Below are 72,089 nucleotides of genomic sequence, written 5' to 3'. Positions count from 1 at the left end.
GTGCATTGGTCTTTTATTATTACTATATAAATAATATTGGTTATTCTAATAATATCAGTGCATTTTACTTCTAATATTGGCTAATATTGCATTTCTTTTTTTTGCAGAAGAAGAGATATAAACATATAATCTTTTCCTTTCATTATTGCTATTTGTTGTATATAATAACACCAAGCACATTACAGCTACCATTGCAGTTATCCTATTTGACTGCTAATATTGCATTTCTCAACCATCAGTACCCTTTCTTTTTTCCAATATCACTTTGGTCGTGGGCTGTATGACAGTAGAATTTCTAGTAATATTTGACAGTACAAACTGCACAAGATGAACGCAAACAGAAAATTACAGTAAATTAATATTATTACTAATCAAAATATTGATAATACAATAATATGCTATATAATACAATATAATTTTATAAAAAAAATTATATAATAATATATTAATAAAATATTATAATATAAGTAAAAATAATTAAAGTAATCACAGCTTAGGAGTAAATATCTTATAGCAGTCTAAATGACAGCCTATTTTGCATGCTGCACACCTGCATAGTTGAAATCAAAGCGGCTGTGATGAATAGCTCAAAGAACTGGAGAGGGGTAACACAATCATCAGGTATATTTGTGGAACCAGGTTGCCACACTGTAAAATCTGGCACATCATCAGCAAGCTCATAGCTCTCACCCTCAATCTCATCTGCAGTAGCCTCACTCCAGCCAGCATCAGATTGCACAGCTGCCTGCTGGCCACATACAGCTTGTCTCCCTCTGCCGGATTTCTGGCCTCGAGCTCCCACTCTGGCACTTTGTAGAGCACCAACAACTAGAGTTACAGCTAGAAAAAGAAGACAAGCATTGCAACATTGATTACAACAACCCGTGGACCAGGAATTTTTTGATAAAACAATTACAAGAACAAGATAATATTGAGGCTACATACCAGCTGCTTCAATATTTGTTCACTCATACAAGATACTAGCTCTATTATTATTAGTCGTAACAATGACATGTGTTGTATTGTAGTCATTGTATTGTATTATCACGATAAGTCTTGTATCACAGAAAACACAGCTAACATGTAAGAAGCACATAAAGGAGCTGACTTAGTTAGCAAGCCATAGCTATGGGTTATTAGACAATTATGCAATTATAGCACAGCTAAAAGAAAGCTGACTGCACAGCTAATATGTAACACATCTCCCTCACTATTCTGAGTTTATGGTTAGTCATGACCTTGTTAGAACTTAGAACTGTCAAAGTAATCAGGTCGTCTTCTATTACGAGTAAGATATCTGGGACTTTGTACTGGCCTCTCATCAGGTACAGATTAGGCAGGTTGGATGTTAAGATCATTTGAAGCTGTGATGATATTGTCATCGGTCGATGTATCATTAACTTGAAGTCTAGCTTGTAGCTGATTAGCATGTCGTCTCCATACACCACACCATAGTCTGTTCGCACAGCATACAGTGTGTTACCCAGCTTGTTAATTATCGCTCCAGGTATCCACTTAGGTCCAGAGCTATAGTTCCTTGCATAAACCAAAGAGTCTACTTCATACCGTGATGATGTAGAAGATGCTTGACCTGGTGAAAGAGTTTTCTTGATCTGAATTGGTTTTAGCAAGGTCAGAGTATTTCTCGGCTGTCGTCCATGTAGAACTTTAGCAGGTGATTTCCAGTTCAAAGAGGGATGAGGCAAACATCTGTAAGTGGTTAAAAACAGTTGTAGGGCAGTCTTGATTTTCTCCCCTCCTGCACAATTCTTCTCTACAGATTGCTTAAGAGTCTGGACAAATCTCTCCGCTTCTCCATTCGATGCAGGATGGAATGCGGGAGATGTTATATGTTTAATGCCATGCATGGTGCAGAACTGATCAAATTCATTTGACACGTATTGTGGGCCGTTATCCGTAACAATAGTCCAAGGAAGACCTTCATGTACAAAGATCTGTCGTAGCACGCCAATTGTGTCCTTAGAAGTAGTTTTTCCTACCTCTAGCATAGCAACGTACGGATATCGGGAATGTGCATCTACACAAACCAACCACATCTGACCTTTAAAAGGTCCTGCATAATCCAAATGAATTCATTCCCATGGTAGTTGGGTGGACGGCCAACTTTGGTAAGTCTTGGCTGGGTCATTAGCACAGATTCGGCAAGGTTCACAAGCTTTGATTAGCTGTTCTATGTCTGCATTGATGCTAGGCCATCATGCGTATCGACGAGCAAGCTGTTTTACTCTTTCTACACCCCAGTGTGATGTATGCAGCAAGTCTAACACTTTACTCTTCAGAGCCTGTGGAATGACAACTCTGGTAGTGTCATCACGTTGCAAAAGCACAGCCTCCCCATGAACAAAAGAGACTCCCTCATATTCCAATATGGCCGCAAATGTTCATAGCTACCTGTAAGCTTATTGGGCCAAAGGCCATTCAGTATCCAGTCTTTCACTATCTGTAGTGATGTGTCTTTCATGGTTTCTTGTTTAAAAGCCTCATCGTCAAGGAGACCATGATCGAGCTCCTCTTGTATAGTGTGTGAGACCTCAATGCTCTCCTTCTCTTCATCATGCTCAAACTTCAGGTCTGCCCCTATTGGTAACCTGGACAAGCCATCTGCATTGCCGTGCTGTGCTGTAAGTTTGTACCTGATGTCATACTGATAAGCCATCAGTGTGAGGGCCCATCTGTGCAGTTGCTGAGCTGTTAAAATGGGGATATTCTTTTCTGGTCAAAACATGGCAACCAGGAGTTTATGATCAGTAATGAGCATAAAACGTCTCCCATATAGATACTGTCTAAACTTAGTTACTCCATAGATGATAGAAAGCGCTTCTTTCTCTATCTGTGAGTAATTCTTTTGGTGCACGCTCAATGTCTTTTATGCATGTGCTAGTGGTCTTTTAGCTCCATTTTCCTCTTGTAGGAGTACTGCCCCAATTCCATAGTTAGATGCGTCTGTTGCTAGAACCAGCGGTTTACTCTGGTCAAAATGGGTAAGTTTGGTAGGCTTGATGACACTTTCTTTAAGAACATGGAAGGCCTTGTCACACTCGTCAGTCTAGTCAAACCCGACATTTTCACGAAGAAAATTGTATAGGAGGGCTGCTTTGCTAGACAGGCCAGCAATATATGAGCCATAGTAATTGATCTTGCCCAAAAACGCCTGTAGCTGTTGTAAGTTCTGTGGTCGTGGAAGCTGTTCCATAGCCTCTATTGCAGAGGTCGAGGGAGTCTTGTCGTTCTTGTCTATTATGTGACCTAGGTATTCAACAGCATTCTTAAAGAATTCGCATTTCTCTCTCTGTATGCGGAGCCCTACTCCTGTAGTCTAGCTAAGAGCTTGTCGAGATTAGACCAGTGCTCACTCTCACTGCTAACAGTGACAATCAGATCATCCAAGTATGCTGCAACTCCAGGTAAGTCAGCAATCATTGAGTCCATGCATTGCTGAAGTTGTGCAGGGCTTGATGCCAATCCAAAACACATCCTTTTGTAGCTAAACAAACCACATTGAGTGTTGATGACACACAACTTATTTGCATCATCATCTAACTCTAGTTGTAATTAGGCATCTGCCAGGTCTATTTTGGAAAAGTGTACCCCCCTCTAAACTTCTCTAGCAACTCTTCAAGGCTTAGTGATGGGTGTTGATCAATTGATATTTGTTGGTTCAAAATCTTGAAATCACCACATATACGCACTCTTCCATTTGGTTTGAAAACTGCTACTATTGGAGCAGCATAATCACTAAAGTCCACATGTTCCAGAACACCAGCTTTAACTAATCGATCTAGCTCTTCTTTTACAGTTTGGCGTCTAGAGAATGGCACCACACGAGGTTTAGAAAAGCTTGGTGTGCTTCCTGGTTTTAAGCGTACTGGTACTTTTACCTTTTTACATTGGCCAAGACCTGCCTTAAAGATGTAGTTGCGTCAAAAAATTCAATTTAATGAAATTAAGACCCATGAAAGGCTAAAACATCAGCTACAACTTGATGCCATTTTTGTCTTTGTAGACCAACCCTGTCCAGAGATATATGCGTTTGAATGAGGCCCTCTTTTAAAAAGCTCACGTTCCAGCGGGTGCCTATTTTGTGACGTCACAAGCAAGATATCTAAAACGAAACCACGAGCGATAAATATGAGGTCGCTTCGTTAGCCAATCATGAGCGCAAAATCTTTATATAGGCCGTAATAAATGTTATCACTCGTAAAACGCGTTGTCTGTGATCTCGAAGAATCTCATCGTTAGAGAATTCTCAACGTTACTGATTCAACGCGTTTCAACAATTACTAAGTTATACATAGTTTTGTATAGCGACTGCGACTCAGAGTTATTTGAGCAACTTTTAGCAAAAGATTGGAGTAGACAGCCTATGGCTGTTGACAGGCGTCAGCAGCGTTTTGCTGCAGAGGAAGACAGAATGGAGGTAAATTAACTTAGAGTCTTCTATACTTGAGTAAATATAATATTTTTATAGTCATAAATACATTTACTAATTAATAAAATGATAATTCTTTGCTATCTCCAATCATCGTTTCATAGCTTATCTGCCGTTTTACCTAGCTTTAATATTTTTTTCGAATTTTCTTTGGTAAATTAGAGTCATGATTACCAATTATTTTCACTCGTAGGAAGTGGGTAAAATCGATTGATCATTGCAAATCTTTAATTTCCAGAACCAAAGCTTCGAATCGTTGGCTTGGCTTGCTTGTGCCTTTATTAAATGTTTATTCGTTTTTAAAATTACACTCGCAATCTATTTAACTCCCAATTTAGAAGCTGTCAATAGATACGCTTTAGAATGACATATCTATGAATGACATATATTTATTGCATTTTTTTTACTGATTACAGAATGTTTATGTCGTTCCACCAGCCGAAGAAGCTTTGTCAGTATGGAAACTGCCATAAAGTGGAAAGAGAGACTTGAATGCGTGCTGCATAAGCCATGATGTTTTGTTTGAGTTTGTATCAGTAGATGAATTTTCTTATTGTATCAGCTAATACTATCTGAGTGGCCACGACTTGATGAATATTTTTAATAAAAGTTTTATGCCAAGATGAAAATAATTTTGCTTGTAAAAATTATATAATAAAATAATATTGTTGAAGATAATGCAAAACATGATTTGCAGAATATTGTAGTGAATTGGATATGGTATATGGATGTCCGCAGAACTGGAGAAGGTGAGTTTAAATCCAGTTTGCAGCAGACTTCTCATCCTTAAAACTATCCCTGTTTATATTCTTTTTAAAGACGTGGCTTGCTTATTTCACTTCGGTAGTATTTGGTAAGAATACTACTAGTAAGAAACTAGTACGTAGACGGTGTAGGCAATGATATACAGCCCTGCCCCAAAGATAGGCGACAGGCATAATGTGGGCGGGGCTTATAAGAGGCTTTATATCGTTAGTATAATGGGTAGCTGCTGATACAAAGACCGCGTTCTACATAGTGACAACAGAATTACCGTAGACCGGTAGAATTGGTAGTCGGTACCCAAATGTTTACACAACATTTGGAGAAAGTGAGTAGGACAAATTTTCAATTTTCGTTATTTGAGGCCTTTGAAACATTCATAATAATGCATCTGTAGCAGGATTTAAAATTTTATTCTAGCCAACATGAGCAAATACAAAATAAGATATATGCCAATAGAGCCGCGTAAGACTAGACTTTTATCGCAAATAGCCGATGTGCATCTGAGAGATAGAGACAGGTTGTCTAACGCGTGACATCATTTTGGGCAAGTCTGGGCACGTTTTTGTGGCCTGAGCGTTTTTACGGCGATCAGATTTTTTCGGTTTTAATCTTCAAATATCTTGGCAATGCAATCGCGTAACACAACAAACAACATATCAACTGATAGAGAAAAAAAATGCTTTCTTTTAAGATCAACTTAAATTTGACGCAACTACATCTTTAAAAACATCAGAGTACTTAGAGAGGAGTGCAGCGATTTTGTCCCTTAATCCAATAGGGTTACTTTCTGTGACAGTACAGGTAACATCACAACTACCCTGTGTCAATATAGCTAGTCCCTGCTGCGAGAGACCGAATTTGTCACTCCAATCTAGACCAAAAAGGTTTGAGCCTTGTGTTGTGTTTACAACAAGAAGTTTGAGATTTTGTTTTTCCACATCTCCCACCTTCACACTAACTGAACATTGTCCTTTAATCTGTAACTCACTTTGCCCATACGCTTTAAGATGGGTACTGACAGGTAAGAGGGGGGGGGGGTGATCCAATACTTTGGTAGCCTTGCAAATCAACTATAGAGCAAGTAGCCCCTGTGTCCCATTGAAACATTGCATCATGACCATTGACAACAGTTTTGATCCAAACCTTTCTATTGACTCGTTGGAAAAGATTATCTGAAACGGCATGTACTGAATCATAAGGTTCACTTGCATCAGTGAGCACACTTAACACCGAGTTTTCAACTGTCCTAGCAGACTGTTCTGTCTGACTTTGTGCTGCTGTCTTAGCCATACAGACAGCCTCAATGTGACCTTTGACCTCACATTTCCTGCAGACAAATGCTCTGCAGGGACAATTTTTTCTGTCATGTTTAATGTAACAGCTAGGGCAAGACTTCAACATACCTGTGTTCTGTGCATTAGCTTGTTGCTTCCAATGGTTTGTTGACCTCGGCGTGATCTTTGCTTGTACTGACCTGACATTTTGTTTGCTGTGTCTTCCATAGCTAGAGAATTTGTCTCCCCCTTGAGAATTTTATCGGTCTCCGTTGTCTTGATGAATGCTGCAGTCTTCTTAAGAACATCATTAAGAGAGGGATCAGCATCAAGTAGACGCTGGCAACGTACATCAGCATGTGGCGTCTCTTTACTGATTATGTCACAAATTTGTTCATCAACATAACTAGTGCCACAGCCTGTGCTTTTGAACGTGAAAGAACAGTGTCATGTGAGTCCACAAAGTTCTGCAGCCCAATCAACATAGGACTGACCAGTCTTCATCTTACATTGAGAAAATTCAAATCTTGCTGTCTGAAAATGTATGGTATCTGCAAAGTGTTCATTAAGTTTATCCGACAACTCAGTAAATGACTTGCTTGTAATATCCTCTGCGCCAAATAAGTTTGACAACAAGTCGTATGTCTCAGCTCCTACTCAAGATAGTAAGCATGCTCGTTCTGACTGTCATCTACCACCCGATACACATTAAAGTGCTGATTGAAACGTTGAAGGTACTGGTTCCATTTTTCTTTACCCCTGTCGTATGCTTCAAACTTGGGTATGGCGACAGCTACTGGTATTGATGCAGCACTATCACTCTTGGTAGCTTCAAACAAGGAGATAAACTGCTTCTGTAGATCAGTGTTAAGCTGCTGGAACTGTTGTTGCTGTTTCTGCATAGCATCGATCAAAGCTTTTATGTTAGGATCCATAGCAAGACAATAGAACAATGCTGGCTGTGCGTCCACAATGTTCGTTCCTGACACCAGTTGTTGTATTGTAGTTGTTGTATTGTATTTCCACGATAAGTCTTGTATCACAGAAAACACAGCTAACAGGTAAGAAGCACATAAAGGAACTGACTTAGTTAGCAAGCTCATAGCTATGGGTTATTAGACAATTATGCGATTATAGCACAGCTAAAAGCACATGTATAATAAATGTGACAACAAATTATTTTATCGGGGGTCCTCCCTTGTTTCGTGACGATTCTGACGAAAAGTGACAGGCGAGACGACCATTTATCAATGTAGGTGACGATGATTGTGCAAGTAGGATTACTAAAGGTACGGCTAAACGTAACAAATTTTTCGTTGGTTCTGAGTTCTGGCCGAAAACACAATTGTTCGGTAAAAAATCACAGAATTATTTGAGCTGTGCATGCCCACCGAAATCGTCGACGAAACGCTTTTAACAGACTAAACAAATTCTTAGCGAGCACGATTCTAGCAGCTTTAGCACTTAGTATAGTCCAAGACACGTATTGCGACACACAATAAAAGTACGAAGGCAATTTAACATGGTTCACACGATGTAATGTTTATGTTGAACTATGGTTGGTTAGCGAGCACGAATCTAGCAATTTTTAAAATTTATGTATTCCGAGAACATAATGTGACACGCTAGAAAAATATCACGGCACTTAACCATAATAAACACAATGCAACCGACTTGATTGCGCTAAAGATAGCAACATTTTCTACCACAAAAATTTTGCTGCTAAAAAGGAAATTTTGATTATTAAAAAATAAACAATTTGTAGCCATAGTGTCCAAAAGATATATACATACAATAGCGCAATCTAAGCAGTTGCATCGTGTGTAGCCTACTATGTTGAATCGCACGCATACTGTTATTGTCTGTCATTATACGTGTCTTGGACTATACTAATTGCAAAAGCTGCTAGAATCGTGCTCGCTAGCGCGATTCTAGCAGCGGAAAATAATTCTGTGTGTTTCGTTTATTTCGTGAGTTCAGTCAGAACCAACGAAAATTTTGTTACGTCTGGCCGTACCTTTACTAACTTATTATTTGTTCATAAATCAACACGATCAAACAAAACTTCACTAGTTTTGGTTTGAAGCATCTGGCCTAGCATTTATAGACTGTTAGGTAATTAAAGTAAACAGCAATAAAATGCCACGACACTGACAGCTAATCCGTTTCCAAGTCTGTGACTGACAGTGATTATTAAACAAAATCTCGGTCTATTTTCAGTGCAAGAAATGTAGCCCTAAAAACCTAAGACGGCTGTCACGCTTTGTGGGGTAATCAGCAACGCTCCCAAACATCACTGATAAGTTTGTGAAGGTCGCTGGTTGAGCCATGCTTTTGATTAGCAGAAATTAAAGCTGAGCAAGTTTCAGGTTTTTAACGCAACTCAGTGCCACCAGAATGGATATTTGTATTAAAATAGCAAATGTGAAGAGAGAGCTTGTTTTGGTTACCAACTTAAAAAAAAGGTGATGACAGTGTTTTTAAAAGTGACTATTCTTACGACAACTTTGTGTGGTAGGGCCTCCTTAATTTATTTTTACAGGCTGACACATAAACGTGATCTAATCTAACCTTTTCACAGTAATGAAAATTTTTTCTGCTCAGAAAAATCAACTCTAGATCAACTTTCGTGTGACTGACTACATGTTGAAACTTCAGTTTGATGTCTAATTACTAGTGCAATTGTGACTAACACTCTAATGAATTACGAACACCAATGAAGAAAAAGCTAAATAATTTTACTTACATTCATCATCATCTTATTCAGAAAAGTTTTCGGAGTAATCATCATTAGTCTGGTCGGCCTCAAAATCACTGCTATCATAATCTAAATGACCTAAAACGTCTTCCTCGTCCTTATTGAGAGTAGCAGTTACGATCGTTTTCTTGAAAATAATTTCTTTTTGCAAAACGAGTAAAACGGAAATTATCACAACGACTCCAACTGAAAACGTTTCTTTGTTTTGTTTCCTCCACTATGATTTGGTAAACTGACAAATTTAAGCTAATGAGAAAAATTATAGAGCAATATTGTAACAGCCAATTTGATTGGCCCGGTCAAAATAACATCAGGCCAAAAAGCCGATTAGATCGGCTTGGTCAGAGCTTGGGTTAAAAGCTCAAAAACGAACAGTTAATCGCCGCCATCATGATACCGTCGTATATCGGATTCAATTTATTTTTTAGCGTACTCAAACGATTTGGTTATTGATTTGACACATGATGTTCTCACGTGAATTGAAAGGCCAATAAAAGGCTCAATATAAAATTTTTCGTAGCACTAGTTTATGACAAACACTTTGGGTTTTACCGAAGAGCCCTTACCAAATATAGATGTTCGCTAGTTTACAATTTCATTTCGGCTTGGTCTAATCGTCTAGTCGTTATCTGATCATGTGACTCCTACATGTTGCCAAACAACACAAATAATTTCTGCAGCATTTTTCGACTATCGCAGGTGACCAACAGGCTTGTCATGTTTATCAGAGGATGATATGCAATCTTTCAAGCTAAGGTTAAAAAATTAACCAAATTTTTACGGTAGATTTTGAGATATCAGTGCTCAAAGTGACAGCATTACAATGATGATGAAAAGATGCATAAGGACAAGAGACATGGTTTTATTGAATGCGTGAAGTATATTTGTGAAAATATTTCGACGAATGAGGTTGCATGAAAGTGTAAGCAGAATCAAATTTGTTCTTCTACGTCCCATGTGAGTCGTTTTGGAAAGGAATTGTAATCTACAGCAGTTTTGTGATGGCGGCAATTAACTGTTCGTTTTTGAGCTTTTGAGAGCTTGTAATCACATTTCCACATATTTGGCTCCTACAACACAGCAGAATAAGACATGGCGAATCTTTTGATGCAAAATAACTGTAATAAATTTTCTTACAAGTCAACCTTTAACTTGGTATTCACCTTTTGTTTTTAAACTTGGATTATGGGAATTTTTCATAAATTTAATGTATTATAAAAAACTAGAAGACCAAGTTCTACATCTATACCTGCATACTGGTTATTAACAATCTTATTTGTTACTGTTTCCAATTCACTTTTGGTTATGCAAAACTTTTAAAGCTTTCCTCAAACTACTTTACAGAAGCGTGTCTGAATTAAAATCTTTATTTGACTTGAAAGCTAAATTACAAAATATAACAAGTTAAAAGTTGTATGCATTGTTTTAACGGTATCGTGAGTTGATGATATAGCCATGCAAATCAAAGATGATGAAAAACTGTAATTTTAGAGAGTAAAACAAATATCTTTTAGCAAAACTATATTTACATGGCTGTTAACAGATAAAAACTTCAAAAAATGATTGTAAATACATAGCATAGCAGACAAAGCGCACATTTCGTAAATGAAAGTTCACAGAAAATTCAACACAAACGCTAACTGCTGTGATTTGCAAAACTGTTCTTTGGTTCGGGCTGTCTTTAATGAAAAAATCATCGATTTCGCCTTCTCAATATAACATTATATAACACTTTATAACATAATAAGAGATTGGTGTGTATCATGAAACAGAGAATTTTAATTTTTTAATAAATACAGCCTACACACGCACGCGCATGCACACGCACATTTGTATAAAAACATGGTAGGAAATGGCCATTTTAAACGTGCCAGGCTATTAGTTAGTCAATTGACAAAAATTATCAAGAAAAAATTGGTGAGCTGGCCTAGAGTATAAGATTTAAATATAATTCCATATTGACTTTTTAACTTTCAAGTTTGATTATTCTATTTTGCTGTATTATATTGTTGTAAAATCACTAGTCATTTTCTAAAATTAATTGTTCTGTGTCATACCACAGGTTTTAGAAATTGAAAAGCATAATAAGGATACTCATGCTACGTTGATGATTAGCTGGACTTTTATAGGTAAGCAATTAGTTCCACTGCCAAAGTTGGCTGCTACTCCCACATCACTGACATTAATGTCTGAACACTCTACTAACAGTGTATGTTGCTCAGCTGCTTATATGGGAAATGAAAAACTTCTTCTGGCATGTTCTGTTGGAGTGAAATATCTGAATAAAGGCTCTTCAGAAGTGATCGAGCTTCCACCCAGAGAAGTAACCCAAATTATTACATCTGTTCAAATAAACAGTAACAACATTTACATTCTGGAGTGTAGTAGAGATAACAAGAGTGTAATGGAGATAACTGTTTATCAGTGCCTGTCTAATGTCAGCCAGAAAGAAAAGTTGTTTTCCTTCAAAAGTAAAGAAATATCACTTGCTGCTGTTAGCAAAGACTACTTAGTAGCTACTAAGCGTGATGAAAAGAAGTTAGTAGTCTACGACTTATTTACTAAATCAACCAGATTTCTAACTCCTACTTTTTGGCCATTTGATTTGCACTTCCTATCAGACGGAGACCTGCTAGCACTGAGCACGAATTCAGATACTCTTATTAGATACAGAATAGAAGATGATCAACTCATCACCATTTGGACCTGTGAAGGATTATTAGATCCTCGCACTGTTACCTCTGATGGAGATGGATTCATTTATGCCAGCTCAAGAAGAAAGACTATCTACATCATCTCTCCTGAAGGTTTGTTTCGCTAAAGGTTTTCAATCTGCATAAAATAATCTTAAATTAACATGATTAAATTTGAAAACTAACTTGATATCTTATCTTCATTTTACTGTCTGATATACAGAATATTTATTGGTAGGTGAGAGGATGAAAGAGATTAGTAATGATAATCTACCAGACTTGTGTGGACAAATAAGTGTTAGAGGAAGAGATGAGCTAGCGGTACCTACATGGACAAAGAATTCTGTGTGCCTGTTCAAGATACACCACTAATAGTACATTGGTCATCATTTCACTGGATTATTACAGCACTCAGTCTCGCTATACTATTGGCATTCTCAGACAGGTGATTATTTCCAATAAAAAAATCAACCAAAAAAATTGACCCTGAGCTACTGTTTTTAGTGATTCATGCCAGTCTATCACTGCTGATAGAAGTAGGCAGGTTATGCAGTTTCTGTCCAAAACATGTAAATGTTTGAATGATGCTCAATGTTTCAATGCTACAATGTTTCAAGTTAATTCATGTTGACTTCATGCGGCAGAACTCTATCAAATTTATTCAATGAACTCATCATTGTGGTATACTTTATTACATGTTTCTTTTGCTCCAATATAATTGGTAGTACACTTTCTATAGATTAGTTTTCTACTAGTGTTGCATTTTTACTTTATATGTGGCATTGATGATGATTAAATTACACAACCCACCGGTAGTAATATCCTGATATGTCTGTATTTAGCTGTGATTTCTTTTAAAAAAATTGTGTCTCAACTCAATGTTCTATAACATAGTTCATTTGAATCGGGAGACATCGATGAACTTGAGTTTGTTTCAATCTCTGCTACAGTCATACTTTAACTTACGAGCTTAATGCGTTCCGAGACTGAGCTCGTATGTCAATTTACTCACATGTTGGTGCAATTCATTTATATATAGAACAATTAAATATATATTGATTGGTTTCCATACTCTAAAAAAAGCAAATAAAACACTCAAAACAAGATATTGTAACAGAAAGAACATGTTGGTTATTGTCCTTACGTACTACATGCTTTCAAAAAGCAACAAATAAAAAATAATGCAAGGGAATGTGATTAATTAAAATGTAAAATTAAATACATACAATAGCAGTTAACACTTGCATTTGCCAAGGAAGGAGATATAAGTTATCCTTCGTTACAACAGTTGTCCTTGATAAATTTGGATTTTATCAAAGTGTTAAAAGACAAACTTAGAAGCAAACCTAAAAGCAAACTTTCATTTTCAACTAAACGTAATTAAAATTTCTTCGGTGTTCATAGTTTGAAATTTCTCGCTGGTTAGCGAGAAATTTTTCCTTTTTTTCGCTTTCACCACTAGCCGGCCATTTTAAGATAAACCTATCTAAGGACGTTTGCCTTTGTCGCCCTTGCAACATGTTGCGATTAGGACGAACACAAGTGTCGTCACAAATGGTTAACGCACGACCACTAGCCAACTTGTCCGAATGTCTATTAAACAGTTTGGATAGATAGCGCCGGCCTTTTCACATAGCATCGTTTCAGTTACGCTGTCACCGGCCAATTGTTTGTCCAATGCCATCAGCGGTCGTGAAGATCGCTGCACCGTTTAGAAACTATGGTTAGTCCTTTTGCGAACTAGATGCTCTGAATATAATCCTTCTGTTTGATAATTATGAATGTATTTCTGTCATATTGCCGAGCTAGCTGAATCACGCATACACATTTTGCATATTTTTCAATATTTTTCCGTTTAATATCGACTGTTATCATTTGCTTTCTCTTTGTATTATCTTTCCTTTTACTGGCAAACTTTCGGTCTACGCGCAGTACTTTTAATTCACATAATTCTGCACAGAAAATCGTGCACACAAAAACACAGAACAACAGTATAACCTGAGCAGTTGAAAAATACAGAGTGATGCTGTTCTCATAAAACATACTTGGCAACTGACTCAAGTGCTCGTATCTCAAACATGGCTCGTATGTTAGTGCTAAAACTTGCTTGAAAGCTGGCTCGTATCTCAAGATTCTCGTACGTTAGAGCACTCGTAAGTTGAAGTATTACTGTATTAGAATTTGGTGCTTACCAGAGGCATAATAAGATGACCACTTCAGAATGTCCAAAAGCTCAAACAGTAGGCACTGACAATTACCCTACTTCTAAGTGATCTGCCCCTTTTGAGTCTGTCCTCAACTGTACCACCCTTGAAAGTCTATTATGTGGTTCACGTCCTCCTTGGCTGCTGACTTTGGCATCAAACCAAATTCAATGTAGTACGTAAAGCAATATTAAATATTTCTACTTACAGGCTCGCCATTTTTAGTTTCACTAGCTAGTAATAAATTTAGCTATTCAAAGATTGTAATAGAAGGATTAGGCCTTAAGACTAACAACTGAGTAAGCTCAAATAGTAGGTTTGACTACTCACGATCCGCTATAATTGTCAAAGGTCAGCCACTGTTGCATGCATGTGCCAGGGTTTGAAGCAATAGATGACCAAAAGCCAAAAGAAATAATAAATTGTGGGATCACCTATAATAACAACTGCTGCAAAACATTGCAGCAAGCACTGTGATGCATCAGTAAGCAGACATGAAATATATGGCAATTGCTATGCTGCTGGAAATATCAAGCATGGGAGTTGTCCAACTATCACAGCTGATGCAATGTGAATATATGGGACATCAGTTCGATTGGGAGTTGTCCAACCATCACAGCTGATGCAATGTGAATATATGGGACATCAGTTCGATTGGGAGTTGTCTGATCATTATAATGAAAAGCTTAATGAATGAAAAACAGCATAAAATTGTTACTAAATCATGTTTATTATTGATCAACACTACTTAATATGAAAGAGACTAACTGGCTACAACAATTATTAATGGATATTCAGCGAAGCAAACAACTCTACAGAGTATCAGGCAAAAATGGAGGTATATCGCCAATATTACAGGAGCCAGCCAAATTTATGACTTGTTGGAGCGAAGAAGCAGCCGGCATGCACCAGATCAGCAACCAGCCATCAGTGAAAGAACCATTTACAACACTTTATTTAGTATATTTAGTTATACCTTATAACATCATTATAGTCTAGAAAATGTTGTATTGTAGAGCAGTAGAAAAATATAGCATAATTATTCATTAACTCAGATGTATTTTATGAGAAAATATTGACGAAATGGTTGTAAAAAGAATGGCATAATATGATAATAGTTTCTCTTGCTTCATATAAATTAGCTAGCTAGTAGCGTCTTAGAACGAGGATTACTGTAAAATTAATTTTATAATGCTGCCATTGTTAGTTTTTGAGTTATGGCCAGTTTTGTACAATTTGTTACCGGACTTAGAATATTTTTCACTTCTCATTCGCTTGTCGTCATGGAATCCCAACCACAGTAAGGAATTTTAGCTCACCGCAAGGAATCTGAAATAGAAATTACACAAAAGCTTACGCAAAGACCGCAAGTAAGACACAACCAACCAATGACATTCGACAATGGCTCAAGAACAAGTATAAAAGAGGGGCAAAATCAAGGGAAGAGCAGGAGAAGCTGGCAGCGAGCCAGACGGCAAAGGGGCGCCGCAAAGAAGAGCCAAGATAGGAGGATTAACATAAGCCCAAGATAGCCAAGGAGCCAGTAGCAACCAGCTCGCCGAGGATAGACTCAACAAACACGATTCACCCAAAAAGAGGTGGCAAGCCAGGAAGCCATAAAGCCCTGAGAGAAGAGAGCTAACTCAGCCGCCCCTGTTTACAGTAAGAGCTACTGCTACACGCCTAACAGATACGTACTCATTTAACCTAGTAAGGCCATAACAAATAGGGCTAAGTATATAAGCATACAGTGTATTGTTATTTTTGCTTGAGCTAGTAAGCCTTGACAGAATAATTGTTATTTTGACCTTTGGAGAAAAATAGAGTTCACAGACGCTTAGAAACAAACCACTGGCGTGTTATTGTCAATTATAAGATAATTACCTGCAGAGAGTTGCCCACAAGAGATAGTAGGCCTCATAATCTCAATAATACTTGATACTTGGGCTCATCGATACAGCAACGCCTTACTGTCAAAACAAATTGCAAGGATAACTATAGTAGTGCCCACCTCCATTGATTGAGTTGCTATCTCAATTTTGCTTTATAGCAACGGTCGGATTTTTGTGGGGCAGAAGTGCCACTTTGTCTGCGGTCAAAATTTGTCTTGGGAGAAATTGAACTCAAGGTCCAGAGGCTAACCATTACACATAGAACCATAAAACCATAGAACCATTGTAGTATTTCACTCAAAGGAAACTCACAAAAACAGTACATTTCATATTATTATTTAAATATCAAATTATCATTATTAGCCTACTTTTTATATTCATTATTATAATAAATTTAAAATAAACATAATTACTAAAAAAAATTAATTTATTTAAAATTTCTCCCTTGACACATGTATGTCCAATATTCATCGTGACTTATGGCTCAACAAATTTTACTTAAGTGTGCTAGAAGGATTTTCATATAACAGCTAAATTTATGTATTTGACAGATGTAGTTCGTGAAATTCTCTAATCAAATTTTGGTGACTTGAACGTAAAGATTCATGCAAAGAGAGAATCTATACTAAGGATGCTAATGTGGTTTGTGGAAAGAACCAGTATGTCACCAGATCACCAGCTACATACATGTAAATTGAAGCTGCTCATGTTAAATGTGCAATAAAACACTGAGCCACAAAAACTTAGAAAATATATCAACAGTTATTAAAGAATAGAGAAAGCATAATATTATTATGCTTTATTATTTATCTTGAGGTGTTGACTGGTGTTTTAAAAAAAGAATCAAGGAGATTGACCAACCAGAAGCTGAGATATAGCCAGCCAAACATAGGTCTACCTAAAAACGAATCGGAGGAAAAACCCCTCGAAAACCCCAAAAGTTGTGACGTATAAAATCGACTTATTGGATATGTGCCGGAGTTGCACACCCTTACCTCCATTGCGTATACTGATTGTTTTAGGCTGTGAGATGCGAAACGCTTCTCGCGGTAGTAAATAATTTACAGACAAGCTTTGGTTTCTCAAAAAATCAAGCAAACATTGTGTGGTTAAGGCAACTGCCCACAACCCCCTGCCATGATTTGTCAAAACAGAAGAGGATATTTTGATTATTGTGCCTCAAACTTCAACTCTATATGCACCGAAGATCGTCTGTTGAACAAACGGCGCGTGTATAGCCTATGCCGGTCTATAATTTACAATATCCGCTATTCGCAGTTTGTTTACCAGTCGAATAAGACACGCGGGTGTAAATCTTTGTTCCTTCTTCATCTTTGTACCTACTGCAGCATTTAGTTGATTTTTAGGATTATTGTCACTGTTAATTAAACTGTAAGTTCACTACAGCCATATTTTTGAAAAGAATAACTTGACCGTGCTGCTCTTGTCGTAAGAAAAGAAAACAACTTTTGATTTGATTCTTCTGTCTATGTTATCTATAATTGTTTTTTATGATTAATTAATATAATCATAATGCATATTATACAAAATAATAATATACCTTTGTATAGAATTAACGATGTAATTAATATAATTTGTAGAAAATTCCAAATGATAATCGCGATTGATGATTGATTGAAGAAAATACTATGCAGATACTTATGCTGAAGTTCATATCTTATCATTTAATATATTACTTACTGAACTGATCATAGATGCGTGTAATTATTTCATGCTAAAACTAATCTACACGTCAGAGGGACTGGTTCGGAATTTTTGGAGCAATGATTGTTAGGCCCAATTTGATTAGTCTATTCTTTCTACGATTAAACCAATTAAACCGTCGTGATTGTTATAGGAGCGCGCATTAGTTGGCTTGATTGACCAATGGCACACAAGTCGATTTCATACGTCATATTTTTATGCTAATATGAGGATTACCAAAACACTTATGTTTTTTGGTAGACCTATGTTTGGCTGGCTATATCTCAGCTTCTGGTTGGTCAATCTCCTTGATTCTTTTTTTAAAACACCATTCCACACCTCAAGATAAATAATAAAGCATAATAATATTATGCTTTCTCTATTCTTTAACCAATATTTAACAGTCGTTTTGCAACTCATAGAGTTTTACCACAAATGGATTCTTCAAAGAGAACAGTTACAAGAACTCATAACGAAGCGCAATAAGCTACATCCAAAGTAAATTTATTCCATCTAGAAATTCCAGATCGTTATAAAATTTATCAAAGCTCTGATGGAAGAGAGTAATAACTCTGGAATGCAGAAAGTGGTCCATCTGCCAATATAATTTTGGTACTTGGAAGAGAATCTTAGGTTAGAAAAACTTATGCGGTTCTGGTACTGGAATGGAACATTTAATCTTGCATCGCCGTTGTTTTTGCAAGTTTATATGATATTGGCTGACAAACCCTGCAAAATGCACTGCCCTTAAACAAGCAAAAAGTAACCTACATTAAACCTTTGGACTCCTTCAAAAAAACCTTTATGGAAGTTTTCATGGAAAGCATGTTTTGTGTTTTCTTCATGGCGCAATCTCATCAACGAAACAATACTTTTTAAGTGTGGAAACGAAATGTTGCTTTTATCATTGGAAGATGACGCATGATTCATGCATGCAATAGCCACGCATGGTCTGGAGTGAAAACTGATTCTAGCATTACGTTTTGTGCCTGTGAATGACATGGATTTTCTTATTGATCCACGTTTGAATACTTTGCTGAATAAACTACATGATTTATTAAACTGGTTTGAGGATAAATAAATATACAGATCAAACCAAAGTAAACATAGAAGACCATCAGCTCTATTCAAAATGAAAATGTGGAATTTTTACACCAGGATGTTAAATCAAGAAAGATTTAGCGCCCTGGTGTAAAGAAACTGTGATAAGAAACTTATATTAAATTCGCGGCTCAAGCGAACTTATTCTGAGTTATCTATTGTCAGACATCAGTTCTGGAAGAAAACAAGAGGACCTATTTTGCCAAAGAAGCCATAAACTACTATGACCTATGATGACAACAATACACACAAGAAGGAAATTTAAGGACCTATTAATCTTAGACACAACACACAAACCACCCAAAGGATGTCAGATGCTAACTGGATGGGAAAACCACAAATCACTGTATCTCACCATAATATATACATTTAATAATATACTTATTCAGATTCAACACAACTAATCAAAGTATTGCATAAACATCGAAATGAGAAATGTGAGAGCTGAGCAGCCATCCAATCCTATATAGAGCCTGTACAGAGTAGAAGAGAGCCTCCATGCGTACATCCCCGAGCTACAATGAAAAGATTGAGTATGTCACATAAACAATAATTGTATAGCTTGAGTTTACGTTGTAATTTTTGTATTTTATACTTTTTTACTTTATGTTAGTTTTAAATTTTTTTTATGCCAATTTTACTTTATTGTACACTGGAAATGTCAAAGGGGGTCATAAGAAACTATCAAACTCATGAAAAACAGTCATTTTAACTATGTATCCATGGGATTCCATTCAATCGTGGAGTTTCCCAAAGAGCTGGCTTCTAGCAGTAAGCAGAGCCTTTGGAAAATAAGCTTTAAAGGTTGACTTGCAAAAATTCACAAGTTGCAAGTCAATCTGCTTCGACTGCAACAAGTTTGACTGCAGTTCACATTACAGTTATTTGGTATCAAAAGATTTCCCATGTCTTACTCTGCTGTGTTGTAGGTGCAAAATATGTAGAAATGTGATTACAAGCTCTTACATGTGAAAGTTCTAAAACAAACAGGCAATCGCAGCCATCAGGAAAACATAGTAGGTTGATATCCCTTTGTTTCGATGTATACTCAACCATTGGGGTTAATGTTTTGACACATGATGTTATCTCGTGAATTTAAAGGCTAATAAAAGGCTCAATATAAAATGTCTCGTAGCGATAGTTTATGACAAACACTTTGGGTTTTACTGGAAAGCCCGTATCAAATATAGATGCTTGCTACTTTGCAGTTTCGTTTCAGCCTGGTCTAATCTAGTCGTAATCTAATCATGTGACCCATACCTCCTGCTAATTGGCACGAGCAATTTCTGCAACACTTTTTGACTATCACAGGTGACCAACAGGCTCGTCATTTTCATCAGAGAATCATATCCACTCCTTCAAGCTAAGGTTGAAAAATTATACAATTTTTTAGTGATTGTAGGATTTAAGATATTAGGGCTCAAACTGACAGCATTACAATGATGATAAAACAGACACATAATTACAGTAGACATGATTTTATTGAATGCGTGAAAGATATTTGCGATAATATTTCGACGAATGAGGTTGCATGAAACAGGCCCGTGTTCCCTGGGACGGCTGGGCGGCTGAGCCGCCTCAACTTTTCAACGATTTTTGGCAGCTAAATACTAAGAATTGCAATCTAAGCTCATTCACTTGGAATTTCCAAATTGGAAGTTGCAACAACTGTTGAAAATTCCAATAAGGAATTTACTAGCGTTCTATATTGTCTCCGTGATGATCTCGTCAAATGAGTGAACTTGTGAGACTTTGTTAAGACTTGGAAACTGAACTTTGTTGCTTATAGTGAGAGTGTGAAAAAAAAATTTTTAATAAATTTTAGACTCACTAATCCAGTATTGGTTTTGCTTGCCACTAATGCGGTGAGTGAGAGATCCTTTTCTGCATTGAAATGAATCAAAACATCAATGAATAGCACTATGGCGCAGGCTCGTCCAAATGATCTTCTAATATTACACATATATAAAGATGTAGAAATAGATACAGAATCAGTTGTGCAAGATTTCTGCCATGGAAACATTGACAGAACAAGAGCTATTGCGATAAACAAGTAATAGCTCTTGTTTTGTCAATTTCCTTTACAGAATTCTTTAATGTCATAAGTTTTATAAGTTTCATTGAATAAAGAAAAAGTTTTGTCTACCATGAACAATAAACTATATACATATATTTATGTAGCTTTTGATGCTTACAATTGATTGCATTTATGCATACTTCGAGGGTTGTCAAGGCTTAAAAGGTCCAGATCTTAGGGGCGCTACCTCAAACTCCGTTGGAAGCTTACATCGCCCTCCAAACTCCCAGGTATTCACAACTAGTCGCCTAACAATTGCACCCCCATCTTGCAACCAGGGAATACAGGCCTAGCATGAAAGTGTAAACAGAAGCCATCATGTTCAACTAAGTCCCATTTGATTAGTTTTGGAAAGGAATCCCAATCTGCGGCGTTTTCGTGATGGCTGCAATTAACTGTTGGTTTTTGTGCTTTTAAGAGCTTGTAATCACCTTTCCACATATGTTGAACTTACAACATAGCAGAGTAAGACATGATAAATCTTTTGATACTAAGTAACTGCAATGTGGATTTTGTTGCAAATCAACTTTTGATAATTTTTCACGGCTAAAATAATATTTTTTTGAACATGACATTTATAATAATGCAAAAAATGGAGCAAAATACATACCAGAATTTTTCTACGGTTTAACAGCTAAAAACAAAAATGATAGACACTTTTATAAATTTCATGCTCATGGAGTTAGTTAAGTTTTTCTAACATCATTGGCTTCTCAGAAAGATGAGCTCATACACTCCACCGCAGCTGATCAGTTGCCATAAATTATGTTTAGTTAACAAGTGCACAAAGTTTGCAAAATGCTGACAAGAAGCCATTTAAAAGTTATTATTCTCAAATGGCTTGTAGATCAAGCAGCCTCTGAAAGTGATTAGATCAGAGCGTCTGGCGAGGAACGGACCACGGAAGCCACATGGGTGAATTTGTATACCCCTGTTACCACTATTTTACTATGAGAAGATAAAGCCATTTGGCTGAGTACTACGAATAAACTTATACGTTTCTGAGGACACCTTTTTATCGCTCACTTTAGTGGGATATACATTTATTATACTGCAAAATATTTGAACATTTTTTTTATTGATTTATTCCCAAGGAGGCTTAATATTGCTAAGTATACTTATAATCGAAGCCTGAGATAGGCCGATCTATTATTGGTATGCCAACGGTGTTTGAGTTTACATACAGAAATTGAAACTGACACACGAGAGAGGCTATATACTGGTAATAAAACAGTGGTTACCACTCATACTACGGAGGAAAAAACATTGGTGCCCAAGTGAGGCAAGACAAATACTGAGAAATAAGTATACAAACATTCAGGAGAAGACAACTTGTGTCATAACTATAAATAGAGTGTCTACCAGATCATACACAAATTCGCAGGACTGATTTGACAGTTGATTGATATAGAGAATATGTTATTTGCCTGGCAGTAAGAGTCACTTTGCCAGTTCGAAAAATGTATTTGTTACTAGACCGAATCAGTCAGGAGTGCTACCTTACACAACATTATATAGAACAGAATATATATATACTTTTTAAATTCCATTCTACTATACTTTAAGCATTGCTTTACCATTCAAATAATTCTTAATATAGTATTTTGAATATAGCGTATTATTACATATTTTATTAATTGTTGTTCTAACGTGAAAAAACTTCAGCTTTGTACCGTATTATTTATAAAAATATATTATACTAAATATTTATATGATTTAAATATATTACTTGTATTGAATTGATTTTAATTTTTCTTACGTGACACTCTGCATCATCCAACAATCTGGTAGTTTATTGACATGATACAACAGCTATGGCTACAGCAACAGACATTGAGATGCGTCTGGCGAGCAGTTACTGCATGAGAACTCCCCGCAATACTGACCGCAGAAGTATTTACTAGCCGAGGAGGAAATAAGGAGAATTGTGTCTGATTACGGTACAAGACAATCTTTAGAGAACATTCAAGGTTTACCATAGAACTTGGCACCACCATGATTTGAATTGCTAAAATCCAACCTATATTTGATGTATTTGAAAGAACCATTTATTTTGTGTTAAGTTTCTTGAATAAAATTATGTTTTGCATTTTCTTGTTGTTATTATTGCATTGTTTATTTACTGTGTACTTTTGGTGTAGAAATAGCAGTGATAAAATCTGGCATCACAATGTCCGCGCAAGAATATCCTGCGCCAGCAAGCCCTAGACAGGCTTTCATCGTCTTGCATATCTAACTCTAGACAGAATTTACAAGAAAGAATTGATTACAAGACAAGATCGACACCTGATGAACTTCTGTTTTACCTATGTATTGACACCAGGTAAGACTTGATAAATAGAGAGTAAATGAATTGCAAAACACAGAGAGGGAAACCAAGTTATACTACAACTATAGCAAGTTATACTTACGACAACTGACGCTTATTCAATACATCATTATGACATAATATACAACTGTATCTTGCAACTTAATCTTCTGGCATGGATTTATAACCACCAGAATAATGAAGTTACTAAATACAGGGTAGTAAAGGAAATCTGCGGTTGTCAGATTTCAGACTCGTATGTAGATCTCTAATTAAGAATTCAGGGTGTAAACAGGGTTTTTGTGGCTAAATTACAAGTGGCATGCAACCGATAGATGACAGAAAGTGAGCACACATTTTTCAAGACATGTTGGTACAGCCAAGGCAGCTACGCCACTACCCACAAATGGAATCCCAAGGCATAGGCTACAGAATTAGTTTTTAATGTTATCTGAGTTTCCACTTGAGCCGAGATCATTGTTGAACACTAAAAAACCAGCAATGAAACTGAATCACATGATGGTGAAAGGGCTTTATTGATGCTGTTATTGTTCGACCATTAAACTTTGACACAAAAGGAGAGAAATTTCATGGGATGTAGGGAAGGAATTTGTAAAAATGAGCCTATTATTTGTGAAACATTGAAAGTTATCGTTGATAATTGAAAGAACTCTAACCAATTATTTTTTTCTTTTTGTGACTTATAATTTGGTGTTACTTGGACATGAAAACAGATACGTTCACAGATACTGCATGTAATAGTTCGGTATAATTTATAGTCTGAAGAATACAGAGCAGGTGAGCAGCTGCAATGTTTGAACATACAGTAAACTCTCCTACAATGTGAATAATCCATCCCAGGAACATTTATGTTATAGGGAATTTACATTATAAGAACAGTGAAATACATGTAAATTGCCTAATTCATTCAAATAACTTTTCAAACACACACCTTTGGCCAGTCCCATGCGAAAAGGAAAAACTTGACTTTTTAAAACGTTTTTAATTTGTGGGCTGTACCGTAACTGCAGAGTTATTGGTTTGTATCAACAACTTTTCTCTTCGTTGTGATCAATCTCACTGGTTTTATAGACAGACCATGATTGCAATAAATTTGCAACAAGTTGATAGGGACTGCAGATCTTCGACGTTCATTTGTGATTTGCTTATTTTTTCTAAACAGCAAAGTCTATTCTGCAAAGTTAAACTAACAACAAATATTTTCTACATCTACAATAAGGAAAAACAACAAAATCTTTTTACTTTAAAAGCCAGTTTACCCGTTTGTCGTCTATCTGTATTCAGGGGTCAAGATGAAAATAACTTTTGCCGATACTACAACTCGTGACATTAAGATTGATAGACCGACGCTGTAACATCTGCACCAATTGATCGCCTTTGTATTTATGAACACATGCCTAGCTATTCAATTGGCCTTTTTGTCGACACAGTTAACGATCTATTACGACAAACTAGAACGTCGCAAATGTTATATATGTGTATATTAGATATAACGCTAAACACACGACGCTTTTTCTTTCGCAAGTGCAGCAAAATAAATTGACATTCCAATCGAATTTGAAAACTCAGTCGACTTGACACTTTACGTTATATGGAGGTTTTTACGTAGTACAAGGCAAAAACTTCCCATTATTTTTTTACAATATCTAAAATTTACGTTATAGGAGGTATACATTATAGAAGTGTCTACTGTACTTGTTAAATATTTAGAGTTTTATATATTTTTTCCTTTTTGAAAAGCCAGAAGGGCGATTTAGGGCGATTTTAGAGTAGATTAGGCAATTTACATGTGTTTTACAGTTGACAGAACATCAAAATCTCTTTAAGGCAAACATTATCGGAATGAATTATTTTTGTTGTAGGAGGGTCTACTGTACTTATTAAATATTCTAATGAATGAAAGCAATCAATAGTTAGATAGACGAGGACAAAAATTCTTAGAAGCAAATGACAGAATTATGCATTAGGAGTGGCAATGTTTAACCGTGCGTGTAAAATATTCAAATAAGCTACAACAAAAGCTAAATCTATACATTCGTGATGACAATTATGAGATGCTTAAATTTGGAGACAAAACTAGTAGTATATAGAGAGCAGATCTACACACAAAAGTGACGGATCCAGCGGGGGGATAGAAAAAGGGGGTTGTGAATTAAATTGGCTAGGGGTGTAGATTGAATCGTGTGGAGTTGAATGAGATGTTGGGGTTTGGGGGGAAATTGTGGTGTAGAGTAGGGGGTTGAATTCGAGGGGTTACGGATCCGCTCCTGGCGTAATCGGCGGATTATCTGTGGATGAGTCATCCGATTAGCGGGGGATGAGTCATCCGATTAAACGCGGATTATCGCGGGATTAGTCGGGGGAGTCGTCGCGAATTAGCCGGGCGAATCGTCGCCGATTATCGGTGGAATAGTGGGGGTGAATATCTGGGACATCGAGGGCTGGATGGTTTTCCGGAGTGGATCTCGCGGATTATCGAGGAGAGCGAGAGATTACCTACCGGATGAGTGAGGGGTTAATATCTGGGACACCGAGGGGTTGATTTTCCGGAGATTGTTATATATTTGGTTGAATGAGAGATAAGTTTTTATTATAAAATATAAACTATAAATGTTACAAAAAATTCAAAATCATTCTGTCATTCGTTTTAAAAAGGAAAGTTTTGGAATACATCTTTCATCAATTTCTGTGTCACATCGAAGAACTAAAATAAGAGTTGATTTTCCCAAAGAATTGAGAAACTGAACAGGAAGTAACAAATCTAATCCTTCATTATTTCCAATATTATCATATATGAAGGTATCTTTAGGCGTAGTAGAATTTGAAATAGGTTGAAGATTACAGATAAAGTCAATATCTTGAAAATTCGATCCTGGAGGACATTGCAACATTGAAAGAGTAGAGTTATATCCACATAATTCTCCTCTGTAGAATAATTTGAAATCAATTAGAATATCGATTGTGGAATTTTGAACTGAATATTCACATTCAGAATATGTTAGAACTTGCTCCGATGAAGCTGACACTATAGGATTAAGGTATAGGTTTTTTCCATCTGTTTCATCTTCATTTAGTAGTTCTTTACACGCAAATCTGTGATTGCCTGGTAATGGATAACCACAATGAAAGTAGTCTAATGGAAATATTCTTCCGCATGTTTCATTATTCTTGTGATATAAAGTAGTTTCTTCGAATGGAAGTAGTAATGAAACTTCAAATTCATTGAGTGTTCTGCTTAAGCAGTTATTCGCATCGGTAACATATTGAATTCTTTGATTTCCATTTATTATTCCCGTAAAGCGTAAAATGAGAAATATTATAATGTGCAAATTCATTATAGTCATAGTGTCTTTTTAAAATACTACTCTCTTGACTGAAGTAGGCAAAGAAAATGCATAAAAAAGTATGTCAATATAATATATATAGTTCATTCTTCAAAATTATCTTGAAATACTATACAAAAAAAGTTATTCGATTCTATTTGATGAGTCAATCCTTCTTGGATATAAAGTGATTAAATATAAAGAATTATGCAAAGTCTAACTGTGATGATTATCAATTCTTCCCATTGATATGTAGGAGTTCACTGAAGTAACGATTTGTAGCATGTTGATCATTGGCTTCTCCTCTCAAATATGGATAAAGTCTTGTTTCGGTTAATATTATGTTTGAAGGTGTGTTCCAATCAAGTGAGGATAATAATGATAGTTGGACTTTGTCACTCCTTGGTCCGATTTGAGCAGATTCCAAACACGTTCCAATATCGAGTTCGGCAAAAGTCTCATGAAGTTCTTGTCGAGTCAATCCTTCATTTCCATATCGTATTTGCATTATTCTAATACAATATTGACATCCTCGAGCTCCCTCGAAGCATCCACACCGACTTTCTAAATATGTTACGAAACGTTTATAGATATAGAATCCGATAACATAGTAAAAAGTTTCTTCAGTAACTCTTCTGATGAATTTTTTTGTGTTTTTCTTTACAACCACTCTTGATAATTGTCCATCCTTAAGATGAGCTGGAATAAACTCCTCTAGAAATATAATCGACATTGTTTCTGTTTTCTTCGTTTTTTTTTTGTTCCTTCACCAACAGAGCTAAATTGAAGAATGGTGGAGAAATCTAGAGGAGTAGACTTAATATCATTCCGAATCTTTTTATTTTTATTTTCATCCAACAGATTTTTCATCTATAATTACATCATCAATTTCATGCTCGATTTCCTCTTCCACTCTTTCTCCGATTAATGGAAATTGTGCTATATGAATGAGTCTTCTGAAGAGCAGTTGTTTCGTTTCATCACGTTGAGTAGGATGAGTCATGTAGTGCCGAATTCTATTCCAAAACACGGTTTCAAAAATCGTTTCTTACATCGTTTTAAAATCGGTCGCGATATATCTGTTAATCTATTCTAAATCAACCTCTTTTCCAATTTTACCTTCTCGAATGGTAGCTTCAAGATCAACCCATTCAAAGGTCATCTTCAAATCTGAGGGTGTTATCGATATTTCTTTTACACATAATGTTGATTCCAAACATTCCCTGCATTCCAACGCACTGCAGACACAGTTGGACTTTAATCTTTTCAATGACACAACTTTTCTAAAAGCAGCTGTTCCTAGAATGTAGTATAAACATTCCTCGGTAAGATGTGTACGAATTTGTTCATTTTTGTCAAGATGAACCAAGATGTTATCTGGGATTATTTCTGCAACCTCGAATGGAACAAAATCTTTAATCAGAATGTTTTGAGTCATGTTACTATGAGAAAGTCTACATTCGAAATGATTTTACATTGGATAGTATATTGAATTTATATGAGCTTAGTTATATATTATTGATATTGTATATACGAAAAGAAGAGCCAATGAAGAAAATAAAATTTTATAGTAATAATACATCGAGGAGCAAAACTCTACTATCATATATACTTAAAGGTTGACTTGCAACAAAATTCACATTACAGTTATTTGGTATCAAAAGATTCGCCATGTCTTACTCTATTGTGTTGTAGGTGCCAAATATGTGGGAATGTGATTAAAAGCTCGTAAAAGCTAAAAAACGAACAGAAAATCGCAGTTACACGAGACCGCCCTAGTTTGGATTCGTTTTCCAAAACGGCTAAAATGTGACGTATGTGTGCTAAAACGGCTAAAATGTGTGCGAGATAGTTTATGTTTACACTTTCATGCATCCTTATTCGTCGAACTATTTTCACAAATATACTTCACGCTTGCGATAAAAACCATGTCTATTGTTCTTACGCGTCTATTTTATCGGCATCGTAATGCTGCAACTTTGAGCACTGATATCTCAAAACATAGCATAAAAATATGTTTAATTTTTTAAGCTTAGCTTGAACGATTGCATATCATCCTCTGATAAAAATGATGAGCCTTTTGGTCCGCTGTGATGGTTGAAAAATGCTGTAGAAAATTTTCGCGCCATATAGCGGGAGTTGTAAGTCACATGACCAGATAATGTTAGTTTCAGTTCAAGTTTGATCTATCGCAAATAGCAAACACGCTTTCTCATATTAAACTTGTTTATTTCAATTCGTCATGTCTAACGCGCCACATAGTGTTTGTGCAGCTGCCAAGCTGAGAAGCACCTTTTTTTGGCCAAGAGCTGAGAAAAGACCAGACCTCCACCGGGCGTGGAACAACTGGGTGAAGCTGGATGTGACAAACTTTATTTATTCGCCTGCTTACTCTTACCTTTGTTTTCGCCAGTTCAAAGACGACATGTTTTCTAACCTGTTTGCATACTCCACATGTCACCAAAGCACGTGAGTAATTTATTTTATGAACTACTTGTATTAGTAGTAGTAACTCGGGTTATTTTCTAGTATTCTCCTAATAGTACTGTATTAATCTATATTTAATATAACAATATTAATGTCATTTAATTGTAATATTATATTATTAGTATTTTATCTTTTTAATTACGTGTATTATCCTTATTAAAATAACAAACTAATTCATACTGCATATCTATCTGTAAAACGTAATATATTAATATATAATTGATAAAATAATGTTGTTTCACGATTAATTTCGCCAAATTTCTTAACCCCACTCACTTATAGATATGTTATATAAAATAGTTATTGTCATTTTCTGGTATCATCGTTAATAGCATATTAATATTATTAGTTGATTATTATTAGTATTAGATGAATAATTTGTGCCAACCACTGAAGACTGGGAAGAGTTTGAGCGCTATGTTGGCCAGCGTCAAACGCTCTCCAATTACATGTAAGATAGAGCTGAACTAAACCAAACTTGACAAAATATAAAAAATATCCATAGAGTTATTACTCACATTTTATGTTTACAATATCATGGATTCTGATAGGGTTTTGTAAAATCTGTGTCATGATTGCATGGCTATATATTTATTCTTTTTCTGATCAAGCAAATATGATATAATAACAGGAAATGATGTTGTACAAATCTTATTGCAAGTCAACTATTGTGTCGTGATTTCAGACCCGAATCCTCCTTCAAAGAGGAGAAAATAATAGTAAGTGTGACAGCACTCCAGCAACTATTTCACTGTCACACCTGCGCCCTCCCCTGCTCATTCACGATGGTGCGAGAAGGCGGATGGGTAGAGTTCAAGGTTACACGTGCCTCCTGTCACCGATCGTACACTTGGGAAACAACTGCCAGGGTGAACAGAGCTCACATCATCAACCCCCTGCTGGCAGCTGCATCACTCTTTTCTGGCGGATGCCTTACGCAGAACCTCCGTTTTCTGTCGCTCCTGAACATCGCAATACCAAGCCACAGCGTTTGCCTCTACCAACAAAGAGAATACTTACATGGTGTGAGTGTTAATATTTACTCATAAACTTGGAAAATGTGAGTAAAAGCTTGGCACACTAATTGAATAACGACATTTAGAAACAATTTTTTTCTTGAAATGAAAATATGTCATCCTTGTCATCCTTCAAGCAAAATATATTATAATTCAAAATTCTGATTCTTCATCATAATATAGCACAAAAAGGGGAAGAGGATTCTACATTCTTAGACTAATGATAATGATACAAATTAATCTTGTATAATGAAGTTTTACAATATTTTACAGTGTATTGCTGAGCAGTACACCCTGCATAACGAGGGATTGATGGCAGCAATCGATTGGGAGCTTGATTTGGCAGGTGACGGTAGATGCGATAGTCCGGGGCATTGCGCACTATACAGAGCCTACACTATGATGGATCAGAGCTGCGGTTTAATAGTCAGCAGCCATCTTGTCAAGGTAAAACTTTGACAGTTTTTACTTCACAGCCTGACAAAAACCCAAATTTTTTAGTAGTTATCAATACATAAACATGAAGTTGCTCATCTAGCTAAATAGTTCATTCAAATAATGTGAAAGTAATTGTTGGTCGTAACTTTCTATATTTTGCAGTCAACAGAGACCACCAGCTCTAACACCATGGAGCTGGAAGGCTTCAAGCGATGCCAGTCCGATCTAATTTCCCACGGCCTGAGAGTGAGGTCCATTACAACGGATGTTGTTACAAAGGTTGTGTGCATACTGCAAGCTTGTGTTTTGGCTTATGCCGCAAATTTGTCGCCGTGAGCGACGGCCTCTACCTGCCTGCTTGGTGTCTAAGATTCGGGCTCTTTTCCCACCAACGGATGATGAAGAAGAGTTTGCAGACTTGCATACAAGATTTGCGGCATAAACCAAAACACAAGATTGCGGTATGCACACAACCTTTTCCGAGCATTTGGCGATGGCTCTCCAAATGGGAATAGATTATCTACCAAAATAATTATTGAAAAACAATAATTGCTGATCATCAAAATAATCTCGATCTTTATATAATAAAATCATAAAACTAATACACTCTCTACTGTAGTAAGTGTACAAGCCAAATATACCAGTTCTCCTTGTGTTCCACGAGTTCAGAATATGTGTGTTCAACTGATGCATTAAATGTGTAACACAAGAATTTTAGATAATGCTTGACACATTAGCATAGCCTTGGTGTTGTTGGCATTAAATGAATATCCAACTCACTATGATATCGCAGGTAATTATTCCACCTCAACTCAAGGGGTGCAGACGCCACAAATTCGTTTACACCAGGATGCATTCATGCTCCCCTCGGTCAAGGAGACAATGCGCAAACTCAGCATAATGGCAGCACAAACATTCAGGAAGAGATGGCATGTCTTGACAACGCTTGCAGGCACACCACTCTGTAGCCGGTGGTATTAGCTCCTAAAGAAATGAACAGATATGTCTATGCAACCATAGCTAATACATCAGGTCGATGTTATCCAACAGTATATCAGTGCAGCACTAGATTTAAATATTAAAATTGTTAATGTTGTCATTCGAGAAAAATCTGTAATTATTTTTTCGCAATATTGAAGCGATAATTATCATCATTAAAATCATATATAATAATATTCATTCTATCACTCTCAAGCTAAAACTATTACTACTAGCTAGCTCGGCACATAAGAGCTGGCTAATGGCGGTGCTTACTTGCTGGGAGGTTTGATTCTGTTGAGGATCTTCTTCAGATAGAGCGTCAGGCTCGAAACGCCAGGGTCTTAACTTTTCAGAATTTGACATTTTTTATGAACGCAACTCAGACATGAATAGTCGAACGGAATGGCCAAGCCGAAACTGTAAAGTAGCGAGCATCTATATTTGATATGGAGTCTTAGGTAAAACCCGAAGTGTTTATCATAAACTATTGCTACGATAAGTTTGATATTGAGCTTTTTATTGGCCTTTCAATTCACGCGAGAACATCACGTGACAAGACAATAACCATACAGCGCGGATACGTCATCGAAATCAAGAGATTCCAATCTACGGCGGCTTTTTGTTTTTGAGCTTTTAAGAGCTTTTAATCACATTTCCACATATTTGGCACCTACCACACTACAGAGTAAGACATGGCGAATCTTTTGACACCAAATAACTGTAATGTGAATTTTGTTGCAAGTCAACCTTTAACAACAAATTCACTTCTAAAAATTATGCTAAAATATATTCTGTGCTCACTCCATCGTTACATACTCTTCTTTTTGAATAAAAATATGTTAATCCAGTTCTAAGTTGAGTGTATGAGAACACTCTATTGTTTTTTTTTACAAAACCTTTGTTTACCCCTTCCTTAGGAGATCTTGAATGTAATACTTTTAAAAAAGTGTCTTTTGTAAAACTATTCGTAGTTTTACTTAATCCTTTACTGCTATGCTTTGTAGAATGAGTTTCATCATTCCAGCAAAAGTAAGTCTTAGAATTTAAGGCTACTATTCCATGACCTGAAAATTCTACTTTGAATAAACCAGGAGTCCTTATATCATATTGATATACTTCTTTGCAACAATTTTGTAATTCCCACAACTTTGTAAGAACAGATTTACAGAGTTGGAAATCATCCGCGTGTCGATCGCAATACATCCTAGGAAACCATTTGCCATATTCTTTGTAGTATATATCAGCGATCTCTTTTCTAACGATATTATCCATAGGTGCTGAAAGAGCCATGTAGGCACTATCTGTATCCATCGCCACATACTGGAAGTCCTTTCTGTCGAAGTATCTAAAATAAAAAATTTCAATCCTTAATTCTTGTTATCTTAGTATTATAATACTCCCATTTCAAAAATTATCATTCAAATGTTTACCATTATACATATTTTTTCTAAAAGATACAAATGAGATTACTTACCTATCCATGAAGTCATAGTAGAACTCCAACATCCGAAGTTTAGCCAGTTGTAATATGGAGAATCCGATATGTACAGGTATATCCATTTTCATCTGAATAAATATATATACAGTCCTATTAGATTCCTTTACATATATTAGCTCAAGTAAATTTTTCATTATGATTCAATTATATCAATAAGATAATAAATATATACTACTAACCGAAGGCTTGTGTTGAGTCAACTCATAGAAGCTATCAACGATTTCCTCCAAAGATTCAAATCTGTGTGATCGTATTCTCAAGGATGCTTCATAATCTCCTTGAATATACTTGACATTTCGATGTTTTAATTTCTCAGTGATTGTTTTCCCGTACGATGAATTTCCAATGAGTTTATTGGTTGTGGCTATCAACTCTTGGTCAGGATCTTTGTCACCAGCTCTTCTAGCATTTGAGACAGATTCTCCAAATGACTGGAAAACTCTTCTAGGGGTGTATTCTATGACTTGATATATTTTGGTTATAATCAATCCATGATTAAGATACCATTTTGCTAAAGTGGTGAGTAGTAAAATTTTTTCTCCAAACATACTCCCCACCAAAGTTCGTTGTTCTTGAGGTAGCATTCCTTCCTTTTCAGCAAATTCTTTCATACTTTCACTAAGATGATTTCTATTCAAAGATGTATTCTTGAAAATGGGGCTCATTTCTGAAAACTTTTCGTATAAGTTTTCAGGAACAGATATATCGCATTCAATGAATCCATATATCTCCCCTTTTATAATCTGCTGAATAATCTCATCCTCGGTGGCAAAGGAATTGGAAGGATAAAACTCTTCGTTGAAGATACTAATAAAGTTCTTAATCTCGGTGTTATCCTCAATCATCTTGTTCCATTCACACTCCCAGATTCTTACTAAACGATATCCAAGTTCTTTAACATACTCTTCCTTCTTTATCGTTTCCTCCAGAACTTCACTCATGGGTCGATTCTTATATGGATGTATACTTATTCCTTTGGTCTTGTTACAGTTATGTCCATGCCAGAAACATCCATGAAATTGAAACACTGTATTCGATTCTTCACAATATCCATCAACAGGAAGATTATGTTGTCCAATTCTAAATTCTTTATCGTTGTTTTCATGTAAGATATGAATATTGTCCTTCCAAGTCAAAAATTGTAACCATCCATGAGCAGCCATGCTATTTTTTCGAGAATGAGTGTATGCAAATCCATTTTCGAATCGTCTTATTCTAGGGTTTCCAGTAGGCATTTCTTGCATCATACTCCACAAATATAATGCATTTGCATCAACTCCTAGAATAAGTTTACAAAGTTTGGATTCCTTTCCAAACTTTCTTTCTCGAATCAGTGTTTTCTTCGACTCATGAAGTCTGTGAAAAACAATGCTAGGTCCACCTACGATATTGTCCTTGATAGTAAAGTAAATATCTTTATCACTTTCCTTGATCAGACAGACAGGTTGACAAGCTTTGAAATGATGTGATGAGATTGTCTGATGATGAGAACTCATAGGATGAGGAGGCGAATCTGAAAGTTTCAACATCCATTTTACTGCCAATCCAGGAAGTGAAATGGCATCTTTCAACATATCGATTCCCATGGTTCTGTAAACTTCTTTTTGTTTTTCTACAGCTTCAACAAATGGTACTACATCGAGATTGTTGTACCATACTAGAAAATCTTTTAACGTTTTCATCTTCTCTTGTTTCCAAATGTTCAAACAGATTTCATAATCAGCATCCGAAATATGTTCATCTCTCAAAGAACTGTAAAAGCATTCTTTAGCTGGTAGAAACGATTGTTTCAACTTCTCAAGATCATCCATATATTCATAAGGATAGAATCCTTTTTGTTGAGAGCATTTGAAAGCTTTGAGATACTTTGCATAGGAAAATCCTAGAGCAATGAAGTTGGAAATATCCAAGAATTTGAATCTTCTTGATTGAATACAGCTCATCTTGTTTGTTCTTTTCACTACAAAATCAAAATCTTTGTCTTCTGTGTCTTGAAGACATCGAAGTAGAGGTCCTTTCATCACATTCAGGTCGTAGTTTTGTGAATTAAATCCTAGAATCGGAATACATGAGATGAATTTGTCGAAACGATTAAATAAATGACAAAATTCCTCTCTTGAATGGTATACTCGAGGATTGGAAAATTTGCAGGATTTAAATCTTTCTTCAACTTTTCCTTGCTTTTCAACTTTTGCCTTCATCAACTGTCTAATGTAGTAAAGTTTTTTTTCAAGGATATCCCGGGCTTCATCAGCAATTTGGGAAATATACTGAACAAAAGAAGATATACAAGAATCAGTATCTCCCTCACTTACAAAACACTTTGGATCCTTAAATCCGGGTACATTTGAACAAACTGATATACTCATCAATTCGTGTCTCGATGTGAATGTAACCGAATTGGAATTTGGTGGAAGGTCGGATTTTGGAAGATAACACTCGATATCATAGGTGATTAAAAAGGGATAATAAGTATCTTCCTCAGCCATGGATATTCCTATCTCTCGTTTCAGTTGTTCGAAAATTGTAGGTGTTGCCTTAAACTTTCCTCCTTCGAAGATGAAGTTTGTTACTACTTCTTGACTACATTTATGTCTATTGAAATTTCCTCTTTTTGTAAAGCTCACTTCACAGGAAGGACAACTAAACCCTTTAGTATAAGCATTAACATCCTTGATGAAACTGAAATGAGAGTTCTGCAAATCGAGGAAGAGTTCCTTTCCCTCTTTTTGGGACGATGTCCAGATGACTGTTGAGGTTTCATCAGCATTCAGAGAAAATACGGTTATACGGAGGTCAAAACATTTCTCAAGAGAAATTAAGTCTCCTAACTCAATTCCAGGAAAATTATTCATCAGATCTTTGTTGGATGAGGAAGAAGAAATGTGATTCGAGTACTTTTGAAATAGCACCTTCACAAGTTGCTGTTTTGGTCTATATCTGGTGCAACTACATCGGTTTGAACACTTACACATTACCTTCAATGCTAAACATCTGAAGAAACAGAGATTGTCTGTGTAAGGAGTGCAGCTACGAGGAATGTTATGCATAGTGATTACATGTCGATTGTTAAGAATGTGAGTCGGAAGATCTGAAGCCAATCCTATTTGCCCCATTCCAATCAATTTATAGAAATAGAATGAAATATTGGTAATTACATTCAATTTCCAAGCTGTATTCGGGCGTTCTCGAATCGCTATAGCAGCAAGATCTTGTCTTGTCAATTCTTCAAAAAAATTCTGTAGTTCCTGTCTTGTTGTAATCAGTTTTGCTTTTTTGAAAATTGTAGCATTATTCGATGAAGCATGAAAATATCTTAATTCTCCTGAAGTTTTATGTTCAAGAATGCATCCCACACTACAATTTAACTTAGCTCTTGTTTGTAACCCATTCCAAGTTGTCAACATCTCGTTCCATATTCTTTCCGAATGGTTTGGAGTTGGAAGTTCTGCTTGAGGAATATTTCCATTCCATAAATTTACGTTTAACGTTTCAACAACTATTCCTCGTCGTCTTTTTGTTTTCATAGCATTCCAATATCTTCTTATTAACTCATCCCATTCCTCATCATCATTAACAGGGATGATATCCTGATTATCTTGTTCTCTTTCATTTTCGATAGGAACGATGGGCTCGACTCTATCATTAATACCAACTAAATTGTCATCATCAGCGTCCACTTCATTTTCATTTCTTTCGATTTGATTTGTAGGTTGATCAGATAAATAACTATTTTCTTCGATTTCATTTGTATTTTCTTCTTCTGATACATCTGATTCATCGGTTTCATCATCAGCAAGATTACGAGTAATAGGAGTTACTGTTATCTTAGATCGAGTAGGATCTCCTCTTCCAATTTGAGTTGAAGCAGAACGAAATGAAGAATGATGAGAATCATTCTTTACTTTTTTGAAAATGAAAGGGTGATCGGAAACTTGTATAATAATTGAGCTATCATCATCATCATCATATTTGCGATATTGTTCCGAAGAATCATTAGTTGATGATGTAAACGATTCTGAACTTTCATTTGATTGGAGATGAATGTGCTTGACATGTCTTTTGAGGATTGATTTTTTGTTAAATGAAGTCGAACATTCTAAGCAGATATATTTATTAGCTGAAACGGATGATGCACTTCTTTCCCTACTTCTGCTTCTTTCTCTATTATCAATTGAAGTGGAAAGAGTAGAATTTTCCGAAGAAATTAAATTATGCTCTCGTGAAAGCTTGAACATCTTTGAGGAAGAATTCCAACTGTCAAGATTTAAAAAACTCATTTTACTATTCTCTCTACATTTATTCATTCATTAAAAACTTTTTCCACCAATTATTGTAAATCAACTTACCTCATCAGATTTGCTCCACTCTCCTTCTGAATGGGGAGTTGCCAGATACATTTCCTCGATGTAATCAAATTTCGGAGATATATAATCCAGTGAAACAGAGATAATCCAAAGTTCTGAGAGAAGATTATACATAGATATCCAAATTGTAGAATTAATCCAAACTTTTGTGAGAAATATAATCCAGTTAGTTCGGAGAAATATAATCCAGTGAAACAGAGATAATCCAAAATTCTGAGAGAAGATTATACGTAGATATCCAAATTGTAGAATTAATCCAAACTTTTGTGAGATATATAATCCAGTTAGGTATAGAAATAGTTCGAAAAAAACTCTCGATAATGGTGAGTCCATCAAACTTGGCTGTATTTATACTAGTCAAGTTCAAGGAGGTGGAACCTGCACAAAAGCTATAAATCACTTCTAATCCAACTTGTCTCACTCAACTTTCGCGAAATTGGATTTCGCGAAAGTGAATTTCGCGAAATTACACATTATATATATTATATAGTCAACTTTCGCGAAATTGAATTTCGCGAAAGTGAATTTCGCGAAATTCCATTTCGTGAAATTACACATTATATATATTATATAGTCAACTTTCGCGAAATTGAATTTCGCGAAAGTGAATTTCGCGAAATTCCATTTCGCGAAATTACACATTATATATATTATATAGTCAACTTTCGCGAAATTGAACTTCGCGAAATTCCACTTCGCGAAATTCCATTTCGCGAAATTACACATTATATATATTATATAGTCAACTTTCGCGAAATTGAATTTCGCGAAATTGAATTTCGCGAAATTGAATTTCGCGAAATTGAATTTCGCGAAATTGAATTTCGCGAAATTACATATTATATATTATATAGTCAACTTTCGCGAAATTGAATTTCGCGAAAGTGAATTTCGCGAAATTGGATTTCGCGAAATTACACATTATATATTATATAGTCAACTTTCGCGAAATTGGATTTCACGAAATTACACATTATATATATTATATAGTCAACTTTCGCGAAATTGAATTTCGCGACAGTGAATTTCGCGAAATTGGATTTCGCGAAATTATACATTATATATATTATATGGTCAACTTTCGCGAAATTGAATTTCGCGAAAGTGAATTTCGCGAAATTCCATTTCGCGAAATTACACATTATATATATTATATAGTCATCTTTCGCGAAATTGAATTTCGCGAAATTGGATTTCGCGAAATTACACATATATATTATATAGTCAACTTTCGCGAAATTGAATCTCGCGATTTTCAATTTCGCGAAAAGTCTTCTGATATTATGGATGATGCAACTAAATTTATCAAAACTCATTAATCATTTGATGAGGAGAATTGTATATAACCAGCAGAATTTTACTAAAACGATATCAGTTGTTCATTCAAACTCGGAGAATTAACACACTACACAACTATGGAGGATAATACTCAATCTGGAGTGATAAAACCTGGATCGAATAGTTCAGTGAAGATGTCGAAAAAGAAAATGTCACCTGTAACTCTTTCTAACACGACTCCTCCTACGAAGAAGAAGTCCAACCAAATCGAAACGAATTTGGAGCAAAGGGTAAAAGATGTGGCAGACAAGTTAAGAACATTAAGTAAGGCTACTTTAATGGAAGCAAAATCACTGCAGAGAATGTCAGATCTTTCAATAGGATTGATTATGGAGGTGACAAAAACGGAAGAAGCTCATTCGATCCATGGAGCGTGCTGTATCATTCACTTCAACTATGTGGAAAATGGGATTAGTAAATCTACTGCTGTATTTGCTCCACAACGATTTCTGGATGGATCGCTGTCTTATCCAAGTATTATGGTATATCTTGGATTAAAACCTAAGAGTAATGGACAGGGAAGTTACCATGACTTAAGAAGAGTAACAGAAGGAACCTCAACTCCCTCGGACATGAAACGTACTCTAGCCAATCTGAGATCGAAGAGACTTGAAAAACTTATACAACATTTCGAGATTCGTCATCTCAAGGAGTTCAAAGCACCATCTATTTTCCACTATCACAATGTTGGAGCAAGTGAATACAAAGATGCTGAAGGCAATGTGGATGTGGTACCAACTGTAGCATTTTCAACCAAAGTTGATGGAGAGGAAGTTCAAGGAACTTTAACGATGCCTTCGAGATGTGCCCTTTCGTTGAAAGAAAATTATCCGGGTATCATTATATACAAGGGGCTAGTAACATCTCACAATACTCGCGAATACTACGATGTAGTAGTCATGGGACATGAAGAAGCAAGCAGATTTTACGAGAGTTCGGTACAATGCAAAAAGGATCCTGCTATCTCACTTATTTCCGATGACGATGAGTGATTGATGAACAACTCGATACAAACTTCGTTTTAAAGAATGTACATGAACATTTTCTTATATACATTCAATGTTTCATTTATACTATATTATCTTTATTCTGACTTATCTACTTGTACACTCCGTTTTAAAGAATGTACATGAACATTTTCTTATATATATTCAATGTTTCATTTATACTATATTATCTTTATTGTGACTTATCCACTTGTACATTTCATATATTTCAAGTTAAACATAAACTATTTTATTTTTATTGAAACGAAATGATGATGGAAATAATGAATAATACATATAAATATATCTTTTAAAGTGAATAATTTTGTAATAAAACTGATCTTTCATTCAACATATATAAAAAAAAACCGAAAATAAAAATCCTTAAAATTCTTAACCATTCAAGAGCTTCAACATTACAAAAACATCAAATCTTCAAAAAAAATAACTTTGTACATAAACACTTTCTCATATGTATTCAACGTTCTCTAATATATAACATTCTCCACTTTGCACATAAACACTTTCTCATATATATTCCATGTTTCAAATATATAACAATCTCCGGAAAATCAACCCCTCGGTGTCCCAGATATTAACCCCCTCACTCATCCGGTAGGTAATCTCTCGCTCTCCTCGATAATCCGTGAGATCCACTCCGTAAAACCATCCAGCCCTCGATGTCCCAGATATTCACCCCCACTATTCCACCGATAATCGGCGACGATTCGCCCGACTAATCCGCGACGATTCCCCCGACTAATCCCGCGATAATCCGCGTTTAATCGGATGACTCATCCCCCGCTAATCGGATGACTCATCCACAGATAATCCGCCGATTACGCCAGGAGCAGATCCGTAACCCCTCGAATTCAACCCCCTACTCTACACCACAATTTCCCCCCAAACCCCAACATCTCATTCAACTCCACACGATTCAATCTACACCCCTAGCCAATTTAATTCACAACCCCCTTTTTCTATCCCCCCGCTGGATCCGTCACTTTTGTGTGTAGATCTGCTCTCTATATACTACTAAAACTTCTCTTAAATATAGGTCATTTGAGAGAGTATGCACTAATTTTTACATTATTTAGAGACCAAACGAAGCAGCTGCCAAAATATATATAGTTATCAATGCGTCAACATCACCTGTTATAAACAAGAGTGATTATAATCTATATACATTGGATATAAATCTCAGGGTCCATCTGTACAGCTAGTGATTAAAATCTATGTACATTGAAAATAAATCTCAGGGTCCATCTGTACAGCTATAGTGATTATAATCTATATACATTGGATATAAATCTCAGGGTCCATATGTACAGCTGTAGTGATTAAAATCTATATACATTGAATATAAATCTCAGGGTCCATCTGTACAGCTACAGTGAATATAATCTATATACATTGAAAATAAATCTCAGGGTCCATCTGTACAGCTATAGTGATTATAATTTATATACATTGGATATAAATCTCAGGATCCATATGTACAGCTACAGTGGTTATAATCTATATACATTGCATATAAAGCTCAGGGTCCATATGTACAGCTATAGTGATTATAATTTATAGACATTGGATATAAATCTCAGGGTCCATATGTACAGCTATAGTGATTATAATCTATATACATGGGATATAAATCTCAGGGTCCATATGTACAGCTATAATGATTATAATCTATATACTTTTGATATAACTCTCAGGGTCCATATGTACAGCTATAGTGATTATAATCTATATACATTGGATATAAATCTCAGGGTCCATATGTACAGCTATAATGATTATATTCTATATACTTTTGATATAACTCTCAGGGTCCATATGTACAGCTATAATGATTATAATCCAGCAATGAAAGATTCGCTGCGCAAAGGATTTAACCATGGAACTTCCTGGGCTTGAAACCAACGATCTGAATTACTACACTACAATCGACAATTGTACAACTGACTTTCGAGATGAATAATTGTGATGACATTTACTACATCAGTTAAAATATTCACACTTACAACGCTTGAAGTTATTAAGTAGCACAGTAGACCGTTATGCGTAACATAACAATTATTAAACTGGTTTAAAACACAGCTATAGTTTTAGTTAAAGTTTAGACTACTAGCTTACGAAGTAAGTTACTCAAATTATTTTAAGATGTAGATAGTAAATCGTGTGACAATCAGATATGATGCATCATACAGTAGTAAAAATCTGATGTTAGATGTATAAAATGTTTTCAAACCTTCAACATTGAGACCTAAAGCCTTCAGCAGAGATTACAATTAACCAATGTAATAGTCTTCAGCGGCTATTACTTTTGGAGACTAACTGGCCTACATGGCTGTTGAAACAAATTATTATCAACAACTACCCGTATAGAATTCGTTTTTATGTTAGAGGAGATAATCACTTCTTTATTTACTAAAACATTATTATATTATGTGAACTGCAATAAAGAGATACTCATAATTACCGTCTTATCAGCGTTTAAAAGCATGGAATTATTTGAGGACCACCTATTCTAGACCACACTATTCTGACCACCAGCCATTCTATAGCACTGATAATAGAAGGGCTGTAATTAGAAATGTAGTATCATCCACATAATTTAATGAGCAAAGACCATCCACGTCCAAAACATCAACACAAATCAGCCATAAAACAGACTCTAACTCCTTACCCTGGAGATTGCCAACTTGTATAGAAACATAATCAGAAAATTTATCAAAATACTTAACACACTGTTGACGATTGGTCAGAAAGTTCCTTAATAGTTTTAAAATATTATCATTAAAATTTTATCTTTTTATTTTATCTAGGTAAAATGAGGGCTGCAGCCTACTAAACGCCTTAGAAAAATCTAAGCATGCATTTGTGCAAATTTTGTCTATTGATTGTCCAAAAAATTAGTAAAGTAATCTAAATACTGAAGCAAAGCATATGTGGTGCTTATACTAAGTCTGCAGGCATACTGCGATGTAAGTGTCATTTTGTCAAGCCTTGGTTAAATCTTTTTTACTATAAAATCCTCTGCTAATTTGCTGATATGGAATAACCGTGAAATAGGTTTATAATGCTTGAACTCTGCCGGTCTGATGCACTTGGGGATCGGAGAGATCTCAGCTCACTTCCAGATATGAGGGTTTTCAGTGTTGCTCAGTATACATATGATATAGAGAACTGGAATGCAGATATACTCTACATACTCGATAGAAAGCTATGTTGGGAAATCATCATTGCTAGTTGTTTTGCTTTCATCAAACTCTTATCAGCTGGTTTGGCTTCCACGATTCTCAGTAAGTTTAACTGAGCAGTAGTCGTTTCAAGGCTACAGGCTTCCTGCTTTTGAATGCTCTATCACCCACACCAGCATAGTATTAATTTATATATGTAACCAACTGATCATCTGTGAGGAAATCCCTACTGATTAGAAGTTTATCTTATGGTGTTGAACGTTTTGTTTTTTTGTGATTGTATTTAAGATGTTCTATCATAACACTTTCCTGTATGTTTAGGGTAGTGTGTGTCCAGGATGATTTTAGTGGTCTGACGAAAAAATGCTGCCTTGTCTTGTATACTACATGCATAAAAAACATTTTGCCAAGTTTTCAGGGCTATAGCACGATATATAGAAAGTTTTTTCTGCGCATTTATTATTCATGTCTGAATTTTATTGTGTTCTCCTAAACTAATTATTATATTATCAATAATGGTGCATCAGTGGTCATTATTTGCAGTTGGACAAGGTTCTATAGCATTCTCATGTTTTTGGCAGTCGGTTGATATCATATCGAGCATGGTTTCATTCCTGGTATTGAAATCAATCAGGTTTCTGAGGTTATGCTATGATGTTATCTAGGAGTAGGCGATTGAAATCTTCTGTGATCGTAAAGCGTGTATTTGAGTGTTTTTTCACTAAGCTTTATGAAGATCAATGATAAATGGTCCTGGGATTCTGCTACACTAGCATTAAGAGGATGATAAATGCATCTGATGATGACAAGTGCACAATGAGGGCTATTAATTAGGACCCAGATTGCTGACAGAGTTCTGATGGTGCGAGAGGAGATAATAAAAGTTGTGAGACTGCCGGCAGCAAGAATACCGACCCCTCCAGGGTGATTTTCATGTTACATCAATAGTTGCTAAAGCCTTGAATTGGCCTAGCATTTTCATCGGTCTCATCAAGCCAGGTTTCAGTCAGCCATGTTTTGTCAGGTCTGATTTTTTTACAATGAGTGATAGCTCTTCAAACTTCCACTAATTTAGTGATCAGCCTATGAACACTGTTGACAGGTATGGTCCTGTGAGGGCAGAGTTTAATGGAATTCGTGGCGCTGGCTATGAGGTATTAGCTGCACCTTATTGGTTGACCTGGGTACACATTTTGTATCTCCGACCCACTTTGTATCTTTTATTTATCTTGCGCTTGCTAAATAAATGATTAGGTAATGACTACTTAATTATTTCCTTCAATATGTCTCTGTTTAAAACTTCCTAATCCAAGGACTTTGTCTTCTTGAATATATGATTTCTTCACGGTCATACCTCTGGTGCCATTGCTGAGGCCGACAGCAGATATAGTGTCACTAAATCTCGCTAACGGTATGCGTTTCTTTACTGTGTGACAGCTATAACTCATGTAAAAGGTTAAAAACTAACTGAAATTAGAAAGACACTTTGGTTGCAGCTTGCCATGCCAAGCGCTACTCAGGGCTAACAGTTACAAGACTACATTAGCCAGCCTAACAGTTGCAGGTGATGTATGTAAAGGTAATGTAATATTTACAAGCTGTTTTTAATTACCGGTGTAACGCAGGGCAATCTGCTAGTATTTGTATATAGGTGAAACATTACCATGTAACTAAAGTGTATGTTTACTTTGTTTATACAGATATCACACATAAGTTTTGCATTAAATGATGCATGATATTAAATTTTTAAAATCTATGAAGCAACAACTCACCTCTCTTTTATGTTAGAACCAAACTTAGATTTTACTTAATCGGACTGCGTTCTGTATAATGACATCGTTGTGAATGGAATCAACAAACCATCATTACAATCACAAACAATGATGGACATACAAAAAACCTGCAGAGCTACAGTAGATGTGGAAATCCCAACCGCATAACTCTACCCTTTACCCGTAGGTGCGCATCGTCGCTAAGCCTCATAGCCTAATTCTCATGGCACAAACATTAGAAATCTTATCTGAGACTTTTCTTGCAACCCACTGGCTACCACTGCCACTAAAGAACAACTTCTTTGCTACACACCAAGCTATCCATTGTTTGTGATGGAAAACTGTTCCCCTTTAACCGAGTACTACTTTAATTAATTCACATTGTGTCCGTAGAAACTACCTACAAAACTTACACAACGGTAAATTATAGTGCTACTAAATCATTTCACAGCGGCGTTTGCGAATGTTCGTGTAAAACGCATTGCAAAGGTTGATTTTTGATACAATATGGAAAATCAACATTGTCAATTAACGTTCAAAGACCAGCTTCCATGAAATTCTAATTCTAAATAATCTGCTGACTGTTATTACACTCTCTAAAACCTTTTGACATTCAACCCAGACCTGCCAACCCAAGAGTGGGGCAATGCGTGAGATTTGGTTTTGGGCAATTGATGTATCGATGTTAGTATATATAACATTGTGGAAATTCGGGCAAAAATCTCACGCATTTTCATTTTTTCTTTGGGGTGATTGCGTGAGTCTCACGCCCAATGCGTGAGAGTTGGCAGGTATGATTCAACCCCTACTTGTATGATTTTACCGAATACGATAGCTATTGAATTTATTGTAAAATCTAACACCCAAGATAAGAATATTGGGCTCTCTAAATTCAAACATTGTAAAATTGTCTACGAACATTACCTAGAGCTGCATTTAATGTTTAAAACAATGGCCAGTGCTTGCTCACGAATAAACCACATTTAGTTCAAATAATTCGTTCAAATTGCGTTAGGCGCGTAAAACCTAATGAAATAAAAATATCGCACACACGAGAGTTCCGTTCTCAAAGACATCGTCGTTCGACCGTTTACGAATGTTTTACAATTTGTTACACATCATTGAAAAACCTGCGCGTGCTTTTAACTTGGTCTTTCGGTATTCAAACACCGATGATGTGAAAATTGGCTCGTTGTTTAGTAGACCTTGTTTTAAAAATAAATAGAGAAAGGAACGGGGATTTTGGTAGTTGCCACAAAAAACCGAGCAATTCGGATGCGTAGTCTCTCGTTGGTGGCGCGTTACGGTAGCGTCATGACGACCTTTAGTAAACAAATAAATTGAGGCTGAGATCGTTGCAGAGTTCGTAGGTTTATAATTCACATTAGATAAAATATAACTGCGATTCTTATTTAAGACTAGATGGATTGAAAGTGCAGTCAAGCTTTTTTTAGGTCTAGTACTTCAGTAGCAAATGGTACAAGCGAGTATTTCTTAGCGGTAATACTAATATCACTGACATTTGATTTGTTGAATCTTATTCATTGCAAAACGCATATTTATAAATTAGTACAACATTATGGAGTCAGTATATTATAAATAGAATCAATTGTACCCAACTACAAACCCATGGTTTGATGGTCGTAAAGACCATCGGCGACACATTCAACGTAGAAAGTGTTTTTGAAGGTGATTGTAGATTTAATATTTTTTATCAAAACACCAAAATCATGCAAAGGCTGTAGAGTATACCTGCTTGATATGCACATGATCTAGCCTATTCAATAAATCGCTACCATTACCAGTGTTTTAGCTTAAAATGTTATACGTGTTTAGGGAAAAATTACGTTATGCGTAACTAATCCAAATCCACACAGAACATCGGAGTTGAGTTTCTTAGTCATTTAATTATACTTTGACTATGTTTAGTTTGGGCCCTTTTGCTCAGTTTGTGGGAACTAAAGTGAATATTACTGGTTCAGGTACTAGTGAAGATACTAAGCTATTGTAAGCAAAATTGATGTTCACCAGTAACAGATACTTTTTATTCTAATAGTCAAACCATTAAAATACACAAAATTCTAAACGATAACATTGATGACAAAAATTAAAATAGCCAAATAAAGTTATACCCTTACTAAAATTCTCGCCCATGCTTGCTTGCTCAGTCCCTTACCGCTGTGGGTTTTGAGAGTCGAACGAGAAATATGACAGTCTGTAAATACAGAAGGCCAGCTGGTGATGTAAGAAGTGGCTTCACAAGTGGAAAAAGAGCCTCAGCAGACCCTTGGAAAAAAAGAGTCTCAGCTGGCTCTTGAAAAAGAAAAAGCCTCTGCAAGCCCTTAGCAAATTTACTAAGTGATTTTTGGCTAGTTTTCTTCTTTAGCTACCAAGTATGCATGTTCTGCCAATCAATAATATTTTTAAATGATGGCTACTCATAGCTTAGATAACGCAGCTAATTTGTTATAGTAATTCAGTTCAACCATAGTACCTTCTTCAAGCCTCAACTAATATTACCAGGTCTACTTGCGCTATTGTCTTTGTGAGTCAAAGGCTAAACCGTCATTCCATCTTTTCATATTATTTTGTCTACTACTTATGGTGTTTGTACTTTTAAATATAACAAGAAAATTTACTCATAGAGCGATCAATAATAAGCACAAAACATCTGTTTTAATGTATCTATCATGTGACATGACATAGACAGAAAATCTGTCAATAAATTTTCTTCTCATTTGTATTAACCTTGAAAATTTTAATAAAAATAGAAAAACATATATAGAAAATAGTAACATCATTTCTCTCTCTATTATTTCTATTTTTTGAAGATTTGGCTTGCAATTGCAACTAAGTTGGAAGTTTATACATGGTGAGATAGAACCTCTTGATACATGGTCATAGTAAACAATGAATTATAAACTAAATGCTAACAATATATTTAAAGCGTGAATACATGATTAACTTTAAATGGTTGTTAATAAGAACTTATGTGTACTGTGTATATAATAAATAGTACTAGAACTACATACTAAGTCTGTAGACCTATTTGTCAGATATGATTTCATGTGTGTAGAAAAGTAAAATCAAGATCTTCAAACCTTAACTCATAAGACTAAATCATTGAAAAATACGCATAATAAATTGTTTCTATATGCTCATGAATAAATACAATTGGATACAATGTATCTGCAAAAGAGATGTAATAGACATGCATACAGTGTGCAACAGTAAGTAAATTGATAATAGTAGTGATATATAAGACACAGTAAAGTTCACCATGGGCTAGCCTAGTTTCGAACTCAAAGAGTTCCACCACAAGTGTTGTTTGTGTTGTGTGTTTTGTACAGTATGTGTGGGAGTTGGTGGGTGTGTCGGAAATCCTTGAGTGCGGGACTAGGCTAGCCAATGAAAGTTTACAAAAGTCGTTCAGTATTCAAACATCGATGATGCAAAACTTGCTCGCTGTTTAGTAAACCTTGTTTCAAACCTGAATAGATGGAGTGGTTTCGGCACTTGCAAAAATCAAAGTTATGCTGGCACGTAGTTTATTGTTGTTGGCATGCTATGGTATTTTCACGATGACCATTTAGTAAAAATTTTAATTAGCCTTAGGTTGCACCGGCTTTGCCGGTTTACAATACACAGTAGAGAAACTAAAATCACGATTCTGATTTAAGGCTTGATGGATTGAAAATGCCATTCAGTTTCGCTTTTAGGTCTAGTGTAAAAGTAAAGAATAGCACAAGCAAGCGTTTTTCAGTGGTGATTTCACTGAGTATTGATTTGTTGAATCTTTTTTTATTGCAAAACATATATTTATAAATTGGTACAACATTGTGGTGCTAATAAATTATAAATAAAATTAATTGCACGCAACTACAAACTGAATATTTTTACGACTATCAGCAGTGTTCAATGTAGACGCTGTTTTCTGAAGGTTATTGTAAAATTACTATTTTCTAACAAAACAGAAATCTCATACAAAGAATGTAGAGTAAACATGCTTGAGATGCACATAAAATAGTCTACTTAATAACTTTTTGTCATTGAAGATGTTTTAAGTTTAAACCATTACATACATTTAAGAATAAATTACATATACAGTATATTATGCATAACTATTCTAAATCCACACACAACATCAGCGTTGAACTTGTTTTTTCACTTAATTACATTTTGAATATGCTAAGTTTGTGCACTTTTGCTCAGCTTGTGTAAACTACATTGATTTTTACTGGTTGACGTAATAGTGAAGATGTTGAGCTAAGTGGATAATAATCTATGTGCAATCAATACCGATGTCCACATATTCCAACTACGCATGTTCTGCAAACTAGCAAAACTTTTAAATGATCATCTTTGTGTACTGTGTAAATAGTAAGCAGTACAAGGAATAAATACCAATTCTATAGACCTGATTGTCAATTATGGCTTCATGTACATGTATGTAATAAAATGAAAACAATGTTTGCAAGCCTACACTCTTGAAACTGAATCATTAGAAATTCCAAATAAATAGTGTCTATATGCCTATGAATAAATGTAATAGTATACAATGTGCCTGCAAAAAAAAAGTGATACACATGCGTACAGTGTGCCATCGTGAGTAAGTTTATAATAATAGTGATATATAAGACATGATAGAGTTTACAGGGTAATAAACAAACATGAAACATGCATACATTAAAACATTCTGAAGCAAAATAGCCATATCTTGCTTTACAAGCAGAAATTCAATACAATACTTCATGACGTAATAACTATGTTAGTCTAGCAGCATTTGTAGTATGCACTTGCAGGAGACTAGCTACTAAATGGACCATAACCAAGACATCATCAAAAAATTATTTCCAAAATTTTAAAAATAAATATAGCTAAGTATTTTCCAAGCGAGCGAATGTCGCTTATAGTTTGCTTTCTTTTTTCCGGTGGAGCGATATTAAACCTTTTGGATGCAATAAATCTGCTAACTTACCTCCAACTTCTCAAAGATCTCTTAATAAATAAGCATTGTGAAACCGAAAAATATATTTACCGGCTGATATCTACTGCTTGCAATTGACCTGCGTTGATATTATAGCCTGTATTCTTTGAAATTGGCATTTTCAATTTTTACTTCATTATAAACTTGAAGACATATTTTTATTTTATATCTATAGTTAACAATGTTGCATCAAAGCTCATTGCAATCATTGACATGTTTGCTAGTTTTCAACCAAAACTAGCTTTTTATTTGCAATATAAGTGGAGTTGTGAGCGTCGATCCATTGTAGGCTGTGTAATGATAGTCGCAAGGATGCTATTAAATAACATGCATACATCTGCGTATTTATATAAGTTATATAATAATAATCTATCCAATGAAACAAAAATATAATTATGAACAAATTACATAAACAAGGCATGCTTATATTACATGGAGAAACCTAAGTTAACGTTTTTTAAACAAAAATATTTCCATTTTCTGTTCGGATACCTGCGTTCTGATTGTTGCTTTTGATGGAACGAACCTCTTCTTGTTGTCCAATACCTTCCACAATATTTTATAACCTCAGCTCTTTTTCTGCGCTGCTGAACCAGTCAATATTAGCATCCAAAGACTTTTTTGGCAGAGCAAAACATTTACGCGCTGCATTTATGACAAACGCAACGCGTAAAAATTTGCTCACTAAATGTAAACTTTAGCCTAAAAGTTGCAAACCGTTTTCATATACAAGCTCTTCAAAGTATTAAGACCATGTTAAACAAAAAAGCTGCTATTAGCCTGAGACAGATATTGAGTGTTTCTATGGTGTTGCTTTCAAAGTTCATCAACCAATATAGATTTAAACCATTTTTTATATAGGTACATGTACTTCAAAATACCGAGACCTCGTTAAACAAGGAACTAATATTAGCCTTAGACAATTATTGATTATTTCTATGGTGTTGCTTTCAAAGTTTTAACGAAAAAAATCGAAAAGCTGTGAAATTGGACAACGAGAGAATTTATTGTTATTCATGTAAACGATTTGCTATTAATAAGATTTTGTGGACACATTTCCACTGATCTTTTATATTATGGGTTCTTATATATCAAAGATAGTCAAAGTGGCGATCAAATAGAGGTGGCATTCAATTAGAGATTTTATGGTAAGTTTGTTCACCATATAAATATATTTTTCTAACCAATTTCTACTGTGTGGTTAGTATCTACAGTAACCATAATATAAATTAGATAACTAGCAAACAAAACATAACAGGCAGTGTACTCATGCTTTCGCTATGAATCTTAATATGTATGTAGTATATTGATGGAGTACTTATGATGTGATCTGAAATCCTTTAACAAGAACTCACAAACACTTTAGATTGTTCCCTGAGAGATGATGTCACTGAACTTTTGACTTCCCTTGTTCATCACTGATTGTATGTACATTAAGTGAACAATAGTGCAGATTCAACTGAAGTCAGATTTAATTGTTGCAAAGTATAAAAAGAACAAGAAAAATAACTCAGAGTAGGAAATCATACAGATATGTGTAGAGTGCATGTAGAGCATTGCTAAACTAATATTTGGACATTGTTTGATAGAGTAATTTTCATCTTGAGTATATTTGTATGCCACTTTACTTTAGTATGAGGTACTTGTAAGTATGCGGTTATGATTACAACGCATAAAAAAACAAGACAAACTATGAAAGCATACATATATGCATATAAAGTGTTTAAAACACTGTACAACTGTGATTAGGGCATTGTTGAAATGTGTGGTCTATGTGCTGAAATAAAAAATATGGTGCCTGGCTGGGGTTTATTGTACTTCTCATAACATCGCCAACTGTACTTGAAATTGCATAGCAATCATTTTCATAAAACTAACACTTGGGTTATATTACTCTGTTTGTCAATGCTATTTTTTTGACTCGTAACATTGTTAACCTATTAGAATCCTTGTGTAATATATGATGACATGTCAGTCAGCATTAATAGCCTAAATGAGGAGTTTGGTTTTAAACTTCCGTTACCACAAATGTAATCTCTAAAAGAATTGCTCTGCATAATATGGCAATGAAATCATAGCCTTTCTTTGTCAGAAAAAACTATTTAAAGCCATTTCACACTCATTGTAGTTACATGTTACAAGCTCCTATTCACTATGTGGCATGGCATAGAACACTCTAAAGTTATAATAATCATTGATCTGCTATATTTCTGAACAGAGTTTAGAGCTTTCAGTAAGTTTAACACTTTTAGACCCAACCGGAACTCTAATGCTAATACAACTATTATAAAGGTGAATGTTTAACACTCACTGTTTAATTGTTGTACTCTGACCATAGGTTCATCCCACAAGTGTGTTATTAATCACAAAATTACCAACAATATGGCTGACCTACAATTGGATGAAAACTACAGATGTGGTCACTGCTATGAACAGTTCAATTCTATGGTTGACCCTAGAGAGCTCCCATGTCATCATGTCTTCTGTAAGACATGTTTAGAGGAAGACTATTCATTACATGGAAATATCAGATGTAGATCATGTCTGTAAGTAGAACATATTCTGATAAAATTTGGTTACAGCTACCACGCATTATTGTAAACACTTGTTTGGCATTAGAAGATGTTGCATGTTTTCGTCACTCAGTGAAGGCAATGCTAGTTGCATATAAGTGGATACTCTTTCTTTATGTTACTAACTCATTTATGGGACACCATTTTTTAAATTCAAAGGCGAAATGAATACAACATAAAGATACATTTTTTTGGTAGAGCTAACGTTTTTAGAGTTAACCTTTCTTGTTACATTTCTGTTCTTCTCAATTTGATTACTTACTTTTGTCTTTCTTCTTTCTGGGTAATGAGGTATATGAAATTCCCTTAATAGTGGTGCTTCTTATCTGTACTAGCTGGTCTAGGGAGGTGTCTTTTATAGCTAGAGCTTATGCCGACAATGGATCTACTGTTTCATAACTATCAAATACACAGATGAAATTATTCAAAAATAATATCAACACTTACAAAAACCAGAGGTTAATTTTTGTCTCTAGTATCTATATATATAAATTTCAAAGTTTGTGTTTCTTTGATCCTGTGTTCGGTTCGTTCAGCTATAGCTATTAAAATATTGGGATGAGCAACCCATATTGCAGAAGATTTGATCTCAAAACTTTCCTTTCCCCAGACGACATGCGAACCTATTGAGCTACGTGAGATTGATAGATCCTTTACGCGATATAGGTCATTATGTTGGTTAAAATACGCATAGCTACTCTTCATTACGTTACAGCGCAACGTCATTAAAGCTTGTCCTCATGGCTATTATTAGTAAGTTTAGTAATAGGGATACTAGCTTATCCAAATTAGCTATTGGCAATGTGCTAGACTAATAGCTAATGGCAGACAACGACATTACCTGCAGCTGTTTATAAGCTGTTTTTAATACCCATGCAACGCTGTTAATTCAGCTGGTCATTCATGAAAAGCTGCTAAAGCTTATTCATTGTTATAGTACTGAGTATGAGATTAGGGAAGTTGATGAGCTGACCAAAGCTAAACTGGACACTGAAGTAAGCGTAACTCCAACACCACTCACATGTGGCTGTGACAACTGTGATGGACAAATAGCTGTCACCTACTGTATTGACTGCGCAGTGATGATGTGTGACACTCATCAACAGGTACTCTATTTATCATGACCAATGAAATTCTTCATCAATGTTTGCTGCCGGCTTATTGAAACTATTTGCTGAAGTTTTAAGATACCATGCACTTTCATGTTCAAACAGTTATTATTATTACTATCAACCCTCAAGAAAACCAATATGTCATCAATGATATACAGCCCCAATTTGGGCTGTATATCATTGATGTCATCTAGTTGACACTTTGGTCACCTATTACTCGTAATGATAAAAATAAAATATTAGAACTCTCCTAACACGATGCGCATGTAGCATTGTAGAACACTGTACCATGGTTACATGAGTACATACTTGCTATCCTTACCTCATTAGGAGGCATCATCCAAATGACTGCAGTGGTTCAGCTTACATGAGTAAGTGTTGTCACCTTGAAGATATTTTCACATCAATTATTTCTGGCATCTTCCTTATACCTGGTTCAATATAATACTACATGATACCATACACCTTAATACCTAAGAAATGAAACTTTAGTGTCACTCATTCACTATATTTACTTGCCTATCTATCACCTCTATCAATAGTTTTATTCTACATAGTTGACCCTTTAAGCTATAACATTAATAGTGACTTATTTGTTGAATAATTTAACATAAAACAGTAATGATGCTCTTTTCTTGGTATATTAAATTATTATTGTTATTTATCAAATACTAGCAGTATTTTTTTTGTATTGAAGCATCACAATTTTATGCTTGCTAAAAAGCATCAGACCATACCAATATCTACATACCAGTTGCATCCTGGGATATACAGGAGAGTCATGTGTAAACTACATGGTGGAGATATGATTGAAGTCTGCGATAAATGTCAGCTTTCTATATGTATGAGATGTAATAGAAAAGAAAGGAACTGCCAAGGTAGATATATTCATATAATTATTGTTACTCATAAAACAAGGATATTAAACAATGTATGTATGTTTATGTATAAATATTCATACATTTATATATAATCACATACATAAATAAATATATATACATACACATTAATTGGTAGCATCGACTTAAACTTAAATCTTTGACCAGGGACTTGGGAAAATGAGCACTCAGCTCAAGATCTTAGTCATTCCTAATAGCACGCTTTTCTGCACTTGATATGCATTGATTGTTGCATTGAACTATACACTGTCTCAATTTTGCTAGCTGGATTGTAGTCATTGCTTAATGTTATTATACAATTGTTGTAGCATTTCTGCTATTTTTGTCCATCACCACACAAAAACTCACAAGCTTCTTGTTAATAGCTTCAAGCTCGGTTTACTAGGGAATCATTGGGATTTTGATGAATGACAAAAAGACAGGCTGAACAGTGTAAAACCGTGGGCACCTAGAGATCAAACTGTAGCACATTGATTCATAGGCCCTCTTTCAGCCAATTAAACTTTAGCGAAATTGATATGCCATATCCTGCTCTTTTGACAGCTTGTCCAATTTGTCAACAGGTGGTGTTTGTTTTTTTTTAGTTTAGCATCTCATTCTTTTCTGACAGCTGGCTCTATGCTGACTTGTTTGCTCTTCCAGTTTTTTGGCAATTATTCCTGAAAGCAGTCGTCAGGTAGCGAGCATATTATTTGCCAATAGTCTTTTGAGTCGATCTATGCTTTGGGTTTTCATCAGCAGTGCAGTTCCTCCTTGTGTAAAATATTCTAGATGATTATCTTTTTCTACCAAACACACCATCTGTTTTTCTATTTCAGTGTGTGGAGATGTCATGTTCTTCAAACAGAAGGCTTGAATCATATCAGGTCTAATGTCTCTTTAGTTGTTGATGGGTCTTTGATAGGCCACAATGCATTGTTGGCTTTGTTTAAAAGTTAACTTGCAACAAAATTCACATTACAGTTATTTGGTATCAGAAAATTCACCATGTCTTACTCTGTTGTGTTGTAAGTGCAAAATATGTAGGAATGTGATTGCAAGCCCTTAAAAGCTCAAAAACGAAAAGGCGCTGTAGATTGTAATCTCTTTATTTATCTGACGTAGTCATTACAGTTTGGTTATTGTCTTTTCACGTGATGTTCTCACGTGAATTGAAAGGCCAAAAAAAAGCTCCATATAAAACTTATCATAGCACTAGTTTATGACAAAAACTTTGAGTTTTACCAAAGGCCCCGTATCAAATAGAGATGCTCGCTACTTTACAGTTTTGTTTCGGTTTGGTCTAATCGGCGAGTCGTAATCTGATCATGTGACCCAATACTTCGGAAATAATTTCTGCAGCACTTGTCAAGTATCACAGGTGACCAACAGGCTTGTCATGATTATCAGACAATGACATGTACTCGTTTGAGGTAAGGTTAAAAAATTAAATGAATTTTCACAGTAAGTTATAAGATATCACTGCTAAAAGTGACAGCATTACAATGACAATAAAACAGACGCGTAAGAACAGTAGACATGGTTTTATTGAATGCGTGAAGGATATTTGTGAAAATATTTTGACGAATAAGGTTGCGTGAAAGTGTAAACGAAAACCATCCTGTAACAACTACGTCACATTTGAGCCGTTTTGGAAAGAGAATCCAAACTACGACGGTCTTGTGTGGCTGCGATTAACTGTTCGTTTTTGATTTTTTAAGAGCTTGTAATCACATTCCCACATACTTTGCACCTACAACACAACAGAGTAAGACATGGTGAATCTCTTGATATCATATAACTGTAATGTGAACTTTGTTGCAAGTCAACCTTTAAGCCCTTTTGCTAATATGCAGCGGTGTTATTAGTAACCTATTTGTTTTAATTCTTTCCAGAACGTAAAGGGGTTGGATTTGAGAAAATCTAGAATTGAACTTTCCAAATTACCATTTGACTGAAAATACACTCTTGATAGGTTATGGATAAACAGCTTACTTGGTCTTTTGTTATTTCGCTGTTTAGCCTACCACTTCAATTGTACCGAAAGTGTTAGCTATTAGCTGTTGTTTGACTAATATTTGATATTTATTTCATGGTTCAAATATGCATTCAATTCAAAATAATCTTGCCTGATTTAACTTAGACCAAAAACTTGCAAATATATGTTAATAGGTGACTGGTTATTAATGTGCTTTACGTTTACATAATATTGCAGTCAAATCATTGTTTATGCTGATTGCAATAAGCATTTACTTACTAAACTTTAATTACAATTGTTCTACACTAGCGAAACTATTTGGTGCTCAATTAAACATTGTCAATTGAATTTTACTTTCAGTTTCGACAGTAAGCCAAATGCTCTTTCTTTTGGTTATATAACTAAGTTTATTGTTGGTTATAATGTGTCAACTTGACCATCCACTAAACTTCACAGTCTATTATTATCTTTGTTGCAATATATTTAGTAGTAGCATTTGTATATAGTTAAAAGTTATGATAAACTGTTAACTATTAGTAAACTACTGCTTAACGGATCAACTAACTGTTCGAATACTGGGCTACATATAAAAATGTGTGCTGTTCAGGCATTGGTAAGCTGTGGCCAATAAAAAAAAATATATTTATACATATAACACAGGTAATATAAATAAACACTTTGTACTGGTTACTTTTAAAAGTGTCAGGATAAAGAAAATTTTATTTTTTAGATAATTTTAAAATAAAGTGTGCAATATATTTTTAAAACTTTCAAAATATAAATTTAATTTCAATATTGGTACCTATAGCTTGCCTAATGTTCCATTCAATGGTACAGAGTTAAAAAGAGAATATGAGCAATCATATTTCTTAAGGCAAAACATCTCAAAATGGCATTTTAACTGTAACAGAAAAATTTGGTAAACAAGGTTTTCCGAGCTGTTTATTCTGCAAAATGCTCTAAGATTTCTGCATGCACTGTCCATCTTTACCATTTATGCTTTATAGACATTTGGACTGATCACACATTCAGTTCATTGAACACCATGAAAGAGGAAATAACTGCACATTTCACCAGTTTACTTCAGTCTGCTAGTGAGAAGTTAACAGAGATCTGCAAAACAGACAAATATATATGGAAGGTTCTAGCTGAGGAAGAAGTTGAGTGTGCTAAGAGAATACAGATGATAGAAAGATGCCGTGATGAACAGGTAGTTTGATGTATTGATGTTTTGTTCTATTGTCAGCAGTTCGATTATAAGCATATATCGTCTTGAATATGATTTGTTGACAGATTGAAGTGATCAGAAAGGAAAGTGACAAACTAAAGAATCAGATCTATGAGTACCAGAGAGATCTGACAGATCAAGTAGAGTCATACAACGCAGAGTTGATGGCTAAAAAAGAGAGGCTGGAAGAATCATGTTCAGATTTAAGGAAGTGGTTGAGAGAGAGTCATGTGATTGAGAAGGTTGAGCAGAAGCAGCAGATGACAGATGAGGTGGTGAATAACACAGATGTAATGATTGATTGTCCACTTACAAGGACTCCAGCCCTTATACATACCGGTGAGTTGAGTTAGTTAAGTCTTCGTAGAAAAAACAAAAAGGAATACAATATACAAAGTAAATCTTGATTTTACTACACAATTTAAAGCTTGAACAAACCATTTATTATTATTCATTTTTAGCTCTAGCAAACGAGAATTTTATACACTAAAATAGCCGGTAGATATCCTACAAAGATGTTTTTTTAACCTGGTGCCCACCTTTTGTCTTTAAATTTAGATTATGGGAAGTTTTTATGATTTTTATTTAATATTAGCAACTAGAACACTATGCTCTACATCTATACCTGTGTAATGGCTATTAACAATCTAATTTGTTACTGTTTACAATTCCCTAATGGCTATGAAAAACTGTTGGATTTTTCCACAAAATAATTTTTAGAAACCTGTCTGAATTGAAATCTTTATTTGATCTAGAAGCTTCATTTAAAATTAGAATAAGTTTAAAGTTGTTTGTATTGTTTACTAAAAATACAATACAAATGCAGAAAATTTTGGGTTGCAAAGCAGTTTTATGGTTCAGGCGGTCTTTGAAGAAAAAACATAAATTTAACTTTCTCAGCATACATAATCTAAATAGAGTAGTAAAAACTATCAAATGTTTGAAAATATTTATAACATAATGAAAAATTTGTCTGTATGATGATACAGAGAAATTTAGCTTATTATTAAATTCAATTACAGTCACAGCAAGAATATTGGAGTACAGTGAGACTTCGCTTCTCGAACATAATCCGTTCCAGAAGGTTGTTCAAAAGCCAGGTTTTTCCAGATCCGAAACAATTTTCCCATTATAATTAATATATGTAAATTTTATTCCATTCCAAGTCGACAAAACAATTTTGGTAAAGTATTTTTTTAACATTTCACATCATAAGCTGTACTGTATCCTGCATAATGTAAATAAAAACAAGTAGATATATATCGTGTTTAATTTTATTAAAATATTTTTTATTTTTGGTGATAAAAAATAAATCAAAAAATAAACATTTTGTATGTTCTGCTGTTAAAACATTGAAAACATTAAAGGTTAAGATACAATACCAAAAATTGCAGAAATTGATAATGAAACAGAAAAAATGCAACAGATCAGTTACACCAGAAATTGTATGAAAAAGAAAACATATACAGCAATGACACGTTTACTCCACATCTTTGAAGGAAAATTCTCCTCCAAAACAATTTAAGGTAACTCAACTGGAGGAGCTGTCTACCTAGCAAATATCTTCAGTAGAGAAGGTGTCGTCCCAGATGGTGATAACAACGTTGTTAAACATACAAACTGTTCTACTGCTTGCAGATTTATCTGGATGGTAAAGTTTCACAAAATTTTGGGTATAATTCCATCTTGCGCAAATTTCTTTCATATTTGTAGTAGAGGCATCTTTCCTGACGTCATTCTTATCAGAATAAATTTTTGTCGACACCTGTTTTTGTTTTTCCTGAAGGTGCAAAAGATTTTCAATGGTGAGCACTTTCCGATGTTTGTCAAGGAGCTCTTCGACATTGCCGCTGTCCATTTCTAAACCAATATTTTGGTCTATACTGGCAGCTTCATCAATTGGTTGAATGCCTTTTCGCAGTCCTTCTTTGATGTCAGCAGCACTGCTGGTACCAGCAACTTTCTCGGTACAGAAATTTTTTGATGCCGAGTTCATAGTTTTGTATGGTACTTGGTTCTAAGCTGTGTCAATGAGGGAGATGCGGTGATAAACATTAAAATGAGTTTATAAAAAATCTTGAAGGGTAAGGTTTGTGCCACTAGTCACCTCTAAGCGTCGTTGAAACAGAAATTTAGTGTACAACTTTTTAAAATTTGCAATAATTTGCTGGTCCATAGGTTCAGGTGTGCTATTTGCAGGGAGAAATTTTATCTTGATAAAATCCAATTTCTCTGTCAAATTTTCTTGCACACCTGAAGGGTGAACAGGAGCATTATCCATAAGAAGACAGCAGTGTGGTAGCAATTTCTTTTCCTCCAAATATTTTTACTGCTGGACTAAAAGCCTCATGAAGTCACTGCTAGCATTCCCACGCAACAAGATAGTTAGTCTATTCTTCATCGGTTTGTGGCCTGGCAGCAACATTTCCCCACAAATGATGTACGTTCTTCGTGGCATTTTTTTCTAAAAAAGTCCGGTTTCATCCATGATATTGAACACTTGTTAAAAAGCACATTGCTCGGTATTGGCATATTGCTTGAATTCATTTTTAAAGTCATCAGGAGATGTTTTGTCTAAACGTGCTGCCTCTCCATAACGAACAGCGGAGTGTATACCACTTCTTACCTTGAACTTTTAAAACCATCCTCTACTAGCTTTATAATCAAGCCCTTCAGAAATGATGGTAGGATATTTTTTTATCAAATCTTAATGCAAAAGTTTTGCTTTTGCACGAATTGTATCTTCACTCAGAGTTTCCTTAATAACTGCTTTTCATATACGAAAATAAGCAAAAATTTTTCCACTTTTTCCAATACCTGCGGCTTTTGTTTGCTAAAATACTAGCAAACATTTAAGCTGGTCATGGTTTTTCTGATGGTACTTATGGTCAATTTCGCCATGCAAAACATTTTAGCCAACACAGATACACACACACACCATATTACTATTCAGCTATCAATTCCTTTTCAAAATCAATATTTTTGCGAACATTTTCTTGCAGTTCCGCAAGTTCTTTCTTTGTTTTTGGGCCCATAGTAATAAATGTTTCCATGATGTTTCTAAAACTGTTCCAAACGTTTAATTCTAATGCACATGTTCTGGTTTGCTTGAGAATTGAACTTATGTTTGAGATGTGAGGCAAACAACTCTCAAATTTTTTGGTCGCAAACCGAGTGGGTCGAGCACTAAAGCGTTCAAAAACCGAGGCTCCACTTTACTCTAAATAACGAATTTTGTCATTTAAATTGGTCAAAAATAGATTCGTTAGAGTTCAAATGGTGATAAGATTATTTTTTTACAAAGTGCACGCGCGCAGACATCACACACCATACATACACATGCACACCACACGCACACCACACACACACACACACACCACACACACTACATACACACCCTATTCCACACACGCACCACATTCTAACACATACCACACTCCAACACACGCACGCACACGCACACACACGTGCGCACACACACACACCCACGCACGCACAACACACATACATACATACATGGACACACACTTACACACACCCACCCACACAGGCACTTATTTATATAAATATATATGATAGGATATGGCCATTTTAGAGTTGCAAGGCTATTAGTTAGTCAATTGACAAAACTTATCCAAAAGAAATTGTGACTAACTTAGAGTATAAGGTTTAAACTTAATTCCCTATTGAATTTTTAACTATTAGGTTTGACTATTCAATTTTACTATATTGTATGACACAAAAATTACTAGTCATTTGCTTAAGCCAAATGTTCTGTAGCCACCAAAAGTTTTAACAATGAAAATGTGTCTATACTACCTTGATGTTATGCTTGAATTTTATAGGTAAACAATTTGTTCAGCAGCCAAAGTTATAGTTGCTACCCCCACCTCACTGACTTTTAAATTTGAACACTTTACTAACAGCGGATGTTGCTCAGCTGCTTATATGGTAAATGAGAAACTTCTTCTGGGATGTTCTGATGGAGTGAGATGTCTGAATAAAGGCTCTTCAGAGGTGATCAAACTTGCACCCGGAGGTGTAAGCTTACTAGTTACATCTGTTGCGGTATACAATAACATACTTTATATGCTGGAACATAACAGAGATAACAAGACTGTTTATCAATGCCTGTCTGATGTTAGCCAGAGAGAGATGTTGTTTTCCTTCAGCTATTCAAGTGATAGAACACCTTTAGCAGCTGTTAGTAAAGACTACTTAGTTGCTACTAACCCTGATGAGAAGAAGCTAGTAGTCTTCAACTTCTCTACTAAATCAACAAGACTTCTAACTCCTAGTATATGGCCATTTGATCTGCACTTCCTCCCAGATGGAGACCTGCTAGCACTGAGTATGTGTTCAAATGCTCTTACTAGATACAGAATAGAGGATGACCAGATTACCACCATCTGGTCTTGTAAAGGACTAGATAGGGTTCGTAATGTCACTTCTGACATTGATGGATTTATTTATGTCAGCTCTAAAAGAAAGACTATCTACATCATCTCTCCTGAAGGTTTGTTTCTTTATAAATCTTCAGTCTGTATAAAATGATGTTAAAGTAACTTGATTAGGTTTAACAACTAACTTGATCTCTTATCTTTACTACACAGTCTAGTATACAGAATATTTGTTGGTAGGTGAGAGGATGAAGGATATTAGTAATGACAATCTACCAGACATCTGTGGACAAATAAGTATAAGAGGAAAAGATGAACTGGCAGTCCCTACTTGGAGAGGCAAATCTGTGTGTCTGTTTAAGATTAGCCATTAGCAACTCACCATACACTGGCTGACATACTCATGCAAGCAATTCAAATATATTAATGGGATCAAATAAAGAAAAGCAAAATTCTTTTTAATTGGTCCACCTGTATCGAGTCTTTTTGATCACATTTTGTAAAAACTTGACAAACTGTAAGAATTGTACAAATAGGATACCAAAGTTTACTTTGTCTTTTTGATCACAATTAGATAAGGCACAACCATATCAAGTTTGTTCATTCGAATCACCGTTTTATATTATTACATGTTTCTTTTGCTTTAATATAATTCATACTCAATATTTAGATGCTAGCTATAAAATATTTTTATATTGATTTATGTTTATATTCCTAGTAACACAATTCCTTTTTACAATACCAAACATTTGATTTATGATTTGACTAAGAAAATCTTGAATACTAAAACTTGAGTGAGTTCCTTTAAGAAACCTAGTCCAATACATAATAATCTAGTAGATTTGAATTAAAAATGTGCAACTTGCAAACGACCTTATGAATAGGTGGATATCACACTGATTTCTTTCGTGGTAACGAAACGCTTAATTCACTGCCTATGCGCCAGAGTGATTTCAGTAAAGGCTGCACAACTTTTAAGTATTCTGTAGAGTACTTCAAATTACGAAAGATACCACTCGGCTCGGTGCTTATGCAAATAAATGTACAGTAGCTTTCAAAAAGATAACTTTTTAGCTTATTACACTTTGTTTAGTTGCCTCTTGAGAAAATTTTTCTTTCTCTTTAACTAGGCATTGGCTGTTTATAAAAGAGTACCCTGAACTTGAAGACATGAAGGCTCTTAAGCAATTTGACCAGCGTGCATCTTTCAAAAGATCTGCACTTTATCATCAAAGGCCAGTCTTCCTTGAATTTCCTTTTACAACTCCGGCAGCTTTACTGGCCTATTATTAAGTTGACAACTTCCATGAATGATGAAGAAGCGATACAAAAATTGCAAGCAACTTTGTTTCACTCCTTTTTCCTCAGACCTTAGCTAACCTACCACAAACAACAATATAGGGTCCAAAAAGCCGATAGGTGTGTAACTTCTAGAATGACCTTGACCTCATGGCTTACAGCTTTATGAGTGCTACTATCTACATGTAGGTCAATCATTACCACCACTAACCCTGGCGATTCCCAAGTTTTTATCACTTCTTACCAGCTAGCTTGGAGTTCGCTGTTTGAGAAGCTGGCTCTCAGAAATCAGAATGAACGTTAAAACCAAACAAATTCTAGTTACTTAGCAACAGGCATGAAACATATTCATGTGACATTTGGAGGAAAATAGGCCAAAAATATGGAAATGCTGGCAGTTACACGGTCTAAAGGGCACATATACACAATGACTAGGTTATATTTACTAACATAGATTCATGTACAGCGTTGTAATACTGGATATTAGTACCCTTGGGACATGTCACCTATAAGTAACTAGATGCGAAGTAAGATCACAAGTTATGTTGCTAAAACACACACAGTAATTTTCTATATCTTATCAAAATACTTTCAGCATTACATGCAATTTTTGACTTCATTCTTTTGCTGTGCCATGGGCAGCTGAGTCATGACTATAGATATAAGAAACCCTAGATTGGGAAATAGCTATCATTACAATAGAGCCAAAGTGAGGCATATTAATGGCTATTGTTTTCACTACGTTATGTAACAGTGATGTGCATCACAGCTACAGAGTGTTCAGTTAAACAATGAGTGTAGTAGTGAAAGCATGCTTGTCACCCTAGTTTTTAAGTCATAAACGTAACAATAAGACCAAATAGAGGAGACTACAAATAAGACCATTAGAGGAGAATACAATACCCCAGGTATGTGAACTCAAAATAAGAAGTTCTCAACAATATCATAAGCTTTTTATGTCAATTAAAGATGCCAAACGGAAAGCTGCTAGAGGAGAATAACAAGAAAACCTTAATCATTGGTTTTGAGTCAGCAGCCAAATCTGGTCATAGAATTGCTCAATATATTTTCAGCAACTACCATTGCATCAACTACTTCCTAACCTTTAAGATCAACCAGGATCACACCGAGACTCTGTTATCCAAGATACAATCTAGGGGTGGCTATAACAATAACCCCGGATGCATAGTGCTTTAGATTTGTCTTTCGAGCAATGCTCATAAAAGCAGATATTACACCAAGTCTGAGTGTTAACTGTATTGATCAGAATGTGAGCAGGGCTGAGAAAACTGGCCAACTCCTACTACAATATCTGGCTAAAAAGAAGAAGGAAAAGACAAAAGCTGAGGAAGGCGAAGATGAGGAATTCGGTGATGAGGAATTTTTTCTAACTATTGACATCACCAAACCATTGGCAGATATATGTCAGTATATTATTAAGTTGGCAGAGAGCATAAATGACATAATGATACTGCCTTTTAATAATTTTGACTCTACATTAATGTAAAGAATTTACTCCATCTTGTACAAGCAGAGCTAAGTTTAAATAGATCTACTAACAATGGCTGTTTTAAGGACCCATTTCTATCACTTCTGATAGTTGAACAGTGAGTGTGAGAACAAATGAGGTTAGTGCCACAATTGGATACAAGTTCCTTTGTTTATTATCAGCTGGTTATGTCATCAGAAGTCTCAAGCTAAAATGTGATGACTGTAAAAAGTTCTTTACCGATGTAGAAGTAGTGGGAAGTAGAAGTAGTGATGACATAACCCTATCTCAGCTAAAGAACGGAGGAGGATTGGTGACCCCAAACTCATTGATAGGCCGAATATGTAATGCTGCAGAACATAGCTTACATTCACACATGGAGAGCTATGGTGTCACAAAAAGAGTGGTTAAACAAGTAAAATCACAGACACTAACGTATGTTTTATTACATAACTTCAATCGAAAGTTCACATGCACAGTGCATGCCACCAATCTACTCAAAACTAGAGTAAATTGCTATATTAAAATCAGAATGCACCATGCTGCTTCAAAGCTAGAATCTAGTTCAATCAACCTCAGACCAAAACTATTTCGTTTAGTTATTTTCAGTCATGTCTAATGGGTGTTTAATACAGTGGTCCAGTTCAACTGCTTCTAAATCTCGTTTGATTCATTAGTTTGTTATTATCTTAATTATTATTTGGTCACTGTTTTTGTTATCAACGATATAGAAGCTTCTAAATCATTGGTATTATCCATTACTATGTGTCTAAGATTTTTGCTTTTTTCATCCAAAGTCAGTTTTATATATTATCAATAAAGTGTGCAGCCTCAGGTGCACAAATTAGGGAAAAGTTGTGCAGTTTTTACTGTTAAGTCAATAGGAATTCATAGACCAGGTGATTCACTGTACCATCAACATGAATTAAGTTGCATCATGCTATTTATCCGCCTCACTTATTTTTATTACTCACATAATAAAGGTTTATTATATCTATGGTCATGCCTATGTCAAAACCAACACAAAAAGGTGTGAAATGAGATATCCAACTACTCTATATATTAATAACTTCTTTATGCATGAACCTATGACAACCTGATCATACATTAAACACTCCTAGTTTATGTGTAAAAGCTCTTTTCGTAGTTTTTAATCTAGGCATTCTGAAACAGACTGAAAACTGCCTGATCAAGATGAGAGTGATGTAAAGATACATATCCTAATATGTTTTCTTTAACGCATTGAGAAACACATTAATACTATTACCAAGGTTTTAAATTCTAATAAATTAAAACCAGCACTACTGCTTTCCTGAGAGGTTTTTGCAATATTGAGAAAAAATTAAATGCTGTCATACATTTTGGCACTATTGAAAGATGGTGAGAAAATTAAAATTAATGCAGGGCTATAATTGTGTAGAAGTGGGTTTCTAGGTTCACAATCTAATAGCTATCACAATAATATTCATATAATGTATTTTATTTGCATTTAAATGGATAGAAACTACCGACATCGACATAATCACTAAATACTTTTTAAAACTGACGTTTTCTCTTTTACAAGAACAAGCATAGCAAAAGTGATATCAATTTATCTCTCAATTTTTGAATTCACTGATAAAATTGTGACATATTTCAGCTTTCAATACTAGAATTCACATGGCCTTTGAAAACTATGCATGTTAGATACACCTGTTTCTATTATTTGCACCTTAGAGCAGTTTTAGTAAAAAATACTTTGGAGAATCTAGAGTGTAGAAAATGTAGGGGAAGACTAGGATACATGGGCCTCGAAAATGATATTTTTCTTTAGACGCTATTATCTAAATAGTCTTGCTAAGTACCTGATTGAAAATCAGTGGTGGAATAGACCTACATAAAGACTACCTGAGCAGCAAATAGCAGCAAGGTGCAACTACATGTATTCACAGAATCTGCCATCCAAAGTGGTGGCCCATGTATCTTTCAAATCAGGATACATGGGCCACCATGTAGTAGACATGGGCCGCCACCAAGGATACTTGGACATGGGCGGTTCAAGCATCCTCTTCAAATATGAAAATTACAGTAGTATGTATTTCATGTTAGGTTATAATTGTGGTCATGGAATATATGAAATTTGACAAATAGTGTATTGGACTATGACTAAACTATTGAATGAAAGGTTACTAAATGTTTATCTGAGTTCGTTTCCAAATTCCACGTTGGATATGAGCTCTCTCTGCTCCTTGGTTCGACTTCCAAATAAATTGGTGGGCTCAGGGAGCATGGTATGTAAATCTACCACGCTGACCGTCACGAGATCCTTTGTAGCAGGAAGTCAGAAAATACCATCAGCTCCTTTGCGGTAGAATATCATCTCTACGCTGGAATCATCGACCAAAGTAACAATCTTTCTCATGTAAAACACCTGAGCTTTCTTAGTATCAAATTGTACCACGTGGTATTTCCCAACTTCTACTTTGATCTTCTGAAATGAAAAAAAAAAATTTTTTTCATGACTAACTTTTGCATAGGGCCCTTTCACCCCGCTGCTATAAAATTATTTATGTATTTAAGAAGTTGCACCAAGTTCCCAAGTTGTTTAGTCTGTATTGATGGATTCAACTAGACATAAGTCACAACACACTAACCTCTGGGAGTTCCACTGGAGGCTCTTCGAGTTCATCCCCAGAAGAATCATCAAGTGGTCCAACATCATCAACTTCGTCACCAGAGGAACTGTCATCTTGGAGCACAGGCTTTCTCTTCTTCAGATATGGCATTGAGTTAATGTAACCATGTTTGGCCAGTTTTCTTCTTCGTTTTGGAGTAGCAACAGTTTCGGAAGTGATCTGACAACTGAGGCGGGGTTTTAAATCCGCCTTGCTTTTGCAGAGGTCTAGTCACTACCTCACTCGTAGAAGGTTGCTAGTCCAATGCTCCACCTGCAAAACTCATGGAAGGTTGCTGGTCTGATGCTCCACCTGCACCACTCATAGAAGGTTGCTGGTTCGATGCTCCACCTGCACCACTCGTGGAAGGTTGCTGGTCTGATGCCCCACCTGCACCACTTGTAGAAGGTTGTTCTTGGTCAGGTGTAGTAGCTGTATGGACATTTTGAAACACTGTGGATGGGAGGTAATCAACATCAGTAAAGACATCTCTGTTGGGTGGCCAAATTCCAGCAGCTTTAAACCCACTTATGATATTTTCTGCGCTGCAGGCTCGTGTGTACGAAAATCTAATAAGTTGAGCACTTTGGTAGATGGTGATTAGCTGCCCTGTGTGCGTAATCTGTCATGAGTTAGCTCCTGAGTTGAATTATTGGGTCATCACACCAAAAACCGTGCGATCGAGTGGCTGGGTTTTGTTTGAAGTATGAGGCAATGTGACGATATGGATGTCATTATCTCTGCACATCTTCAGCACAGTGTAGCCACAATGGCTTGCATGGTTATCCATAACCAAGACCATCGGGGCTTCCATGATTGGCCTGGCATGCTTTATGATATGTTGAACAACTCTGATGAACAAATCAGATGTCATCCATGCGGATCCTGTTAAGGTGTTTGTTAGACCAAGACTTCCCTCTGGTGCTCTATTCATGAAGGTTTCATTATACCTTTTTCTTGGGCAATTCAACACTGGGGGCAGCTTGTTACCGACTGCATTGACTATCGCACAACAGGTGACCAATTCACCTCTCTCTCTACTTGTCTGTTGCCCAACCTGTTTTTGACCTCTTGGTGATATTACTTTGGGTAGTTCTTGTACGGTAGTGAACCCGGATTCGTCAAGATTGAATATTCTAGAGCCATCAACATTCGTACATTTGTACACTTCTTCCAATGAATTGAAGAAGCTACTGACATTTCTTCTCGTGAAGGCTGCTGCTCTGGCAATGGAAGTTGCTTCAGGTTGTCGCAGAGATAGCTCCTTGTTTCTCGCCATGAAACCAACCAGCCATTTTTCTCCTGCAGCTTTGTTTGTTATCCAGGAATTGGGCATCTTGATGTTGTTGTCCTTGGCCAAATCATAAACAAACTTTCAAGTAGCTTCGCGAGTGTATGTATCCTACTCTTCCCCTACACTGACAAAGGTTCTATAATAATAATATAATTTGAAAACAGGAGGTAAAGGCAATCAATACAATTGAGACACGCCTAGATAAAAGAGTAATGTCAAAAAATTAATGTTATTTTCAACATTCTCATAGCTGTAACAAAAACTATGAATGTAACAATGTTCAATAATATGTAGATGGACACTCTGATAGTTTAACTTATTATAACAGAGAGAATACTGTTTAGTTGAGTTAAATTAAAGTTTTAACCCAGTTCTAATTTTATCAGCCTAATATAAAGTAAGACAATGGTATCTGGTGTGGTTTAACAAGATTGAACTTTTTTTATTTGTTATTGTTTACCTATTTGATGAATTTTTGCAGTTTTGTGTGACAAATTGCGCAAGACCTTTTGCTGTGCCTATTTTCGGGTGTAGGAATTTTTATGGAGACATTCTAGTACAGGTAACAAGTTTAAACTTACCCAATATTCACTGCGACTTATGGCTCAACAAATTCTAATTAAAATGGGTGAAAAACTTTTTTTATATAACTGCTACATTTTGTGTATTTGACAGGTGTAGTTCTTGAGATCTTCTAGTCAAATTTTGGCAATTTGAGTGCAAAGATTTACGCAATAAACCAGTATAAACCTGCTCACACTAAATATGCCACAAAACTCTGACTCATGGAGGCTTTATAAAATTCATGAACAGTTAATAACCATGCAATGCTTAACAGATGGATTGCAATCAGCTCATAGATTTTTACCGCAAAAGAACTCTCAGAAGAAAAATGTTACAAAAACTCATAATCAAGCGCAATAAGTTCTTTTCAAGTCTTCATGGTTAATTTAATTGATCTATAAATTCCAGTTCATTATAAAATTTAGCCAGACTCTGATGGAAGAGAAAAAACAATTTTAATTACTGACACTAACCATCTGCCAGTAGAATTTTAGCACTTGGAAAAAAGTCTTGGGTTCGAGAAAATTTATGTGGTTCTGACATTTGATATGTGGATGAAACTGTTAATCTTGCATTGCTTGTATTTTTACAAGTTTACATGATATTGGCCAAAAAACTTGGTGGTGTTCATTTTATTATTTATGCACTGCTCTTAAAAAAGCAAACAGTAACCAAAAAAAATTTTTGACTTCATCAAAGAAGCCTATCTGGAAGTTTCCCGAAAAGCATATTTTTTTATTTTAATCAAGGCGCAATCTCAACAATGAAAGAATGTTTCCAAAATGTGGAAATAAAATGTGGCTTTTTATCATCTCGATTCTAACAAGTCTGATTCATGCATATCATAATGATGCAGGGTTTGCGCTGAAGTCAAAAAGGATTCTAGCACTACGTTTTGTGCCTGCGAATGACATGAAATAAATTACTGCCTAATCTGCTACTTAAATTAAACTTTTCCAAATAAAATACATGATTCATTAAACTGGTTTGAGAACAATTACATAAACAGACCAAACAGAAGTAGACAAAGTAGACCACTAGCCCTCTTTAAAAGGAAAATGAGGAAACTTTATACAAGGATGTTAAATCAAGATGATAAAATAAACCATAATGCAAAGGAGGCCAACATTTGGACCTATTCTGAATTATTCATGCTTCTCCAACAATCTGGCAATTTAGTGACGGGAACCAGCATAGGTAAAAAACAAGAGTTGGGGCTTACAAATAATTACTAGCTGGAAACTCCCCGCTACACAAACTGAGGAAATATTAACTCGCTGAGAAGAGAATGAAGCGAATTGTGTTTGATTGCGGTGCAATACAATATTTAGAGTACCTCCAAAGTTTAGCACATAACTTTTAATTACCATAAATTGAAATGCTAAATTCCAGTTTATTTTTGATATATTACAAAGAACAATGTATTTTGTGTTGAATTTTGTGAGTAAAATGCTTTTCACATTTTATTGTTATTATAATTGTATTATTCATTTACAGTATATAAGCATTATTGATTTCTTCGGTGTAAACATAGCAGTGCTAAAGTCTAGCATCACAGTATCTGGCGACAAAAGGTTCTGCGCTATAAAATACTGTGGCAGAATGTCTTAGAACGGCTTTCAGCATCTTGTAAACTCTAGATAGAGTTTGCAAGAAATAATTGATTACAAGACATGATTGAAACTTGATGAACTTCTAATTTAACTATGTATTGTCACAAGATAAGACTTTCTAAATAGAGAGTAAATGCATTACAAAACACATAAACAGGGAAACCATGTTATAGTACAGCTTCAGACGAATTTGCTTACTACAACATAATAATTACCATAAGCATGGGCTACTCGCTACACATGCACCTATGATTTAAGGCTTTAGTAAAAAATATATGGATATATGGCTGTTTAAAAAGCATAGACAGCCAATATACTTTTTCCATTGTTGTTTAAGTTTGTTCAGCATATAAATATATTATGGAAACAAACCTCTACTGTGTGGTTATTGTTTATAGTAATCATGATATAAATCAGACAACACACAAGCAAACAATCAACAACAGCTTACTGATGTTATTACTATAGAAACTGATCCATTAAGCGGATTGATCCAGTAATTATGGAGTGATAAAAAATTAGGTACCTAACAAGAACTCACAAGCACCGTAAGAAATGATCGAACCCTCCATAAGAGATGATGTCAATCACCTTTTGACCTATCTTGCTCATCATTAATTGTACTTTAAGAAAATGATAGGACAGATTAGCCTGAAGTATGATCTAAGTGTTACACATTATGAAAAGAACAAGAGGAACAACTCAAAGTAGAAAATCATTCAGATATGTATAGAGCATTTGTAGAGCTGTGTTTAAACTTATATTTGGACATTATTTGATAGATTAATTTTTATCTTTCAAGTGCATGTGTATGACATTTTACTTCAGTATAGGCAATTATAAATATGTTGTTATGGTTTAGACTGTTGATTAGGGTTATACATTTTAATTAAGTGAAAATGTTGTGTCAAGCAGGAATTTGGGGTCCTTTGCACACTCACACTGATAATTTTCAGAAGACTAAAGCTTGTGTCAAAATACATTTTTCATCATTGCGGTCTCCCTGGCTCCTAGCATTCTTGAATTAAACTTTGTTTGAAGGGACATGCTAAAATATTTGTATAATATATGATGGCATGTTAGTCTGCATTCATAACATATTTTAGAGAATTTGTTTTAAAATTTTATTTGCCATGAATATCATAACCAAAAGAAGTGCTTTACATAGTGTGGCAGTAAAAACGTAACCTTTCTCTGTCAAACACCTTTTGTACCCATGTTTTGCACACAATGTAATGTTCTGTTCATGGTATGATATGAACTAGTCTGAAGTTATATATATCAATCATTGGTCTGCTATGTTCCCACGACCAAACAAGAGTGAAACGATTGATTGGGAGAATTATGATAAATGCACATGTGCA

At 35.3% G+C, this 72,089-nt stretch overlaps 4 protein-coding genes across 4 annotated transcripts in view; 3 read left to right on the top strand and 1 right to left on the bottom strand.

Moving 5' to 3' along the window:
• LOC137399484 (uncharacterized) overlaps positions 1-12,759 on the top strand; it is a 16,805-nt gene extending 4,046 nt beyond the window's left edge. Inside the window, exons 4-5 of the mRNA XM_068085618.1 lie at positions 11,377-12,054; positions 12,179-12,759. Of these exons, the coding sequence (XP_067941719.1) occupies positions 11,377-12,054; positions 12,179-12,312 (812 nt within the window). The 3' untranslated portion in view covers positions 12,313-12,759. The remainder of the gene's footprint in view (positions 1-11,376; positions 12,055-12,178) is intronic.
• Positions 12,760-38,772: 26,013 nt separating this feature from the next.
• On the top strand, positions 38,773-57,765 carry LOC137400829 (E3 ubiquitin-protein ligase TRIM56-like). Its single transcript, XM_068087170.1, has 6 exons — positions 38,773-38,959; positions 51,982-52,189; positions 53,154-53,322; positions 54,026-54,170; positions 57,192-57,394; positions 57,478-57,765. Exons 1-6 carry the CDS (start codon positions 38,773-38,775, stop codon positions 57,763-57,765), a joined length of 1,200 nt encoding a protein of 399 aa, XP_067943271.1.
• Positions 57,690-66,723, top strand: LOC137400828 (uncharacterized). The gene is made up of 6 exons (XM_068087169.1): positions 57,690-57,751; positions 61,258-61,928; positions 62,053-62,159; positions 64,379-64,535; positions 64,783-64,913; positions 66,532-66,723. Exons 2-6 carry the CDS (start codon positions 61,361-61,363, stop codon positions 66,721-66,723), a joined length of 1,155 nt encoding a protein of 384 aa, XP_067943270.1. The 5' UTR covers positions 57,690-57,751; positions 61,258-61,360.
• Positions 66,724-67,510: 787 nt separating this feature from the next.
• Positions 67,511-68,590, bottom strand: LOC137400827 (uncharacterized). Its single transcript, XM_068087168.1, has 2 exons — positions 67,921-68,590; positions 67,511-67,707 (listed from the first exon to the last, which is right to left on the bottom strand). Exons 1-2 carry the CDS (start codon positions 68,588-68,590, stop codon positions 67,511-67,513), a joined length of 867 nt encoding a protein of 288 aa, XP_067943269.1.
• Positions 68,591-72,089: the final 3,499 nt, after the last annotated feature.

This window comes from Watersipora subatra, chromosome 7 (genome assembly GCF_963576615.1).
Source record: "Watersipora subatra chromosome 7, tzWatSuba1.1, whole genome shotgun sequence".
In the NCBI taxonomy this organism is placed as follows: Eukaryota; Metazoa; Bryozoa; class Gymnolaemata; order Cheilostomatida; family Watersiporidae; genus Watersipora; species Watersipora subatra.
Note: the sequence above shows the minus strand (reverse complement) of the source record. Positions and strands in the feature narration are given on the sequence as shown.

Excerpts from the sequence above, each read along its gene's own strand:
- LOC137400828 (XM_068087169.1), top strand. The coding sequence starts at position 61,361 with ATGGTAAATGAGAAACTTCTTCTGGGATGTTCTGATGGAGTGAGATGT. Across the intron at positions 62,160-64,378 it reads CTACTTGGAGAGGCAAATCT|AATGTGAGCAGGGCTGAGAA; the intron begins GTGTGTCTGTTT and ends TGTATTGATCAG. Across the intron at positions 64,536-64,782 it reads CAAACCATTGGCAGATATAT|CTGGTTATGTCATCAGAAGT; the intron begins GTCAGTATATTA and ends GTTTATTATCAG.
- LOC137400829 (XM_068087170.1), top strand. The coding sequence starts at position 38,773 with ATGGAGGATAATACTCAATCTGGAGTGATAAAACCTGGATCGAATAGT. Across the intron at positions 54,171-57,191 it reads TAAATGTCAGCTTTCTATAT|ACATTTGGACTGATCACACA; the intron begins GTATGAGATGTA and ends TATGCTTTATAG. Across the intron at positions 57,395-57,477 it reads AAAGATGCCGTGATGAACAG|ATTGAAGTGATCAGAAAGGA; the intron begins GTAGTTTGATGT and ends ATTTGTTGACAG.
- LOC137400827 (XM_068087168.1), bottom strand. The coding sequence starts at position 68,590 with ATGCCCAATTCCTGGATAACAAACAAAGCTGCAGGAGAAAAATGGCTG. Across the intron at positions 67,708-67,920 it reads ACTCGATCGCACGGTTTTTG|TGTTTCAAAATGTCCATACA; the intron begins GTGTGATGACCC and ends TCCCATCCACAG.